The 70,929-nt window shown below is 45.2% G+C and overlaps 3 protein-coding genes across 4 annotated transcripts; 1 reads left to right on the top strand and 2 right to left on the bottom strand.

The window, feature by feature from the left end:
- Window positions 1–11,034: 11,034 nt before the first annotated feature.
- On the top strand, window positions 11,035–19,050 carry Thrsp (thyroid hormone responsive). 2 transcript variants are annotated; one of them, XM_055623593.1, is made up of 2 exons: window positions 11,035–12,108; window positions 18,673–19,050. In XM_055623593.1, the coding sequence occupies exon 1, from the start codon at window positions 11,637–11,639 to the stop codon at window positions 12,087–12,089; it is 453 nt and encodes a 150-aa protein (XP_055479568.1). In that variant the 5' UTR covers window positions 11,035–11,636; the 3' UTR covers window positions 12,090–12,108; window positions 18,673–19,050. The 2 variants fall into 2 exon arrangements, with proteins under 2 accessions (XP_055479568.1, XP_055479567.1); XM_055623592.1 differs by lacking the exon at window positions 18,673–19,050 and adding an exon at window positions 15,861–16,504 and having other exon boundaries at window positions 11,127–12,108.
- Window positions 19,051–22,539: 3,489 nt separating this feature from the next.
- On the bottom strand, window positions 22,540–28,379 carry Ndufc2 (NADH:ubiquinone oxidoreductase subunit C2). Its single transcript, XM_055623675.1, has 3 exons — window positions 28,072–28,379; window positions 23,416–23,559; window positions 22,540–22,715 (listed from the first exon to the last, which is right to left on the bottom strand). Exons 1-3 carry the CDS (start codon window positions 28,235–28,237, stop codon window positions 22,666–22,668), a joined length of 360 nt encoding a protein of 119 aa, XP_055479650.1. The 5' UTR covers window positions 28,238–28,379; the 3' UTR covers window positions 22,540–22,665.
- Window positions 28,380–36,957: 8,578 nt separating this feature from the next.
- Window positions 36,958–60,638, bottom strand: Alg8 (ALG8 alpha-1,3-glucosyltransferase). Its single transcript, XM_055623324.1, has 13 exons — window positions 60,537–60,638; window positions 56,836–56,914; window positions 52,541–52,734; window positions 50,826–50,935; window positions 50,442–50,509; window positions 48,286–48,412; window positions 47,945–48,048; window positions 47,134–47,254; window positions 44,207–44,346; window positions 42,354–42,493; window positions 40,362–40,459; window positions 39,724–39,796; window positions 36,958–37,606 (listed from the first exon to the last, which is right to left on the bottom strand). Exons 1-13 carry the CDS (start codon window positions 60,629–60,631, stop codon window positions 37,375–37,377), a joined length of 1,581 nt encoding a protein of 526 aa, XP_055479299.1. The 5' UTR covers window positions 60,632–60,638; the 3' UTR covers window positions 36,958–37,374.
- Window positions 60,639–70,929: the final 10,291 nt, after the last annotated feature.

Genomic DNA, 70,929 nt, shown 5'->3' with positions numbered 1-70,929 from the left:
AAGGCTGCTTGGATGCCTGGGGTCTTGGCAAAAATAAGGAGGGGGAGGGGCTGCTTCCCTCCACATAGCATCTCTGGTCATTTCTTTCAGCTGTCTGAACTCCAGGTCCAGGGGTTCCGATGGCCTCTTTTGGTCTCCCTGGCACCAGGCATAGATATCGTACACATACATACGTACATACATGAAAACACAAATGTACAATAAAAATAATTGTATATTTTTTTATTTTTGTTTTTTGAGGCAGTCTCACTATAAAGCTCTGGCTAGCCTTGTTATATAGATCAGGCTGGCCTTGAAATCACAGAGATCTGCCTGCTTCTGCCTCTTGAGTATTAGGATTAAAGGCATGTGCCACCACGCAAGAAATACTTTTTTGGTTTTACAATATTTTTGAAATAAAAATAATTACATCATTTCCTCGTTCCCTTTCCTCCCTCCACCCCTTCCCACGAACTTCCTTTGTTCTCCTTCTCAAATTCATGATCTCTATTGCTTTAAATGTTGGGCTATAGATACGTATACTATATATGGGAATATATGCACATATATGAACATATGTGTTTGTATGTGTATATATTCCTAAATATATAAATAAATCTGCTTGGTTCATATAAAGTTATACACACACATATATAATTTTATATGTGTATATATGTACACACATATAAAATGTGTGCTGTCAGAGAGGACCAATTTTCCTGCTCTCAGCATTACTTTGGAGCTGTAGTTCTTCGTCTGGGATTGAGGCTCCATGAGATATCCCTTTGCATGTTGGCGAATCTGTTGGTGGTGGTGTCTTTGCTCAGGTCTTGCTCAGGAACTCATAGCGTATGGATCTTATTGGGTGTTATCTTCTCTGGCATGTCTAGGAGGCGAAACTTCACAGCCAACCTCCTGTTTCTCTGGCTCTTAGAATCTTCCCACCTCTCTTCTGTTATGGTCCCTGAGTCTTCGGTGCCGGAAATGTTCTATCTGTTGGGTTGGACCACACTGTGACTTCTTCTCTGGACTTAGATCATTTGTGTGTGTGTGTATGTTTATGTTTGTTTTTTTTGTTTTTTTCCTTTCTTTTTTCTTTTTTGTAGCGGTCTCTATCTGTTGCAAGGAGAAGTTTCTTTGATGAGGAGGAAACCTCTACTTTCTGTGAGTGTGAGATAAATATCTAGAGTGTAGTTGGAATTGTGCTGGTTTAGTAAAGTGGCAGCTTGTTGGGGTTGGTCTGGTGCCATCTATTCTAATGTTAATCTCTTTCCCCTCTCTCTTTAACCAATAAAATGTTGGCCCACCTGGGCAAGGTGGATGGGGAGGTGTGGCCAAGGTTCGAGGGCTTTTGGGGATGGGAGAGGATCATGGGAGAAAGGAAGAAGATGGAGGAAAAAGGATAATGCAGAGTTGCCATGGAATAAAAAGAGCCACTTGGGCCTGGAGGAAGGACTCAAAGAATGACATGGAAAGGAATGGCCAAGATGAAAATATAAGCAAATATTTATGAAATTATGGATAGAAAGTAGTCCATAAAAGGATTGATTAAAGCAGATGGCATAGGTTTGGGGCTGGGAGACAATGAGATGGTATAGGTGGAATTATCTGTCCAGTCCAAGGTGAAATAAGACAAATGTAAAACCTAGCAGGTGCCTGTGTCTTTATTGATTGTGATGGGGGTGAGCTCATACCTCTGTGATCATTGTAGGGCTAATAATAAACATTAATAGACCTTACTTCTAAATTTACCACAGCACAGGTGTAGGCGCCCCCAAGAGCCATGCTGCACTGGTGTGGGGTAGCTGAGGAGGCTTCCTGTGGCAGACGTGATTTCCCTCACGATGTGTGGGCCTTCCGTCCGATTGGAGAGCTGCCGGCTGTTGCTGAAGCGCCGCTGCCGCTGCTGCGACCTCGGGACGCTGCTGCACTGCCCCTTGTTTCAGTCCCCAGGTGTCATCTGGGAAGGGCCGTGCCTGGCGCCGTCGTAAAGACATTTTAAGCTGTCTGTTTCCACAGAGGACGGCAGCGAGGGAGCCCCAGCGGCAGAAGCCTGACCTAGCGTACAGCTTGTGCCCCTGCTGCTATGGTGGCCGGCAGGTTTCTGGTGAATTCAATTACTGGGTTTCCACACTGAGAGCAGAGACCAGGAATTGGCCTCCTGCCAGAGACGGGGAAAATTCACTCCACAGGGAGAGCTCGGAGCTAGTAGGGAGGGACCAAACTAGATTTTAGATGATTAAAACCGTTTACCAAGGGTGGAGCCGAACTGAAATTCAAGGTGACTCTGGGCAGGGTGGGGGATGGAGGATGGCGCCACCCTTACATGGTTATGCATTCAAAAGATTTGAATCATACAGTTCCGACTATTCATGTATACACATACATACTTTTATTTCTCCATCTGTTATCATGGGGATTTTCTCATATTATGAAGGGCCTCTCTTTTTTCTTTCTCTTTATTTCTGCTTACTTATTTCTTTATATGTATTTGAGAGGGTCTTTGTAGCGTAGGTTGACATCAAATTCCTAACCTGACTGTAGGTGTGGCCCAGCACACCCCGCATGGCGCTATCCTTTTCCTCCAAGCGCTGTGAACGGAAGCCAAGGGTTCACGCCTACCAAGCCTGTCTCAGCATTTTCATTTTCACCGTTTTTAGTGCATGTGTCTGTGGGTGTCTGCAGGTGCTCATGGCAGCTAGAGGTGTCAGGCCCTGAGCGGCTAGCTAGGCAGCTGTGAGCCCTGGAGGTGGGTGCTGCGAACTGAATGCTGGTCCTCTGCAAGAGCAACGCACGCTCCCCCACCCCAGACAGGCTTTCTCCGAGTAGCCTTGGCTGTCCTGGAATTCACTCTGTAGAGCAGGCTGGCCTCAAAACACACAGAGGTGTGTCTGCCTCTGCCTCTCGAGTGCTGGGATTTTAAAAGCAGGCTCCACCACACCAGGCTCCTCATTTTTATCTTTAAAAATATTTATTGGGGCCAAAGAAATGTATTACGGTTTAAGAGCGAGCGTGTCCTGCTCTTCCAGGGGACTTGAGTTTGATTCCCAGCACCCTGATCAGGGACTCACAACAACCTGTAGCTCTAGTTCCGGGAGGGCTAAGGCCTGTGTACTCCCAGGGCACGCACAGGTACAGCCTCACACACACACACTTTTATAATAATAAAAAGAAGTATTTTGCTCTTTCTGTGTATGTGCTGTGTGTGCCCACATGGGTACTTGTGGGAGCATGTGGGAGCCAGGGTAGCATGTCAATGCCCTCCTCTAATCACTCTTCAGTTGAGGGCCAAGGACTGAACTCAGGTGTTCATGCCTGCTAGGCCAGCATTCCACAACTGAGCCCCGTCCCCTGCCTGGGCCTGCACTAAAGCTCTGCAGCCCTTTGTCGAATGTTTCTGTCTTAAACATCCGAAGCCACATTTCGCTTCTCCCTTCTTTCTCTGCGCCATAAACAGCCTTGCAACAAGCGTGTTTTATGGCTAAGTATGTGCAAAGAGTGCATACTTTCTTGATGACCTCACCCTGCTGCTCAGTTACTGGGACTACTATGCCACCCTCTGGGTACACTGAGCGTGGGCATCCCCTGTTTCTGGGTCTGCCTCATATTCAAAGTCTGTTACCACACCGCTGTGTGATAATTGTTTTAAAATAAATTTATCTGTGTCAGCAGGATGGCTTAGTGGACAAAGGTGCTTGCCTTCCAGTCTGACCACCTGAGCTGAGTTCAGTTCAGGGGGGATTTTTGGATTTTTTTATCTTTTTTTTTTTTTTTTTTTTTTTTTTTTTTTTTTTTTTTTTTTTTTTACTGATACCAAAGGAAGTACTGGATCATGGATGATTCAGATTTTTAAAAATGTATTTATTTAGTGGTGCCTGTGTGTTTTCCTATGAAAAAGATTAAACATACTGGAAACCACCATTCTTGTCTTCAAAGACTCCAGAACCAAGAAAGAATTTATATTGGGGCAGCATCTCAGAGTCCTTAGCGTAGAAACACAGTGGAGCAACAGCCTGGACCAGCTTGGGGAGGTAAAACGAGCTGCTCCCTGGAAGAGGTGACATTTTGGGCGGAGTCCCAAAATGAGGCCAGCCTTTTCAGATGTCAGCCAGATCCCAGACCCCAGAGGCTATGGGGAGGTGCTTTTCCCAGGCTCTCTCTCCTGGGATGAGGTGAAAGGACAGCTCCTTCTATTCCCTGGTTACACAGAGGTTGTGGGGACAAGCCAGGGGAGCTTTGACAGGTCTCCAGACATTTCCTCTCCATGGATTTTCCCTCCACAAGCCTCCTGTGTGTCTTGAAGGCGTAGTCCCCAAGAAGGCCCGCAGAGCTGCCCGGCAGCGCCCTCTACTGGTCAGACCAGAGCGGCAAGGCGAGAGCCCAGTCTTCAGTCTGTGAGGCACAGAATGGTGAATTGGGCTGTTAAACAAGAAACAGCCTGGGCAGATTCTTACAACGGCAAGAGAGCCAGTTCCACAGTGGGAGAGGGAAGATCTGGTCAGAAAATTCAGCTATTGGGAGTGAGACTGGATTTGAGGAGTTAGGATAAAAAAGAAAATTGGTACAGCTACTTTGGAAACTGGGAGAAAGCTGCAGCCATTGCCAAATCCTGTGTGTATGGCTACTGGTTTGTGGCTTTGAGCATTTTGCTCAGGCTGGTATTTCTACCTGGAAAATCTCTATCTCCCCCCTTACCCCTGTCTGTCTCTCTCTTCCTCCTCCTCCCCCTCTTTCTTCTCCTACTCTCTCCCTACCTCTCCCTCTGGCTCCCCTCCCAATGCTGTCACCCACTCTCACTAGCTCAGGCTGTCTTTGAACCCACCGCTCTCTCCCCTTAGCCTCCAGAGTGCTAGAGTGCTGGGATCACAGTGCGCACCACCGTGTCTGGCTTTTTTCTAAGTAGCGTTAAAAAAAAATCAGATATGTATAAACACCAACATGCCCATTTCTTAGCTCGAGACACAAGACCTAGCAAATGCAAAGTCAGTGTACCTTTTTCCTCCTCCTCCCTCCTTCCCTCTCTCCTCGGTTGGTCGGTTTCATCCTGTGGTTTTTCTCATTGACTGTGCTGGAAACTGAATCCACAGCCTATGCCAACACTCAGCAAGAGCCTACCTCTGAATTATACCTCGCCCCCTTTATTAAAATAGTTTAATGCGCATGAGCCTTTCGCCTGCGTGTGTGTGCACATGGGTGTGCCGTGGGTATGCAGGCATGGGGTCCAGGGGAGGGTATCAGATCCTCTGGAACTGGAGCTGCAGATGGTTCCATGTGAACCTCCATGTGGGGAAACCACACCTGGGTCATCTGCAGGAGCAGCCAATACTCCTAACGGCTAGGCCATAGCTTCAGTCCCCTGCCCACACTGTATATATGCACGTATGTATGTATTTACTCATGCATGTATGTATGTATGTATGTATGTATGTATGTATGTATGTATGTATGTTTTGCCATAGGGCCTCACCACATGGCCCAGGCTGACCTGGGCAAAATTCCTGCCTCAGCCTCTCAAATGTTGAGATTACAGTTTTGTGACACCAGGCCTCGCTCTATGTAAGTTTTCATTAATTGTATATTTATATACTCATAGATAATGTAAAGATACATGAAATCCAGAAATTATAATAGATATATCTTTATTATAAATACTACAGTATTTATTATAAATACTGTATATAACTCGTGATACGTAATATATTTATATATAGTATGTATAGTATAGTAATGTGTATCTGCCTATGTATGTGTGGATATATACATTATATGGAGGGAGGGAAGGGAGAAGAGAAAGAAAGGAGGAAGGAAGAGAAGAAGGAAGAAGCTGTTTCCTCTCTTAACATTGTGAGTTTAGGATTATTCCTAACTTCTTCTGCATTGCTAATTCCACCAAGTGATTAGTCCTTCTGGAAACTTCTCCAAACTCCCAGGCTAAGCCAAACACTTCCTGTCTCCATCTGCCTGTGCTTTTGTGTCCATCCGTTCCTGCTGAGTGTGCTTGTCTGTCCTTCCCTGGGGAGGGTCCCGACTGTGAGCGTCTCGGAAAGAGGGGAGGACTTACCTCCCAGCTGCCACCCGTGAACAAGCAGATGAGGGAAACACAGGTGTGTGCACACAAGCACCTGCACATACACGGCTGTGGGCACGCGTCCCTCCACTCAGGCTGGAACTTGGCACGGGGTGAGGTCGGGTTAGTTCACTGCTGGCAGGGCATGGGGCCAGGAAGACCAGTGAAGCCAAATTAAGGCTTTGGTTCTCTAGATGGACTTGGCGTATCCTCATTCTCTAGAGGTGACCTGAGGGCTCATGTAAGGTGACCACCACCATCTTCCTCCTACTCCAACTGCATCAGCATCCGCCCTCCCTTATTTGCTGGGCTCCAATGCAAAGTTTCACTTAAATAAATATCAAAGGCTGTGAAGTTGAGATTGAAAGAGAGGAGACATATGGCAGGCATAATAATGACCTTAAAGGTGTCTGTCCTACCCCCCCAGGCCCTGTGACTATGATGGCTTACTTGCAAAAGGAAATGAAGGCTGCAGAGGGAAATAAAATTACTAGTCAGCAGACTAGGGCATCATCTGGGACCATCCAGATGTGCTCGCTGTAAGTAGGAAAGAAAGGCAGAAGAGGGGGAAGGGAAAGGAGGCAACAAAGCGGTTGGAGAGAGGCTGTGATAGGAGAGGAAGGCATCACTGATGAAGGCACACACAGCTTCCACAGAGCGCATCCTCCCCACCCAGCACCATCCTGCTGCTGGCCTGTATCCCTGCTGGCTAGTGAGATCCATTCTTGAACTCCGACCTCCGAAACTGTGATATAATAAATAAACCTGTGTCCCCCTGAGACGCTAAGTTTGTGGTCATTTGTGGCTGCAGAGATACAGAACTGACAGAAGCAGCATGAGAAATATTTCAGAAAAGAGGAATGGGGTCCTCAAACTGCAAGACTTGACTGAAGGGCAGAGCCGTGCAGAAGCCAGAGCAGCCTGGCCCAAAAGGAAGAAGGCCCTCAAGGACAGCGAGGGACGGCTCAAGGCCCAGAAGCCTGAGAAGCTTCTGAAGAATACTGTCTATTGCCTGAGCTTTGTTTGTGAGTGCCTAGATCCTTTGATTTGTTTTTTTGAGACAGAATAGCTTGTGTAGCCCAGGCTGGCTTTGAACTCCTTATCCATCTGCTCCTACCCTCATGCTGTGTGTGTCTCCACCCAGTCAAGTTTATGCATTCTCCTCCATCTCCAGCAACGACTCCTCCTAGCACTTGCCCAGGGTGAGCAAGAGGTCCTCAGTCACTTCCTGGACACTGGCTAGGGTCCTAGCTTGGGGGCTGGTCCTGGGGGTTAGACCAACAAACAGTTCTCCTAAATAAGGGTGACTCAGTGAGGAAGGCAAAGGGTGCAGGTCAGCCTTTCAGGTCCTGAACTTTCACAGTGAGCCTTCTCTGGCCAGTTCTTCACTCAAGGGGGCCCAGAAAAGCTCAAGGAGTGAAAACAATAGGGGAAGCAGAAAAAAGCACCTGGAGCACAGAGGAGGAAGCCAGACCTTCAGGCTCTTTCATCATTTATTTGTTTTGGAACTCTTGGGAGGTGGAGCCAGGAGAGCAAGGAGTTCATGGGCAGCCTTAGTATATAGGGACTTCCAAGAAAGTTTGGGCTATACAAAACTATTAGACAGACAGACAGATAGGTAGATAGATAGATAGATGATAGATAGATAGGTACGTAGATAGGTAGATAGATAGATAAATAGATAGATAGAGCGATGGATAGATGCCATTCATCCTTTTGGTAAACAAGGAAGGAAGCAGACCCTGAATTGCAGGGGCAATAGGAAAAACCTGGGCTCTGCCTTCCAAGGGCTCCCAGGTAAAGTGACAAGTATTGGCTGGTGACAGAGTTTTAAATTATCAGAACCTTATAACAAGTGATAATATGGCAGGTAAAGTTATCCTGGCAGAGGAAGCAAAGTGTGGATGGAAATACAAATTGGGGTTCGATCGCCACACAGCTGCACAGCTGTGACAGTCCTGATGTTTGGGACTGATGGAATGACAAAGGAATGCTCTGTAACCACAGCAGGCCTCCTCCACAGCCTCAGAAGACCAGTGTGGCCTGGGACATTGGCCTGTGAATCCATTGCATCAGCCACAGAAAGGACTGGCTTTTCTCAGAACCAGGGGTGGGTTGGGGGAAGTTGGGAACCTGCCAGTTTCCTGGGTCCTCTCTGGTCAGGACTTCATACCAAGCCTCTAACAGTCCTGCTTATAGCACATTCTCTGAACAGCAAAGACACGTGTTACAGCTTAGGTAGAAAGAATCTGGACCTCTTGGTATGACTGAGGGTCCCTGTCACTTCTCCAATAAACAGTCCCTAGACTCTTGATATCTCCATATCCAGAGGGAAATTTTTTCAGCTTGAAAAACCCCTCCATTAAGCCCAATTTCTCCGGTCTCCAGGTAGGAGACAGGCCTACAGAGGTTTTGCGTATGGAGTCAGCTGTCCCTTTAAGGACTTCTTGGGGGGGGTTGGTAGCACTTGTTCCTTCTTGGAGGATCTTCTGCAGAAGCCAGCTGCTGCACAGCACACTGCTGACCCTAGCTTGTTATCTTACTTATTTTCTCCCTAACATCTGTTACAACGTGGAGAGTGTGGCGGTGCGGTCAGATTTCATGTTTATCATGCCCCACCCCCACCACTCCCCAGATCTCAACGGCCACGTGTGCTGTTAGGACATAGTGCTGTCACATGGAAGGCTCTTGGTGCAGGGGCTTCTCCTGGCCTTCCAGCTCACTGTGTGGGCTGAGTGACCTCGGGCAGAAGCAGGGCAGAGCATGGGTCTAAGGCCTCTGACCTTGGGAGGGTGATGTGTAATTGGAGGTCAAACTCAAGGCCTTATGCCATGCTAGGCAAACCCTCTCTTCCCATCTACAGTCTCGGTTCAGTAGCACTTCTGACCCTGGACCTCACCAGTCAGGACTGGAGAGAAACTGTCACAGGGAGGAGCATAGGAGATGGAGGTATGTGCTTCAGTGGGGGGATGCATGCTAAGTTTGAGCTTAGCCCTGAAAGGGGTGGGGAGAGGGAGGGGAGAGAGTCTTAGCAGCCTAACAGAGCAGCCCGGAGCCCACAGCCCACAGGCGTTAGGTGACAATTGTGCCTGTAGACAGCATTTCTAAACCGGAAAGGCTATCTCCCTACCTTGGTCTGCAGCCACCTAGGCTCAGGGCCAGCTGAGGTTACTTGGGGTCTGGCGGCCTGGGTGCCACTTGCTCACCTCACCCTTGTGCCACATTCACATGGTGTTCCTGGCCAGGCCCTTGACCCCAGTCCCTTGACCCCAGTCCCTCTGCGGCCAATTCAGTTTGTCCAGCTTGGGGCATTCAGGGCAATGTTATTCCACGAGACACGTCAGTCATCCTCAGTTTCTGCATGTGGCTGTAGTCTTGGAAAAGACTACGGAGAGTGTGTGTGAGTAAGTGTGTATATGTGAGTGTGTGTGTACATGTTAATGTATGTGTGCGTGTGAGTGTGTGTATGTGTGAGTATGTGTATGTATGAGTGTGTGTATGTGTGAGTGTGTGTGTAGTGACTGAACATAGGGCCTGCCTTCTGCTGTGACACATAGGCTGGGCTCGTTCTGTCCAGGGCTGTCCATCTGCCATGGAGACTGGGGGCTGCCACAGTCAGGCCATGCTGCCTGGGACCTGGTTGTGTAGACACCCTCACTCCTTCCTACAGCCCCCACATGCTCAGCACACATGGAAGTAGGGCTGGTGCACGGCTTTAATCCCATCACTCGAGAAGCAGAGCAGATGTCTGAGTTCAGGGCCAGCCTGGTTTACAGAACGGGTTCTGGGACAGCCAGGGCTACACAGAGAAACCCTGGTTCAAAAAACCAAAAATACTAAACTAAACCAAACCAAAGCCTAAACAACAACAAAAACCGCGTGAGGCACAAGGGCCAGGTACGACGCCCTTACCCTCGAGTTTAAGGTGCAGAGACCTGAACAAAATTAGCCCTTGAGTTTTCTAACTGCGACAGAAGAGGCCCAGGGATGACCTGACTACTGGGTCAGAGGCAGGAGGCAGCTGTTCCAAAGGCTCCTGGGGCCCTTCTGGCTGTTCTCCATGCCACGCTGGAGTCAGCTCTTCCAGACCTGACCACAACAGAACACTTTGTTTGCCAGTTCTCGCTTGGTGGCCCTGGGCTTCGGGCACTAAGGCGGAGAGCAATGCCCTTAGGGACCTGAATGTGGATTCAAAAGGAGTTACACAACCAGGGTGGAAAGGCCTTCCTTGGAGATTTCCAGACCTTTCAGGTGCATGCCAGAGCCAGGGAGTCTGGCTGCATCGCAACTCTGAGTGGCACCATGTCCTGCCTCGTGGCCTTGGGATGGACCCACTCCTCAGGAAGAATTTCTCCCCGGAAAAGGTAAAAAGCATGATCCTAGGGCTAGAAGTGAGTCAACAAGGCAGTTACTTAAAAGAGCACTTTTGCTCTTACAGAGGATCGGGGTTCAGTCCTCAGAACCCACATGGTGTCTCCAAACATCTGTAAATTCAGTCCCAGAGGATCCAACACTCGCCTCTTCTGACCTCTACAGGCAACAGTACACAGGCGGTGCACAGACATCCGGGCAGAAGACTCATACATGCAAGATACTTAAAGACCAACCAACCCAAACCTTCATTTACTTAATTCTGTTTTGTGTATTTGCTTATTTATTTACTTGTGGTGATGTGATCAAAGGCAGAGCCCCTGCATGCTGTGAATCCTAATACTGAGCTGCAAATCCAGCCCCTCAATTGTTTTTTTGGTTTTAGTTTTGGCTTTCTCTGAGACAAGATTTTACTTTGTAGCTTAGGCTGGCCTGGAACTCGTTATGTAGACCAGGCTGGTGATCCCACTGCCTCAGCCTCCTGAGCATGGCAGGTGTGAGTCAGCACACCTTTAACTTAACACATTAACTTGGAAAAAAAACTGCTCTTTCCCAGTCCACTTTAGGAAACGATTTGGCGCCAAGTCTTTGCTGCTGACCGGTGTAGGTTACGCTGGGCTAACGTGCCCTGCCAACAGCTCTGTTCACAGACACGTGCTTGTTGGAAAAGTACTGCAAAGAGGGGTGCTGGGACTTGAGCATGACAGTACCCATTCGGGCCAAACTTGTGGCCCTGCCTTCAGGGCTCTTGGTCCTGCACTGAGCTGCTCCGTTTCAGGACAGCGTCCCTGTGTTCATTTCATGGCCAGGTGCTCAGATAAACGAAGTGAGCTGTGTGCCTTAGGAGGGAGGCAAGCAGCAAAGGGGCAACCTGACTTCAGGTAACCTCAAAAAACTACTGATTGCCTGCAGTCAAGTGTACTGGGTGCCCAGGGGACAGCTTCCCTCTAACTGGCTGGGCAGGCTGCTGAAGGAAGAGCTGGCCTCTCGCTGAGGCAGTCATGCAGACCTGAGATGACAAGCACAAGGCTGGCAGGCTGGTCCCTGGGTAGATGGATCACCTGATTTACACACTGGAGCCCAAACCCGGGGATTGGCTCAGAACAGGGGCTGTGTTGATCCAGCGGCTGGGCTTTGGCACCCTGTCAATCTGCTGTCTGCTCAGAAGCCTAGAAATAGTGCCGGGGCAGTCGGCTGGGCTGTGAGAAAGGAGGCAGCCATGCAGGTGCTCACGAAGCGCTACCCCAGGAACTGCCTGCTGACTGTCATGGACCGGTACTCGGCTGTGGTGCGGAACATGGAGCAGGTGGTGATGATCCCCAGCCTTCTGCGGGATGTGCAGCTGAGCCGGCCTGGGGGCTCGGCCCAGGAGGGAGCCCCTGATCTCTACACCTACTTCACCATGCTCAAGGCCATCTGTGTGGAAGTGGACCACGGGCTGCTGCCAAGTGAGGAGTGGCAGGCTAAGGTGGCCGGCAGCGAAGCCAGTGAGGGCGAGAATGGAGCTGCTGAAACAGAAGAGGCTGAGGAAGACAGGATCTCGGAGGAGCTGGACCTGGAAGCCCAGTTCCATCTGCACTTCTCCAGCCTCCATCACATCCTTACCCACCTTACCCGGAAAGCCCAGGAGGTGACGAGGAAATACCAGGAAATGACAGGACAGGTCCTGTAGGTCTCCGGCTCTGAGGAAGGTAATGGCGGCCATGCTAGTGGGTTATAATCCATAAAGGAATGGTGGTGTAACTTAGGAGGAGGCCAAGTGAGCTCTCATACCAGGGTGTTGGGACTCTCACTTGGGAAGGCCCAGAACTGGGCCTGCCTCTCTAGCCTTCTCACCCAGGATTGATAAGCAATGACTACGAACTCCTACAGGGAACAGAAATGTAGCCTAGGAACACATCCCTCCTGAGAACCTGTGTGTGTGATGTGCATTTGTTAGTAAATACATAGATGTCTGTAGATTGACTCAAATCAGTCTATTCTCAAGGCCAGCTTTTTAAAGACTTTGGGATTATTTCTATGTTCTAGTTTGGGGTGGGGGCACTGTGCATACATGGCATATGATTGGAGGTCAGAGGACGACATGTAGGTCCGAGGGATTGAACTCTGATCACCAGACTTGGTGGAAGGCACCTTTGTCTGCTGAGCCATCTGGCTGGCCCTTTATGAAGTTATTATTACTGGGTGTGTGAACATGGTGTGTGCTCCGGGCGAGCGTGCTCTGGTGTGTGCGGAAGTCAGAGGACAACTTGGGGCGGGGGTCAGTATCCTCCTTCCGCCTTTAACTTTCAGGGATCAAACTCAGGTCACCCGGCGAACTTCACCCACTGAACCACCTCACCACTCCAAAGCCCCACAGTCACTTCTCCTCCTCCACCTCTCTTCCCCTCACCCTTTTTTAAGATAGGGTGTCTCTATAAAGCTCTGGCTCCTGCCTCCACCTCCAGAGTACCAGGAGTAAAGGTATGTATCACTAAGCTCAGCTTCAAAGTCAAGTTCTTAGCAGGGTGCAGTGGCACATGCCTGTAATCCCAGCGTTGGGGAATTTGAGGCCAGAAGGTAGATCTCTCTGAGTTCCAGGCGAGCCAGGGCTACACAGAGAAACCCTGTCTCAAAACACCAAAACAACAACAACAAAACAAAAACACACAAAAATAAAACGAAGTTAAGTTTTTTAGAAATCTAATTATAAACCAGGCGTGGTGGCACATGCCTGTAATCCCAGCACTCCCTGGGAAATTTGAGGTCAGCCTGGTCTACAAAGCATATCCAGGATAGCCAAGGCTACACAGAGAAACTCTGTCTCAAAAAAAAAACCAAAACCAAAACCAAACAAACAAGCCCAACAACAAATCCGTCCAGGCTGTTCTCAAATTTGCCATTCTCCTGCATGTCTCCCAAATTCTGGGACTGAAGGTGGCACTAAAGATGAGGTTTTTGTTTTCATTTTGCAAGTGAAGATCCTTACCAAGGAAGATGTATTTGTGTAAATGTGCACTGTGGATTCTATGTGTGTGTGCGTGCGTGCGCTGTCTCATAACATGGAGAACTATCCTTTCCTGGCACATGGGGCCATGTAGGGAAAACTGCTCACAGCACCCCTGAAACTAGCACCAATGCTCCACCTATCCATGCAAACAGACAAAGAGCAACTACTGTGACATTTGAGTTATTTCAGTCACAGGAGGGTGTGGAAGTGCCTGCTGGGAATTCCTGAGCCCATGCATCGAGGCTGGGTTTGTGAAACGAGAGTAAACAGCAAACAAACAGGCCATGATACAGAGTAGCATGTAGGAAAAGGGCCAGGGCCATGGGTCTCTCGTAGCAGGGACTGGGAGAAATCGGATAACAGTGTCTGCTGGTTTTGAACGTGGGCCACTTGCCAGCCTGACTTCATTATAGCAGGCATCAGTTACAAAGCACTGTATACAGGACTGAGACACCAGATCAGCACCTCCAGGGAGGCTGTGATGGCTCGGCAGGTAAAGGCACCTGCCACCCCTGACAACCTGGTATTGATCCCTGGAACTCACATGGTAGAGAATGGACTTCTGCGAGTTGTCCTCTGTCCCCACATATGCACTGTGGCTTATGCACTGCACCCTTCAACATAAAAGAACTGTACCTCATTTGCTAGTAAGGGATTAGAGTAGGTAAATTGAGCGACCCGTCTGAAGTCATGTAGTTAGTGAAGGGACAAAAGCTGGGTGAGACATGGTGTACTCTAGCACTCAGAGGTGGAGGTAGAATTGGTAGTTCAGGCTAGCCTCACACACTAAAACCTAACCAACAAGCAAACAAAGAGCAAAACTGGCCCCAACTTTGAGCTGAACATTCTTTCCAACATACTCATTCTTCGCCATTTTAGAAAGATGGAGAATCAGCACGCCTCCCTCCCCCAGAGACTAGACAGAAATTCCATGCCAAGTACTGTCCTAGCTGTTTTCTTTTCTCCACTTCAAACCAGAACTGTCAACCTCAGCCCTATTTCCCTCTCCCCTTGAGGCTTTCCGGGCTACCTTCCAAAGGATCTCCTTGAATTCAACTAGGCTGAATCAATAGCCAGGGGTCTCAGGGGAGCTGAGCCTCAATCCTATACCCATCACGAAACACCAAAGAGCTGTGAAGCTGTAGAAAAGCTGCTGTCATTCCTTGTTTGTTTCTTCACTTCACAGTAATAATAGTAATGAGAATGACTGGCATTTGAATAGTGTTTAAATTACTTGCATATGAATTATTTAATGGATCATCATTACCTTAAAATGTTATTGTTGAACGGGTATGGATTTAGCTCATTGGTAGAGCACTTGCCTAATTAGCCCAAGGCCCTGGGTTTGGTCCTCAACCCCCTCTAGCGGATGGGGAGAAACTTTTGTTATTGTATGTACAGACTGTGCACAAGCACATGCAGGCTCCTGTGCTGAAAAACAACTTTAAGTTGGTCTCTCCTTCCAACAAGGGTTCCAGGCATGGCAGTACTTCAGTTCCAGCACTTGGGAGGTAGAGGTGGGAGGATCAGAAGTTCAAGGCCACCCTACAATACATAGCATGCTTGAGGTCAGAGTGTGCTACACAAGTCCCTGTCCCAAAACCTAAACCAAGCCAAACCAGACAACAGAGGAAGAAAGAAAGAAAGAAAGAAAGAAAGAGAGAGAGAGAGAGAGAGAAAGAAAGAAAGAAAGAAAGAAAGAAAGAAAGAAAGAAAGAAAGAAAGAAAGAAAGAAAGAAAGAAGGAAAGAAAACAAAAACAAACCAAACCCCCCGGAGAACTGAGGAGATGACCCCAATTGCCTGCCCTGGCTTGCCTCTCATTCTTTCCTTCCACACTGGTGGGTTTTGTGCTCCTTACAATACAGCCTGCAGCCTAGGGTGGAAATGGCAACTGGGAATGGCAGAGGAGGTAGAAACCACACTCTCCGACTAAACAGCTTGAAAGGCTAGAGCAGCCCTTCTATACCATAATAGTACAACTCTGACCTGGCCTTCATTCGTGGAGACAGCATAGCGTGGCAGAGGTTCAAAATCCTAGGTTCTTCTCTCAGCTTCACTGTCACTCTGCCTGCCACCCTGGGCCTCTCGCCTGAGAAAAAGCAGCCCCAGCACTGGTGGCCTTTGACACAGTGGTTCTCAACTGGGGGTCAAACGACCCCTAAACCCACCGCAAAACACAGATATTTACAGTAGCAAAATTACAATTATGAAGCAGCAAGAAAAATAATTGTATGGTTAAAATAATCTTGGGGGCCGCTAGCACAGGAGGAAGTGTTGAAGGGTCGCAGCATTAGGGAGGTTCAGAAGCACTGCTCTTCGCCTCAGGCTTGAGGCGCTACCAGGTTTCAAACAGCAACATCAGCATGTTTTTCTTACCGTTTCAGTAGGCGTGGGGCAGTGGTTGTTCGAAGTTGTAGACATTTGGCTTTTTAAACATTTCCACATGCAACAGGTCACCTTACAGGAGAGAGGGGAGACTGACGAGGACTCAGCGGTGCAGCAGCCTTGAGACCAGAAAGGAAGGCCTGGAGCAGCTCAAGTGAGGGCGACTGTGTCTCCGGGCTTCTCCACCTCCCTCTGAGTGCCTCCATGGACTCGGCTGCAGGCTTACCTTTAAGATGTTTGTTGCGACTCCCAACTTCTCTTTGTTGTCTTAGCAGTCTGAGGTTCACAGGGCAGCAAGGATCCGTAGAAAGCAAAGGTACCAGCAAGTGGCCGACGTTAACAGCCCACCTCTTGGATGTCAGTTAGTGCCTGGGGTCACAAGTTATTCCCTGGAGGCAAAATTCTGCCATGTATAAAACAGGGCTGCTGTTTTATACCTCACAAGGTTACTGAACGGAAACACAGGATCGGAAGTACTCGCATGCGCTGACGACTGAACAGCTGGGGTTTCTCGTATTTTTCTTGGGGTACATGCTATGTGTAGCTCTTGTTCCTCACCCCCGGGAAAACGCTGAGGTAGCTGACTGTGTGGATGAGCTATTCACCCTGTTGGATCTGATGACCACCGATGAGGCTGAGCACAGGTGAACTGTGAACCTAATTATTGCAGTAGCAATTAAAAGAAAAAAACAAACAAAAAAAAAAAAAACACGGCATGCTGGTATGTCTTTTTTTAAAACACTTTTTATTGATTCTTTGTGAATTTCACATCATGGCCCCCAATCCCACTCATCTCCCCATTCCTCCACATCTGTCCCCTGCCTTGCAACCTCCCCCACAAAATAAACAAACAAGAAATCTTGCTGTGGAAGCTGGGGTGTCACACTGTATACCCTTTTGCCCAAACAGCTTTTCTTGCAAATATTCATTGCAATGAGTCATTGGTCTGGTTTGAGGCCTTGCCTTCTGCTGCACTGTCAATACTGCATCCTCACTGGGCCTCCTCGAAGATATCTTGTTGTTGTCTGTGCTGTGGAGATCTTGCAGCTTTGGTTCTGGAAGACCAGCCCCTTCAACCTACTCACAGTTATTCATGGGACAGATGTTGGGATAGGCCAACTCAGTGCCCTGGATCTGAGCCTGGGTGGTGGCTGGGTTGGTTAGCCTGACAGTTTTCCCACAATCCATTGCAGCCAGCTCTCCCACACCCAGTATACTTGGGCCAGCTCTACTGTGTTGCTCAGATGAGGTGCAGAACCAACTCTCCTGCTCTCAAGCCCTCAGGGCCAGCTCTCCCATACTGCCCAAGTGAGGGGCAGGGCCAGCTCTGCACAGCCCTCAGACATTAACATGGCTCCAGCTGGCAAACCAGACCAGGGACATCCTGATGTCCTTTGGTGGTAACAGACCTCACTGCTGAGGGCCACGGACCTAGACATGGCCCTCAGCAGCAGCACAGGCCAGGATCTCACCACGGCTCAGGTGCAGCGCAGGCTACTCACATCAGGCTGTTGCTCAGTCTCCAGTTCTCTCTTCATTGTGCACACATCATTCTGCTTCTCTTTCTCTTCCAAGTGTCTTCCACAGGTGTCTCTTTTTTAAAAGTACTTTCCTAAAAACATCTTTTATTCTCCTGGTGTAATTGTGGTCTCCAAGGTTTACCCCCTCCATCTGCTAACCTAGGCCTGGAAGCTGCTAGCCTCCACACAATCTAATCTAGGCCTAGAATGTTTTCAGCCTCTGAGACTTATTGCTGAATAAACTCACCCTTTCTAGTTCTTTCTGAACTCTGGCTGGTTGGTTCAGCTCAGCTGTTTTAACTCAGATTCCTCTCCAAGGTGACTGATTCAAATTGGCTTCTCTCAGCTCCTCAGTGAATTGCTCTACTTGGCGCCATACTAATTTTGGCAGAATGTTCTAATCTTCTGACTCCTCATTCTCTGGCTTGTTCTGTCTTCGCCTGTGTCTAGCTTGTTTTCTCTTTAATCTGTCTCTGTTAAACTGCCTCTGAATTCCGTGCACTGAACAAACTCAGCTTCACCGCCTTTCAACTCACTGTCAGCTGAGCTGCCTAAACTGCACTGACCAGAACTCTGAGATCTGCATTGCCTGTCTCCTGAGTGCTGGGATTAAAGGTATGTACATCATGTCTGGACTCAAGCTTTTCTTTTTTAAAAATGTATTATGTTTTTTGTTTGTATGTTTTTTAATGTATGAGTACTCTGTCTGCATGTACACCTGCATGCCAGAAGAGGGCATCCGATCCTTGGTTTGTTTTTTTTTTTATTAATTACACTTTATTCATTTTGTATCCCCCCATAAGCCCCTCCCTCCTCCCCTGCCGATCCCACCCTCCCTCCCCTTTCTGCATGCATGCCACTCCCCAAGTCCACTGATAGGGGAGGTCCTTCTCTCCTTCTTTCTGATCTTAGTCTATCAGTTCTCATCAAAAGTGGCTGCATTGTCCTCTTCTGTGGCCTGGTAAGGCTGCTCCCCCCTCAGGGGGAGGTGATCAACGATTATGTCAGGCCAATCAGATTATGTCAGAGGCAGTCCCTCTTCCCATTACTATGTAACCCACTTGGACACTGAACTGCCATGGGCTACACCTGTGCAGGGGTTCCAGGTCATCTCCACAAATAGTCCTTGGTTGGAGTATAATTTTCTGGGAAGTTCCCTGTGTTCAAATTATCTTGTTCTGTTGCTCTCCTTGTGGAGTTCCCGTCCCCTCCAGCTCTTACTATTTCCCACTTCTTATATAAAATTCCATTCACTCTGCCCATCAGTTGGCCATCAGGCTCAGCATCTGCTTTGACAGTCTATACTGCAGAAGCTTTCAGAGGCCCTCTTTGATCCTTGGGTTTTTTTTGTTTTTGTAGATGGTTGCTGGGAATTGAACTCAGGACCTCTGGAAGATCAGCCAGTGCTCTTAACCACTGAGAGCCATCTCTCCAGCATCTAAGCTTTCTTTTACCCGAAACTTGCTCTGTATTAGGCTGGCCTTGAACTCAGATCTGCGTCTGTCTCCTGGGATTAAATGCATGTCTGTATTCCAGCCAGATCACACAGACCTAAGAGGTCTCTGAATGTGATCTCTTGACAGAGCAGCCATGTTCTGAATTAAAATTCCTCTACATACTTTCTCTAATACAATTTCCACAAGTGAACTCATGGATGCTGAATTCATTTGATTTTTCCCAGAAACAATTTGTTATATTCATATTGTTACCCAATTTGAAATAAAGTACTGGGCTAGAGAGGTGGCTCAGAGGTTAAGAGCACTGCTTGCTCTTCCAGAGGTCCTGAGTTCAATTCCCAGCAAGCATATGGTGGCTCACAACCATCTATAATGAAATCTTGTGACCGCTTCTGGCGTTCAGGTGCACATGTAGGCAGAACACTGAATACATAATAAAATAAATAAATCTTAAAAAAAAAAAAAGAAAAAAAAGAAATTAAGTACTTACCAATTTTACTCACCTCGAAAACCTAATCAGATTACATCTAATCCTGTATAAAAAAAAAAGGAGTTTGGACAGCATTTGGATTTGATAATCTATAAAGAACTATCTCCCTGGAGGCAAAGAGAGATGGATCTCTGAGGTCCAGCCTACATAATGAGATCCTGATTCAACAAACACATCCTGCTTGCTAGGTGTGGTCTTCTAGTGTCGCTCTTTCAGCAGACCTGAGTCATCTTTTCTAGCATGATCTATCCAGGTATCCAGGTGCAAAGCTTTAGCGAACTATCCATCCTGCTGGATCTTCCCAAATGCCATTCTGTCTTGTTGCTCAGAAATACAAACCTGTTCTCATTAAAAACATTTAAGGGGCCTGGCAAGACGGTAGTGGGTAAGGGTGATTGTCACCAAGCCCGAAGACCTGAGCTGGCCCCCTGGAACTCACATAAGGACAGAACCAGCGCCCACAGAATGTCCTGCACTCATATGCCATGGCATGTGCACACACCCTAAATGTGAAGTGAAATAAAGCCTTTGGTGAGCAGGGAGTGTCTTAACCCTAGTGCCTGGACAAACTGAGGCAGGGGTCAAAAGGACAAGGTTAGCTGGGCTACATAGGAATGAAGTCTCATAAAAACCCAAATCAAAACCAAAGAAAACATTGCTCTAGCAACTTCCCAGAACTTACTGGGATCAAGTTGAAATCTCTTTTCACGATATAAGCCCTTCCTAATCTGGCTTATTTTGTACCTTTCTTGCACCAGCAAAGAGGCATGGGAATGCTGGTGAAGGGTCACGTACTATCTCAGTCTTTACAAGGCAAAGTTGTCACAACTATTCAAGTCTGCAGTTATAGCATTAAAGCAGCCACAAACAATGCATAAACAAATGAACGAACATGGTTGCCTTCTAATAAAACTTTATCAACACTGGGCTTCACATACAGCTCAATTACTGGAATTCTTGCCCAGCAAGTATGAAGCTCTGGATTCAATCCCCAAAACTGAATAAAATGGGTGCTATATGGCATACCCACGATCCCAGTATTGGAAAGGTAATGTCAGAAATAAGTTTAATGTTTGACTATATAGTGAGTTCAAATCCATCCTAGAGACCTTGCCTCAAAAACCAAACCAAACAACAAAAAACCACTTCCCATAACTTTATCAGTAGTAAGCCAGATCTGACCACATACTAGTTTTTCTAATTTTTCTTTCTTTCTTTTTTTTTTTTTTTTTTTTGTATTGCTAAGAATGGAACCAGGGCCTTGTAGCTGCTAGAAAAGTATTCTACAGAGATATGTCCACAGTCTTGAAGTTTAAAAATATTTCAACTGGAGGGAGGGGCCTGGAGAGATGGTTCAGCTCTTAAGAGCAGTGGTTGCTCTTCCAGAGGACCCAGGTTCAATTCCCAGTACCCACACGGTGGCTCACAACCATCTGTAACTCCAGTTGATGAGGATCCAGCACCTTTTCCTGGCCACCAAGGGCACCTACTCAGTGCACAGACACACATGCATGCAAAACAATGTAATACATAAAGTAAAAATAAATGAATCTAAAAAAAAAAAAAACAAAAAACCTTTCAGGCAGGCACAGTGGCAGAACGCCTGTAATTCCAGCACTCTGGAAGGCAGAGGCATGTGAATCTCTGTGAGTTCGAGGCCAGCCTCATCTACAAAGTGAGTCCAGGACAGCCAGGGCTACACAGAGAAACCCTGTCTCAAACAAAACAAAATCTTTCAAATGGGCTGGTAAGATGGCCTACAGTAAAAGGTACTTGCTGCCAAGTCTGGAGCCCTGAGTTTGATTCATAGGACCCACATAGTAGGAGAAAGGACTTTTGCTCTTTTCTGACCTTCACATGCATACATAATGCACATAGTAAATTAATGCAAAATACTTTGTCTGTCAAACATCTTAAAAATGGGGGAATAAGGTGCCAAGGAGGAGGTTCTGTGGGTAAAGGCAACAACAAGCTGGATGACCTCATCAATCCCTGGGTTGGTGGAGGAGAAAACTGACTCCTACAAGATGTCCTCTGAGGGCCACACACATCATGGCACACACAAGTGTGTTCTCTCTCTTACACACACACACACACACACACACACAGATTAAAGGTGTATACTACATGCATGGCTAATCATCCATGGCATGATTTTTTTTTTCAATGAGCCAGTTTTCTTTAAAAAAAACAAAATACAAAACAAGGATTCGAAGTTGGGGAGGAGGAATTGTAGGAGCCAGAGGGGTCAAGCACACCAGAACACAGCCCACAGAATTGACTACTCGGGCTAATGGAGCTCCCAGAGACTGAACTGGCAATCAGAGTATGCATGGGTCTGTTAGAGCCTCTGCATATAAAGTATGGTTGTTGCTCAGCGTCTTGGGGTAACTCCTGACAGTGGGAGTGGGGTTATCCCTGACCACTGCCTGCTTTTGGGGTCTTTTTCCTCTCACTGCATGTCCTTGCCCAGCCTGGATGTGAGGGTTTGTACCTGTTCTTAGTGTATTATTGTGACTTGTTTGGTTGATGTCCTGGGGAGGTCTGCTCCTTTCTGGGGGCAGACAGAGGCGGGACTGGATCTAGGGGAGAGGGAGGAGTGGAGGGAAAGGAAGCTGTGGTTGGGATATATCCAACAAACCTCAAGGATTCAGAAGTCAGGTTTAGCATGGGCACACACCTGCAATCCTAGCACTTGGGAGGCCTCAGCAGCATTGCTGGTTTGAGGCCAGCCCGAGCCACACAGCAAAACTCTGTCTCAAGATGAGTATAGTGGTATACAACTGAAACCTGCAAATTTAGAAGGCGGAGACATGAGGATCAGGAGTTCAAGGTCAGCTGAGTTATAGAGACCCAGCTCTAAAATACAGACATACCTACTTTTGGTTGTTTTTGAAACAGGCTTCCATATAACCCTGGCTGATTGGAACTTGCTATGTAGACCAGGCTGGCTGAAAACTCATAGAGATCCACCTGCCTTTGCTTTCCTATGCTATAATTAAAGGTGTGCGCTACCATACCCAGCTAAATACATAAAAAATTTTTAAAGGAGTCTTGCTGGAGAGATGGCTCAGCAGTTAAGAGTGTATACTGCTCTTGCAAGGATGAGAATTCAGTCCCAAGCACACACTGGGCACTTCACATCCACCTATAAATTCCAGTTACAGGGCATCTGACACCCGCTTCTGACCTCCTTGGATACTCACGTGTACAAACCTACATACACACAAGCATGCATGCACATAACACAATTAAAATAAGCAGATAAAAGAAAAGGAGTCACAATAACTATTTTAATTATAGGTGTTAACATATTAACCTAAACTTTAACAGCCACAGAAAGATATTCCGTAAAATTCAGAAATTTTCAGGTTGTGGTGAACAGGAGCAAGCCTTTTGAAGACTTCAACGCACTGGATGGAATGGCTCAAGAATTTCACCGTAAGTTTTCTTCTCTGTGGAAGAATAAAGGATTCATTTTAGTTATACTTTAAAAATTCTATTTCTTGGGCTAGGGATGTGGCTCAGGAGTGGAACATTGGCTGAGTGTGTGAGGCCCCAGGCTTATTCCTCAGCATTCAAAATACATAAACAAACAAACAAACAAGGTTTGGGTCTGGAGAGCTAGCTCAGCAGTTAGGAGACAGGCTGGTCTTCCAGATGACCCTGATTCGATTTCCAGTGTCTACATGGCTGCTCACAACTGTCTGTACTCCAATTCCAGGGGATCCAACATTCTCTTCTGGCCTCCTCAGATACAGACATGGTACACACGCATACACGCGGGCACCCATCCATATACATAAGATAATGACGATGACGATGATAAGTAGATAAATAAGGTCATGTTGAAAAAGAAAGGCCAACACAACTTGTCTTAGTGATGTAAACTCCGCTGAATGCTGTGCCTCTCCCTAACTCACGCTGGAGCTCAGTTCCCAACACCATGGGAGTAAGAAGTGGGCTGTGGACTGTGACTAGGTGGGAAAGCACAGGGCCATTCTGAGTGGATACGTTCTTATTAACGACATGGATTCAAAAGATTCTAGTCTATACCCAGCCAGCACCTGAGCCATGGGCCCGGACTACGTCAACCACGGTAAATGAGACAAATGAAACAAAGAGGTTTTTCATTTTTCAATTAACATGAAATACCTTTTTCAGGAAAATCTTCTGGATGTAACTTCATATAACTGAACAAGTCACGGTCCTTCAGAGCATACAAGTAGTCTTTACGCTTTAAAAAAAAATATCCAGCAAAGACAAAGGAAGTAACATATAGAAGCTGGCGATGCAAACCTGTAATTGACAAACCCCCAAAGGGGGGGAACAATCAGTCAAAGTGCAGAGAGATTACATTTTTAGGTTACATCTCACACACATTACTATGGCACTCTTGCCAACGTTCTCTAAGAACACCCCCACCCCGCTCCCACCAGGGTCTCACACAGCCCAGGAGCCTGCACTTCAGTTTCCTCTCCACACCTCCCTCCATCTCAGAGAACAGCAGGACCGGTCACCAAAGAGTTGAGGACACTTTCATCTTCCAGCCTCCTTCCCTGACCCAAACTCTCATGTCGAGTACCATGCCCTGCTACTGCCGTGCCCAGTGACTGCATTTCCATGCTGCAGCCCAGGTACCGATGCCCTTACAATGGTTCCTTAGGCTGTGGAGTTCAAAGGGTGAACTCATTTCTGTTACAAATTATACCATAATTTGTTCCTGTCTCTACCATCAGGGCAAGCAATGTCTCATTCATCTGGCTAGACCAATCAGCATATAGCACCTAATACATATTTGTTAAATGAATGGCTTTGGGCAAGTAAACTTACTATCTCTGAAAAAAAGAAAATACCTGATGGGTGGTGGTGCACGCCTTTAATCCCAGCACTTGTGAAGTAGAGGCAGGTGGATCTCTGAGTTCAAGTCCAGCTTGGCCTACAGAGTGAGTTCTAGGATAGCCAGGGCTACACAGAGAAACCTTGTCTCAAAAAACAAACAGCAAAAACAAAATACATACTACATCTTATTCTAGTAATATACAAACCAAGACAAAATGTATATAAAGTTATCTTGGAAAATGTAAAAACCAATACAAATAAAATATATTCTTTTTAAAATAATTTTTATTTTATGTGTGTATGTGAATGTGTGCCTGAGTGTATATGTATGTGCATGACACGCATGTACTAGCCTGTACAGGTCAAAAAGGGGGGTTGGGTCCTCTGGAACTCAACTTACAGGCATTTCTGAGCTCCCATGTGAATAGTGGAAATCAAACCTGGGTCCTCTGAAAGCGCAGTAAGATACTCCTAACCTCCCTGCAAGACATTCTCTAGTCTGGGACTGTAGAGGGTCCAGGTTCTTTTATTCAAACAACCTCTAACCCCCAAACTGAGCCACAGTGAGCCAGAGTTCCAAGCCCTCCAATGTGCCACCGAAGGACACAGAGACCCAGACTCTGCAGTGACCCACTGTACCACATGGCAATACCTTGGTCTCAGCTGAAGCCCTTACACTTGTTGTAGACACTGAAGTCAACACCCAAACTCTAAAGGCCCGGCTTGGGGCTCCCACTTCTCCAGCTTCCTTTCTCTCTGTATTTTCCTCCACAACTACCTGCCCTTTCTTCTTCATGAACCTAAACTTTGAAGCCATTGTGCTATTTACATTAGCAATGTTACACAATGTTACAACAAACATTTAAGTTTCAGAATAAATTACCAACTAACTCAAAGTGGTTATCAATAAGGGTTTTAAAACACTGATGACAGGTGATAGAATATTTAGTATTTCCTACAAACTTAAAAGAAGTTTGCAGACATTTACTTCATTGCAACATTCCACCATTATCTGCAGAATGCTGAGTATTCTCCAAGGTTATCGTCCAAAAATCCATCACTCACCTCATTTCCCACTCCTTCAACTCAAGAAACACCATGCATGGCTTACACCTGCTACTGGATGTTATGGACTGAATGGGAAATGTCCTCCACTTAACCCTTTGTTCCCCAGTTGGTGGCACTATTTTGGGAAATTGTGGAACTTTAGGTGGCTGGGTCTACCTGGCTCACTGGTCTCGAGAGCCTGAGGTCTTATAACCTGACCCCAAGTCCTGTCTCATCTGTTTCCTGATCTTCTCAGATGTGAGCAGCCCCTCGCTGGACGGCTAAATCTATCTCTCTCTAATCTGTCTGTCTCTTTTTTTCTGACAAGGTATCATTATGCAGTCCTGGCTGTCCTGAACTTGCTATGTAGACCAGACTAGCCTCAAGCTCACAGAACTCTGCCTGCCCCTGTCTCTGGAGTGCAAGGATTAAAAGCATGCGCCGCTCTGCCCAGAGGCTACATTTTCTTCCAGGTCCCTTAAAATAAATCTTTCCTCTCTTTAGTACCTTTATCCAGGTGTTCTATCTACCACAGTGTAAATCTAACTAGTACAGAAAACTGTTATTCATGACTCAAACAACTTTTATAATATGTTTTATCTCGGCTAAAGTTTCCACCACGACCCATGAAGTTGCCAGATCCACCTCCATGACCTCTCTGTGATCCAGCAGAGAGGTTGAATCTCTTGTTTAGAAAGGGCGCTTTTCACTTCACAATTATGCCCAGTATTAGTGTGGTATTTCTGAACAATTTTTTCAACCGTGTCATGATCATCAAAAGTTACAAAAGCAGGGGCTGGAGAGACGGCTCAGAGGTTAAGAGCACTGCTTGCTCTTCCAGAGGTCCTGAGTTCCTGAGTTCAATTCCCAGCAACCACATGGTGGCTCACAACCATCTATAATGAAATCTGGTGCCCTCTTCTGGTGTTCAGGTGCACATGCAGGCAGAACATTATCTATGTAATAAAATAAATAAATCTTAAAAAAAAAAATCACAAAGGCAAATCCTCTCTTTTTTCCACTCTGCCTGTTTTCCATAACTTCTATGGTTTTAATCTTGCCATACTTTTCAAAGTAGTTTCTCAGATTATATTCTTCTGTATCTTCTTAAATACCACCAACAAAAATTTTCTTCACTATTAAATGGACACCAGGCTCCCAGAACCCTCTCTAGGAATGGCTCTCTGTGGTTCCCTTTGTGTGGCAACGCAGACATTACAGCATCACCTCTTCACACAAGAGCAGGGCACAAACCCAAAGCCCCTGGACCGTTTTGTTTGGACATCTCATTACCACAGTCTCTAAGTGCACCCCACTTCTCACAATGTTCTCTTAAGCTATCATCTGCAGTTTCAAAGCACAGACCACCAATAAACAGCTTCTTCGGGTGTGTTGGCTCCTTTGAATCATGGCCCCCCAACCTGTGTCTAGCACAGAGAAAAGTTCAGCCAACTCTCGCTCAGCACTTTTTGTGTGTTATGAACTTATCTAAGAACTAACTGAATGCCATAACCACATTACTTGCCAAAGTGACACAGACAGGAAACAATGGAGTAAAATCATGTAGTTCCCAGGTGACAGACTTAGGCAAATGTGATATGGGGGGGAGGGGGAATGTTAATAGATAAAGACCATTTCCAAGAGAGATGGGCTTCCAGTAGTGTCTGAGTACTAGTGATCCTTCAGGCCTAACAGAAATGATTAGCTGGGATGATTCCTAATGGCTGGAACCATTTCATTAGCTTTTCTGTATCTGTGGTTCTTAGCTCCAACTGATGGGTCACATTGCTGACAGTCCTGACCCTTACCACTGAACTCCCTCAGCTCTGCCAAGTTTTTAATGTCTAACCCACCCAGAGAATAAATTGCCATCCTTTACATAATTTCTGCAGCCTTAACACCCCAATCTTGCACACTAAGTAATCAAAGGCACCAGCTTTCAGACGTCCTTGGGCCCCTCCCCAGGCCTAGAAGGCTCTTTTGACTTTTGCCTGATACTGGAAGTGAAGTTCCCAGCTGGTGAGATGGCTAAAGTCACTTGCCATGAAACCTGACCACTGCAGTTCAATGCCCAGGATTGGTGGCGGGAAGAAAACCTCCACATACCCACATACAAATAATAAATACAACAACGTCCAAAGACACCCAAAGTTAGTTTCTTTCTCTGTCTTTGGAATTCTATGGTTCTTAGCACAGCTACGTCGTCAGCTATAATCAATCTTGACAGGAAGCCGGTGACATTCTAGAATATACAACTTGCTGGTTTATTGACAGTCTCCTATTCAAAATGTTTGCCCCAGAATGGCAGCAGTGGTATCCTCTGGAGTCTGTACATAAAAACAGACCCCTCCTCTGACCTTCCTTAAAATATTTTAATTATTATTATTTTTTTAAAAGATATATTGTTTATTTATTTTACATGAGTGCTCTGCTTGTACATCTGCATGCCAGAAGAGGGCATCAGGTCCCAGTATAGATGGTTGGGAGCCACCATGTTGGTTGCTGGGAACCGTAGATTATTCTCATGCGCTTCAAGTCTGAGAAGCTCTGGTTCTGAACACACACTAACACAACCTCCGCTCCTTAACTAGCCACGTGACCGTGGGCAAGCTCCGCGTCCTTGTTAATGACAATACTTTCCCATGTCTCCCCCGCCCCCAAGACCCACTATCATGATCGGAAGAGTGACAGCAGTGTAAGGCATGGAGTGAGCAAGCGTTTAGCAGGAAACTCAGCGCGAACAGTGAGGAGCCCTCTCGGGTCCCTCACAGACTGTGTGTGGGGTTTAGACTTCCCCGCTGCGCCGCACTCGGCTGTCTTTAATGTGGCTAGGCTCGGTTCTGAAGAGCTCCAGGGGGTCCCGCTCAGGCAGCAAGGCCCGGAAGAGCACGGATGCCGGGGGCGGCCCCCCGCAGCCCTCACCTGCCCTCAGCACAGGTCTCATCCGCAACGCGTTGTCCAGCAGGCCGGTGCAGTAGCCCATGAAGCCGATGTAGAGGAGCCGCGGGTCGTTCAGCCTGGGCGGGGGCAGGCTCCGGGCCTCATCCGGCAGGAATGTCCAGCGCTCGTGGCCCGGCCGCTCGTTCATCGTATTGATGCCGGTTGTACGTGAGGTCTGATCTCAAGACTCCAACTGTAAGAAAAACGACGACGACGACCCAGCTACAGTGCTCCTCCCAGCTCCGGGCTGAAGGGCATAGCGTAGGACGGTGCAGCACCCAAAAGCTTCCCTGCGCGCGCAGCCTCCGGAAGTCCTGCACGCGAGGTTCCGGGCTTCTAAATGGCCCGCAATGCGTGCAGGCTCGCCCTGACGTTGGAGTGAGGGTTTAGGGGCCAGGTACCAGCCAAGTCCAGGGGAACAGTAAAGGACCCAAAGTGGGCAAAGACTAGGAGACACTGATATTTGTTTGTTTTGCCCAGTTCTCACACATGAAATTCTCTCTTACTTGCCTCTCAGCCTCATGGCTCTTCAGATTCTTTCCATCAACACCCACAAGTGGTCGTGATGGATAGTTAATTTATTGAAAGCCCATAAAAGCTAGCTTTCTGGGTTTTTAGGCGTTCGTTAGCAGTCACATTCCCCATCCCCCAAAGCCTAAAATTAAGATACGGTCAGCAAGAGTATTCTGAGAAGACCAGGAGCGGATCATTTAACCAGATTTAGTTTTGGTAATTAGCAGTCTGCTAAAATAGTTCCCTCTGGGCCTTCAGGTCTATGTGCATGACTGAGGGAAGTGTTCCCTAAAGAATTAAGGAGTGAAAGAAGGAACGTATAACGTTGTGTCAAGCCATTGCTCAGTCTCTCTCTGCTCACCATCCAAGAATAAAGGACGTTTCCGTATTTGAGCAGCTCCCTTCTGTAAAGCCCTTCCTGATACTGAACTAAAATGTCTTCGTTTTCTGTGCATTTGTTGGTGCCATTTTATCCAGAAGAATGCTCACTAAACCACAGGTTAAGACAAATGTCCGTGCGTCAAAGACCCTAGTGCTCTACGCCAGCTGAGTTAAGTGTGGACATTCCTCCATTTTTGCACTCTTCGAGAACGATTCAGTGAGACACACAGATAAAAGCGTTTGACGCAACGTAAGCAAATCTTGTAAAAGCATAGTGGTATGTGACTCTTGCCCTAGCAGTTGGCAAGCAGGAAGGTCATCCTTGGGTACAGGAGTCCCTGCCTAAAGAAACATTAGACAAACAAGACATAAAAGCAATACAGTTGCCTGAGCATATGCAGACCATGAGGAAGAGAAAGGGAGACTTGTGTAGGGTCTGGGAGTTTACCTAACCTTTACCACAGTTCTAGAGTTAGCAAATTTAAGTGGTTTTCTTTCCCCTGTCTCTTTGTTCAACACTGGTTTGAACTGGATGCTCTTTATTCCCTCTTGAGATTTGCTCAGGGGTTTTCATTTGGTCCCACAGAGCCTGCTAGCTCATTATACTGCCTTAAGGTATGGAGGAAGAGGACTTAAAAGAACCATGACCAGGGTCTCCTATTAGGGACCCCCCCCCAAAAAAAAACAAAAACAAAAACAAAAACAGAATGAGACCCTTTTCCACAGCTCTACCACTGACCTCTAACTTCTACCTAACAGGCCGGAGCCTGGCTGTGTTGCTTATTATGCACAAGGCAAGTAGGTGGACTTATTTTTATTTTTCAAGACAGGGTCTTCCCATGTCTCGGTATAGCACTAACTGGCCTGAAATTAGCTGGTTAGACCAAGTTAGCTTCAAACTAACGGTAAGCCTCCAGCCGCTACCCCCCGCGTGCTGGGATTATAGTCCTGTACCACTCTGCTCACCTCCACCCCAGAGGTGATCAAGTGCCAAGTGCCGCGCACCAATAAAAAGCACTCCTGAACTGAAATGTCTTAGGTACATTCTTTTTCAAATAAAAATTATTGGAGAAAGCATATGTTAGGATTTTCCTGAAACAGACCAAATGATTTGTAAGTCCACACCTTAAGGCGCAGTGATTATATATCTCCTAATCCGTCCTACACTAGTCTGACACTGCAGGACGAGTTGGCTCACACCTGTAATTTCATCACTTGGGGGCTAGGAAGTTCCAAAAGTTGAGGTCAGCTTTGGCCACAGAGTGAGACAAAACAAAACAAGAAACCAGGGGTTCAGGATGTGGCATAGTGATGGGGTACTTGCCTAGTGTGCACTAAGTTCAAGTCCCATCCTCAGCTCAACACTACACAAAACAAATTGAACAACAACAAAAACATAAGGAGTCTTTTATGCATTTTTTTTTAAAGATAGAGTCTTGAGGGCTGGAGCGATGGCTAAGAGTTATGAGTGCTTTCTGGCAGGAGTGGTGGTGCACGCCTGAAATCCCAGCACTCTGGGAAGCAGAGGCAGTTGGATCTCTGTGAGTTCGAGGTCAGCCATGCTGATTTTCCAGATGAGCACACACTGGTTGGCTTAGAGCTGCCTGTAACTCCAGCTCCAGAGGGTCATATGTTTTCTGTGGCCATATACACACAGAGGCGCACATAGTCACATATTAAAAATAAAGCCAAGCTGGCCTCAAACACACAATGTAGCTGAGACCGGCTTTGAACTCATGACCTCCTGACTCTACCTCCCATATCCTGAGATCACAGGTGTGTGTCAGCACACCCAGCTTGCAGGTGACTTTTTGTTGTTTTGCTTTTTGCCACAGTGTTTGTTTTAAAATTATATTAGAAGAATGAAATCCACCAAAAGTACTCTCCAGAAAGAATTCCGACTCGTCAGACTATTAGGCAAACACACATTTACACTATTTCGCATATTTTTGCACTGAGCACAGTGAGAAGTCTCAGCTTCCCAGCCACCTGTACAGGGTTCCGTCATGGAGGCTCACCCATCCATCCTCAGCAGACCACTCTCCTCTAGGCCTCAATCTGAGACTTATTATTATTATTTTTTTTTACAGTATGTGCATGCATGCACGTGTGCCACGGACGGAGGACAGCTTCGGAGTTTGCTCTCTCCTTCCACTCTATGGTTTGGGGATCAAATGAAGGTTGTCAAACGTGGTGACATGTGCCTTTGCACACTGGACCATCTCACTGCCCGATTTTTTTTTTAAAGAAAAAAATTTAAAAGAAATTTACATAGTAACACATAGTTGTGATCTCAGCACTTGTGAGGCAGACGCAGGATGCTTAGGAGGTCAAGAGTATTCTCAGCTACATAGTGAGTCCAAGGTCAGCCTGGGCAACATGAGATCTTGTCTTAGAAACAATATCAAGGGCTGGAGAGATGGCTTAGAGGTTAAGAACACTGGCTGTTCTTCCAAAGGTCCTGACTTCAGTTCCTAGCAACCACACGGTGGCTCACAACCATCTATAATGCGATCTGGTATTTCCTTCTGGTGGGAAGACATACATGCAGGCAGAACATTTACAAATAGAAAATAAATAATACAAAAATAAAAATAAAAAACAATATCAGAAAGAGGCCACCTCAGCTAGGGGGCAGTGGTGCATGCCTGTGATCCTAGCACTCTGGGAGGCAGAGGCAGGTGGCCAGCCTGGTCTACAAAGTGAGTCCAGGACAGCCAAGACTACTCAGAGAAACCCTGCCTCCAAAAAAAAAACCCAACCAAACAAAAAAAAAACAACAAAACACCACCTTGAACAACATAAGATTTTGTGTCAACAAACAAATGAAATGAGAAAGGAAAGGGCCAACTTACTTTCAGGGTTCTGCTTTGTTTCTTCCTGGTTGGTACCAAGGAATTTTGGTGTAACTGACCAATCTTCATGAAAGAAAATGACGTGTGTCTCCTTACAAACAAGATTAAAAACATTTTATTTTTAATTGTGTGTGTAAGTGTCCATGAAGGTCAGAAGAGGGCACTGGCTCACCAGAGCTGGAACAGTTACAAGTAGTTTATGCGCCACCTGATAGGGGTGCTGGGAACTGAGCAGGGACCTTCCACAAGAACAATGTGGACTCTCAAACGCCAAGTTCAGAGCTGGTGCGTCCAGGCTCACCAACAGTACTGCTACAATGTTCAATGAACCATGCCTGAAGTCCAACCTCCTTGTATGTACAAATAAAAGTCCCTTTATCAATCAGTCTCCCAGCACTCCCTTTTCCAGCAGGAAGCTTACACAGTGTGCCTGGTAAGTCTGTTCAGGAACAGAGCAGGGCTGTAGCTGTAGCTCAGTTGGTAGGGTGCTTATTCAGTACACATAAGGCCTGGGTTCAAGCCCCAGTACTGCAAAAACTGGGTGTGAGATCTGTATGAACTCAGGATGCCTTTGCTTTGTGAGTTATTTTATTTTGAGACAGGTTCTCATGTTTCCCAGGATGGCTCTGTAGTTGAGGCTAACTTTGGACTCTGGATCTTTCTGACTCTAACAATCAAGTGCTGAGATTTGTCCTGTGCTACCAGATCCAGCCATAAATCACTTTAAATGACTTTATTTTTAAATTGTGTGTGTGTGTGTGCACACGCGAGTGCCCTCGGGAGTGTGTGGGGAGGTGGGTGTGTCAGAGTATGGGCACGTGGCCAGAGAAGGCATCGGATCCTCCGGAGCTGGAGTTACAGGAGGTTGTGAGCCACCTGACCAGGGAGCTGAGAACTGAACTTGGGTCCTCTGGAAGGGCAGTACGTACTCTTAAGCCATCTCTCTAGTGATGCCACACATCCCAACCCCCAGCCCCAACATTCTTTTTAAGGTCCTGAACTCACGGAGATTCACTGGCCTCTGCCACCACGGCAAGCTTTATTTTTTTAAATTATGTTTTATTTTTGTGTGTATGTGTGAGAGTTGGTTATCTCTTTCTACCATGTGTGTCCCAAGGATTGAACTCAAATCTTCAGGCCTGGTCGCAAGCACTTCTACCCACTGAGGTTCCTTGCTAGCCCTTTCTAGTTTTTGACTATGCTTAGCTCTGCGTTGCAGAAACATTTTAAAATAGCACTTCTACTTAGTTAGTAACTTTTTCTTTTTTTGTATTCCTTCTGGAGTTCGGGATTACATTCAAGGGCTTGCCCATGCTAGGTTAGCATACAGCCACTAAATATAGGCCCCTATAATTTTTAACATTAGGAATTTGTTTATAAAAAATAAACCCATCTCCATAGTCAGAGAATGATGGCAAAACACCTTTAATCCCAGCACGTGGGGGGCAAACACAGCCTCGTTAGAGTACCGGGACAGCTACAGTTACATAGTGAGACCTTGTCTCAAAAACAAACAAACAAACAAAAAACCCAAAAGCAAACAAACAAAAATAAAAGAGAGGAAGAAAGCGCATCCACTCTCTGCAAGGTTTAAAAGTATGAATACTAGGTACAGTGCCTGGAAAAGAATATTGAGGGCACACTGAGGTCTACGGACTGGCCTGTGTTGGTGCCAAAGGTGTATTCTTGTTTCTCAAACCATTTGTAGGGGTTGACTTACACTGAATAGGAAAAGGAATATGAAGCCAAATCCTGAAAATTGTTCAATCTGTGGTGACCAGCACAAGATGCCTGCTGTGAGATTTCTTCTACAAGTGTCAGAGAAGTTCCACCCGTGAAGTCCCATAAACACGACTTCATAAATGAGACCTGAGCAAGGGTGATACCAACAGACAGAAGCCTGGACCACGAACCAAAGACAACTAAAGAATGCTCAGAGTGGGAGAAAGCAGTCTTCCCCAGGGCACGCCAACTGGCTATCTAACACCAAGCAGTCAGCCCTAAAAATTATGTCCATACAAATAACATTATGTGGACTGAACATGTTATATTTCACACTTAAGGGACGTGTGTGTGTGTGTGTGTGTGTGTGTGTGTGTGTGTGTGTGTAAAACAATTGAAAAAAAAAAAAAGACCGGAATGCAAATGGTACATAAATATGCACGAAGGCAAAATATCCAACATAAAAATAAATAAATCTAACAACAAAAGAAAACAAGGCCAAGGGTCATGAATTTGAGAGTGTGAGGATGTGTGGGAGGGGTTGGAAAGAGGAAAACAATGTAATTATATTTTAATTTCAAAAAATTTTTCCATAAAGTTTTAACAGGTTTATTTATAATTAAGTTGAACTGTTGAAATGTGTTCATTGAAACAGTTTGCTTGCATTAATGCTTTACATCGTGCATTTATATTAACAATTAACGTACAAATGAAAATGGAAAAACTGCCAATACCTGATTTCTGTCCCCTATTTTTCTACTTGCAATCATATACTTAGGTACCTTTTGGCCCCATAGGGGGGAAAAATCTAACATTCAGACTACTGATAATAGGAAGAAGAGGAATTTTTTTTTTTTTTTTTTTTTTTTTTAGAATAGCAGACTCTTAAGCATCTTCTCCACACATGCAGCGTGCTAGATGGGTATTTTTTTGCATAATCGTTACGTTTGGCATAGAGAGCACACAGATAGCCAGCCAGATAGGCCTCACTTGCCTCTTGCAAAGCAGATCCGTTTTGAAGTCCCGAGCAATTTCTCGCACCAGACACTGGAAGGGGAGCTTGCGAATGAGAAATTCAGTGGACTTCTGATAGTGTCTGATTTCATGGAGTACCACAGCACCAGGCTGTAACGAGGTTCTTCACCCCTCCAGTAGAGGGCGCACTCTTTTGTGTGGCTTTTGTAGCCAGTTGCTCCCCAGGGGTGGATAGCGGGCAGCCTGGGTTGTCTGAGCCATGGTAAGGGCACCTCCATACTTACCCCTTCTTCTTCGGCTGGCAAGCGAGAGGTGGAGCTGGCGTTAGGTAGCAGCCTTGGCGCGGTGACGGCTTCAATCACTATTCTTAAATTTTTTAACAAAGAAAGCGCACACTTGCTTTGGTGGAAGTGGGGAGACAACACGCAGAAGCTCAGAGGCAGCTGAGAAGCTTGGCTGTCTGCAACGCTCAGGGCTCCCCGCACCGGGCGGCCACTCTCACCCTGCTACCCCATCACCTTCAGAGTGAGTCTACAAGTCGTGATTTAATTTGCACTGGCATCTAACTTAATTCATCCTCCGTGATCTTGCCAGGTGTGGTGACACGTGTGTGACTAGGCATGGTGGTGATCTTGCCAGGCCTGGAGGGCAGTAGGGACAAACCATGTCAAAAAAAAAAGGTTTAGATGGTGGTCTGCAAAATGTGGTGGTTCACTGGGTTTCCTGGGTTAGTTTATAGTAGTGGGGTTTTTGTTTTCCTTTTTTGAGAGGTGGCCTTCCATGTTGCCGGCTGGCCTCCCACCGTGGAGAGCTTCCTGCCTCCTTCCCAGTGCTAGGATTAGAGGCATGCACCATCATGCTTGACTTTTTTTTTCTACATTTATTTATTGTGTGTGTGTGCATGTGTGGGGGTTGCCATGGCACATACAGAGGTTGGAGGAACTTTCCAGAGTTCTGAGGATACAACTTAGGTGGCTGGGTTTGTGACAGATGCCTTTACCATCATCTCTCTGGCCCTATTTTGCTTTGAGTCAGGATTCTATGAAGCCCAGGCTGGCCTCAACCTCACTCTGTAGCTAAGGATGCCTTTTAATTCCTGATCCTCTGACCTCTACCTAAACGCTGGGACTTGTGCCAAAAGTCTAGACTTGTGTAATTTGAGGAAAACAGAAACATTCGTGGTAGCAGAGCCCTGGCACAGCAGGAGCATGTGTGGGGGAATGAAAAGGAAGATTAGAGGACAAAGATAAACAGCAACTGATAAGCACTGAACACTTAAAAAGGGCCCAGGCGTGGTGGCACATGCCTGCAATGCCATTACCCAGGAAGGAGAGGCCGGCAGGTACCGTGAATTCAAGGCAAGCCTGGTCTAGATATGGAGTTCCAGGCCTGCCAGGACTACGCAGTGAGACTGTCTGGACCCGCCTCACCCCACCCCCAAAGCTTCAGGCCATCTTCTATATAATCATTTTAGCGATAAAGACACTATGGTAAAGAGTGGTTAAATAATCTGTGAGACGGCTCAGTGGGTTAAGGTGCTTGTCATCAAGTAATCTGAGTTCAAGTTGGTACATGACAACAAGAGACGGTGAAAGGACAGAACTGACCCCTATGTTATCCCAGACTTCCACATGTGGGTGCCAGTGCATACACACACCGACACATAAACACACAAAATAAATGGAAGGGAAAAAAGAAAAAGCTTGATTTCTCAGCAGGCTGCCTGACTCCCAGTCCTCTGCTCTCTCATCACTATGCTGTGCTAGCTTTAATATTTACATATGTACACACACACACACCCATTACTTATGCTGGGACTGAACACAGGAAGCAAAGGGGATGGTAAAGCTAGAGCTCTGCTTTCTTCTCCCTTTGGCCCAAACCCCATCTTCATTGTTGAAACAACAGGCAATTTAATAGGCAGGATGGCTGGACCAGCACTCCAGGGATGACACTGAATCTGGGCTTTCTTAGTTCTGTAGGGATAATGGGTAACTGATATATGAACGTTGCTTGGTCAGCTAATGTTGGCTGCTTTGAATGTGCAGTAGATGGCAGGAGAACTGAGGACCTAGATAAAAAGTGTATGCATATATATGCAAGCACACACAGACAAATAGTAAAATACATCTTAAAAAAGTAAAGGGAGAAGAACTAAAAGCACTTCAGAGTGTGCACAGGAGGAAGCTTACACGGTGGTTTTCTGCAAACAGCAGGCCCTACTGTGAGAAAAAACTATAGTAGATAGTTAATGTGGTTTGGAGTCTCAGTGGCTTTGTAGGGCAGTACATTAACTATCCGCTGGCTTGTTGAGTGTTATCAGTGTGTCATTTCAGTGAGAACCTCTCTCCTGGGACAAGGTGCACAGAACAGAGACAATACACCATGTATCTATCAATAGGAAAATAAGTATAAGAGCTGGTAATGACCCAAAACATGCTGATATTTTATGCATAAATACAAAATGACATTTTATATTTCCTTAGGTACAAAATCTAATTAGGTATTACATCCTAACAGTGGTCAGCACCAGCTACAGGAAGTTATGCTGCTAACCACCTCTGGTTGCCCCTTCAGTGGGCACAGCAGTCTCAATGGCCGCAGACTATGTTAACACAGGAAAGTGAGCATTTTCTCAAACAGGTTTCGTTGCTTAGAGGGCAACTGGCTTCTCGCAATAGAGACAATCAGGTTGCTAGGCAGGGCAAGGCCAAGTGCGGAAGAATGGTCCTTAAACAGATCCAGTAAATAAATAGATCCTGCCCCTGGCAACTTTCTTCAAGCTCTGATTAGAATCCCATGAAGTAGTTGCTTGGCCTTCATCCAGACGCGTCTTTATTCACTGCTTCTTTGTCTTGCTCACACGACAGCCAGCCAACGCTGAAACATACAGCCTGATCCAGGCGTACGTGATGCCCACCGCACAATACCCTGAGGTCAGCAGCAAGGGGATGAAGGGGTACTTCAGCTTCCAGGAGGTAAAAGGGAATACGAATTCACAGCAGACTTCCAGAAGCCCCAGGCCAAGGAGGTAGGAAGTTTCCATCCAATTGAAGAGCTGTTTTTCCTTTCTGAAGGAGAGAAGTCTGGCTTTAGAGGAGCCACACTCGGTTTAGCAACACCCCCAGCTCTTGCCTTCCCACCTGTACTCCCTCCCTGTGAGTGACAGCCAGCGCTGCAGTCAAAGGCCGCATTCATGTTGTGCCGCTCCATGAACTCCACGATTTCATCTGCTGCACTTACCATGTGGCTCAGATAAAACCAGTCTTGTATTTAGAAGACAGGTAGGGAGGGGCGGGGCACTGTGACAACAGAGTAAGAACATCCATGGAATCTGGGAGTCCAAAAAATGCCTATTCTGGTAAAACGTAAGTCACACAAAATTTGATATTTTAATAACTTTTGAATGATTCAGTTTCAGTGGCCTTATGTACACTATTACTACTTTTAAAATATGATCCCCATGGGCTGGAGAGATGGCTCAGAGGTTAAGAGCACTGACTGTTCTTCCAAAGGTCCTGAGTTCAATTCCCAGCAACCACACAGTGGCTCATAACCATCTATAATGAGATCTGGTGCCTTCTTCTGGCCTGCAGGCAGAAAACTGTATAAATAATAAATAAACTTTAAACACAAAAACATGATCCCCAGCAGAGGCTACAGGACTGCTTTCCTTCAACCTCCTGTCTATGCATTTGCTTATTCCAGAATCAAACAACATTCGTGTTTTTATGTTTAGTTTATTTTCCTTTCCTCTCAGAGTCAAGGTCTTTCTGTGTGGCCCTGGCTGTCCTGGGACTCTCTCTGTAGAGCAGACTGGCTTCAAATTAAGAGAGCCTCTGCCTCGAAGGTGTGGGGGTTAAAGGCCTGTGCCACCACCATCCAATGACTGGTTCTTCTACATACTTAGCATTTTTTCCTTGTCAAGACTCATCCATGTCGCAGCATGTATCTGAACTCCACTCCTTTCTCTAGTATTCCATTGGAAAGACACACTGCATCTCATTTATAATTGACAGGGAGTGCTTTTTAAAAATTTTTTATTTTTAAAGTTTCTTTATTGACTGACTCAATTCATAGACCAGGCTGTTATTAAACTCACACAGATCTTTTGCTTTTGCCCCCTCCCCCACAGGAGTAGTATTAAAGGCACATGCCACCATGTCTCTCCCTTATTCTCATCTTTTGACAACTACCAATAACTTAACATGTTTGAGCAAATTCTCTTTCTCTCTGGTCCCTTACCTCAGGCAGGTTTCTCTGTATAACCCTGACTGTCTTAGAACTCACTCTGTAGACCAGGCTGGCCTCCTACTCAAAGATCTGCCTATCTCTGCGTCCCAAGTACTGGGATCAAAGATGCAGCCACCACTGCTGGCTTTCCAATAACGTTTTACATAGTGTAAGTCTACTTTAATTTTTTCCATTTGTATCTGTAGCCATGTAACCTTATCCACAATGACTAAGGTTTTAAGTTAGGCAGTCTTCTTCATGTACCCCCCAAATTGAGGATATAACTTAGGCTGCCATGTCAGAAGCTCAGGGTTATGGGCATTCTCTCCTCTACTTATCAAGCATTTGTAATGGATCCACCACTGCTGCAACAGCAATGACTGCGTGTGCACATGTGTGTACATGCTGCATGCACACGTGTGGAGGCCACAGGGTGAAGTTAGGTGTCTGGAATTGCTTCTCTACCTTTTTTAAGAAAAAGTCATTTTATGTGTATGAGTGTTTTGCCTTCGTATACATCTGTGCACTAAATGTGTGCCTGGTGCCCACGGAGGCCAGAAAAAGGGGTTGAACCCGTGAGACTGGAGTTACAGATAGTTTTGAGTCATCATGTGGGTGCTAGGAATCAAACGGGGGTTCTTTAGAACAGCCAGTGCTGTAACTGTTCCAGGCCTTGCCTTAGTTTCTTAGACTGGAACAAGCAAGCATGCCTGCATGCGCACACAGAGTACATCACTGACTGGCTACCCAGGGACTGACTACAGGTGCACACAGTACCTGTTTTATGGGGCTACTAGGAATCTGAACTCCAGGCCTCCTGCCTACACAGAAAGCTCTACCACCGGAACCACCACCCCAGCCCCAACTGAAAAACATGTTTGAAATCCTCTTTGACTATTTAAAAGCAAACATCTCACAAAAGAGAATATAACCTTAAATGTAATTCTAAAATTACCTGAATAGTGTCTTCAGTGAGGAAATACTGTATGTGGTGAATAGTAACATGAGTAAGATTTTAATGGGAAGTTCTGTTAAAAAAGAAAAAATACAGATGATAAGACAGCACATGGACATTGTTAATATGCCTTTCTTTCTTCCTTCCTTTCCTTTTTTTTAAGACAGAGTCTGTGTACATATCCCCAGCTGGCCCAGAACGCTCTGTGTAGGCCAGGCTGACTTTGAACTCACAGAGATCTACCTGCCTCCAACCTCTGAGTGCTGGGATTACAGGTATGTGCCACTACACACCTTTTTTCTTCTTGAGACAGGGTTTCCTGTGTAAAAGAGCCCTGGCTGTCCTGGAACTTGATCCATAGACCAGGCTGGGCCTCGATCTCACAGAGATACAGCTGCCTCTGCCTCTGCCTCTGCCTCCCGAGTGCTGGAATTAAAGGGGTGTGCCACCACCACCTGGCATATGAAGCATCTAAATCTACTCAAAACTAGGGGCAAACTGGAGGTTTTATTTAAGAGAAAGAACAAAGGTCTCTTCTTCCAGAAGATTCCCAGGTATTTAAGTAGAAGCACAGTTTTAAAGACAGGATGGAAAGGGCATGGTGAGACGTTATATCTTTCTAAAAAGATGCCACTTACCTGGTGCAGTGAAGAGCAGAGGGAAGAGGGAGTAATGTCCTGTTGTGGTCAGAATCAGAAAAACTTTTGCATCTCCTGCTTTTTCCACAGACAAAAGGCTAAAAATAAAAATTCTTACAATAATTCCTTAATGCAACTGAAATGTGAAATAAAGAAAGAAACATGTCTAGTATAGGACTGGCTAAAATAAACACTGATAATCCCCTCATAAAATGAATACTGATAATCCCCCTGTGAAATAAATGCTGATTTTGTTATAAGCCAATTCAAATGAGAACTTCATGTATTTTTTTTTAAAGATTTATTTATTTTATGTACACGAGTGCTCTATCTGCATGTACACCTGCATGCCAGAAGAGGGCATCAGATCTCATTATAGATGGTTGTGAGGCAGCAAGCCGTTACTGGGAAATGAACTTAGAACAGTGTCCTTAACCACTGAGCCATCTCTCCAACCCCACATGTTTGCTTTAAAAAAGGTCCCCCACAGAAAGGTTTGCTAACTTAATGTGTATGTTTTGTCTGCATGTATGTCTGTGTACTATGTGCATGCATGTTCAGTGCCTGTGGAGGTCAAGAGGCACCAATCCCCTGGAACCAGAGTTACAAATGCCAAGAGGGTGCCAGCAACTGAGCTGGGTCCACCAGAAGAGCAGTCAGTGCTTTTAAGTGCCGAGTCATCTCTCCAGGTCCTGGATGTTGTTTTTAAAGCAATCAATAAAATGTTCCAAAGAGAATAGGGGAATAAGACAGACATCCTCCACAGAAAGAAAGAGAGGGAGAGGATAGGAGAGAGAGAAACACTTTGCTTTGCTGAGTAATGAGTAACTGTCTTAATCAAATAAATTAATGTTGGATTGAGAGGTGCTTAGTTGAGACAGACAGGGAAACTGGACTCAAGGATTCACTTCCAAACCTATAGCTAATTTTTTTTTAAATTTATTTATTACTTATACAACATTCTGCCTGCACACCAGATCTTACTATAGACGGTTCTGAGCCACCATGTGGTTGACTGGGAATTGAACTCTGGACCTTCGGAAGAACAGTGAGTGTTCTTAACCTCTGAGCCATCTCTCCAGCCCCCTATAGCTAATCTTTCAGACAATCCCTGGATCTGCAATATGAGTCAGACTAAAGTTTGGTCCACTTTGCATCTGAAAATTCTATGGTTCCAAAGAAAACATACTGATCATAGTTTTAACAATTTCTCATTATGTGAAAAACCCCTCAAAAACAGAAAAAGGGCAGATTCCATTCCCATTTATGTGCTGGATTTAATGAGATGTCAAGTGGACATAGCTCCATTTACAGTGAGAAGATCACAGGACTCCATAAAATAAGGACTGCTGAAGTCCTAACTGTGACTGAGTTTCTAAGGCAGTATCGTGGTATTCAGCCCAGGGTAGCCTTTCATGATCCTTTTGCCTCAGCCTCCTCAGTACTGAGGGATACAGGCATGTGCCACCAAAATAAGTGTAACTGTGTAACTCTGCTAAGTCACTAACTCTCTGAGCCCTGGTTTCTGCAGATTCTATGATGGGATTGTACCAGTTTATCCTTATTACCCTAAAGGATGCTGAGCTGTTCCAAAATAAATCATGCAAACCAATAAGTCAGGAAAGAAAAAAACAGCTCTGGAAAAGTCTGAAGTGGACATATATGGAGCCATTTTGTGATACTTGGTCCTTACTTGGTCTAACAACATGGAACAAGCAATCCCAAGGCTTTATTTTTACTGATGTGCTGAGGTTAAGGATGCCAGCCTTTCCCAGGCCACACTCCCACCCAATACCCAGACCTGTTACAGTGTTTAATCATCAACAATATAGGAACAATACATGCTTTCTGCCCATCTCAGAACCCTCACAGGTCTAAATATCCAAGCCAACCAGCCTGTTGTCCTCATTCCTTTGCCAATGTCTATTCATGAGCACAGTCATTAGGCAGTAAGACACTATGAAAGATGCCAACTCTGAGCTATTTGCTTACCTCATGGGGAGAATCGCAAGAAGTATGGCTTTTTCATGGACATGCCACCCAAACATGAAGGAACTCAAGGCACAAAGAACCAGGCATCGGAGAAAGCCTCTGGGCCCTTGGGGTTTAAACCAAAGACAGAAAACAGAGGGCTAGAAACAACAGGCAAAGACAGAACTTCAGTGTCATTAAAGTCAGCTCTACAGAAGCATGGCACAGGTAAACACAGTCTGGGTCATGTTTGAAAACAGCAGAACTAGGGGATTCTCCACTGCACTGGGATAACCCATCACCCTGGGGACAGTCCCGCAAAGCTGGCTTTACAAAAGAAAATGCAAGCCCATAGCAATATGTATTTACTTTATTAAAATGAACCTTACAACTTACTATCTGTATAATTAGCTAATATTCATTGAACTTACTAGGTCAAACTACAAAAATTCATAGATGTTTTGGGGATAATCCATTAGATTTTACCAGTTTTGTGGGCTGCAGTGTAATTCCCAATAACATAACCATTGTCCTCTATAACACAGCTTGCAAATCTGAGGCTTTAAGGCTTTTTTTTCCCATTAGTTTTTCAAGTCAGGGTTTCTCTGTGTAACCCTGGATGTCCTGGAACTCACTCTGTAGACCAGGCTGGCCTCAAACTCAGAGATTTGTCTGCCTCTGCTTCCCTGAATGGGATTAAAGGAATGAGCCACCACCAGCTTTAAAAAAAAAAAAGTTTTTTAATTTATTTTTCTCTCTGGTATTATATGGATTATATATTAAATGTGGGGGAAGGGCACAGGCACAGAGAGGCCAGAGGAAGGTGTTGGGTATGGTGCATTCTACCGCGGCACTATTCCTTTGAGACAAGGTCTCTCGTTGTACCTAGAGCTAGGCTGGTGGTCAGCAAGTCCTAGCTTTCCTCCTGCTCTCCACACTGCTGGGTTAAAGGCATGCCTGTATGTACAGCCTTGCCTGGCAGTTTTCAATTATGGAAACTGAGGCTCTGAATTCACTCACTGAATCACTGCCCTAGCCCCAAGGCTAGATTTTAGAATCTTTAAACCTCAGCTAAAACCTGTGAATAAACAGACCAGCAGGATTTAGTTGCCTGCACACCAGTACTGCCATACAATTAAGTGGGGCCAGGTGTTTTGCCAGGAGATTTTGATCACTTAGAAACCAAAATTAAAGCTAATGTGTAATTATTTGCAGGCTTGAGTTGTTTATGTTGAATCCTACTGAAACTGTCACAAAACTGAAGTCACCAAGCACAATATTTGACCCACAGTAGCTTTTACTTTTTTTTCTTTTTGAGACAAAGTCTTGCTATGTAGCTCAGATTGGCCCCCAAGGAGCCATCTTCCTGCCTCCACCTCCCCAGGAGCTAGAATTGCAGGCTGGTGCCACCATGCCTGGCTTCGCAGCTGACTCTCATGGAATGTGCAAAGAGCCACTGTTCCTTCCAATTCATTATCACCATCAAGACAAAATATCCTGTTTTCCAGACACATTTTGATCATTTAGCCAAGAATGAGAAACACAAAACAAAGCCTGGATATTCCGCTACAGAGATTTCCTTTCTCCACACCAAACGCCATGCTTCCTACTTGGGCTTTTCTTTCTCCTCATGCCAGGATGGACAGATGGCTTAAACAGCCACTGGCAAGACTCTCTTACAGAGGCTTTTCTGGTAATCCTTCCTGTGTTCAAAGTTACTCTGAGAATTGCTAGGAAATACTCTAGTCTGCAGGATTTCAGCCATGGGATTTCTGCTGCAGTTGGAAAAGCTTGAAAGCTGAAATTCAGTCAGCACTGTGATAGGAAAGGCAGAGGCAGACTCAACAAATGATAACCACACGCCAAGTTCTTACCAATATGGCCAACACTGTGCAGATGAGGGTTGCCAAAGGGGAAACTGAGGGAAGGACTGTGTGCTGGAACTGCTGAACCAAACCACTTGTCATTGAGGCCCTGGGGATCTGGCTGGGATCAAGAAGTTTCAGCTCCAAACCTAGACGGGAAGCAGACAGTTTACTTTAATCAATAGTACTCCAGATCTTATGAGTCAGCTCCTTGAGACTAATTTGAAAAGGCTACTAAATCTTACTGCTGCTCACAGCTGAGTTTCATGAGTTTAAACCTGCACTGTGCTGCCTCCCGAAGATGCTTCCTTCTGGTTTCAGATGATAATCTATAGCTACAGACTAAAACTGGAAGAGCTATTTGTGCAGCGTTCAGGAACCTTGCGGTCAGGCAGCACGTGAGCAGTGATCTTCTCTACCACTTAAAAGCTGCAAGCTATTTAAAGTGCAGACCATGTCACACCAAAGCTTCGCACCTTTCATCTCCTGCAGCGCTCAGTTCGTGTTCCACATAGAGCAGCTTCATTCATCTGTCACCTCTCTACTGCCTCATCTGTGCTTATTCTCGGTGCACTGAGTCCAGTATAGCACTGTTGACAGCTATGTCCCTCTGTTCACTCGGCTCCCTTTGAACGATTCACCCACTCTAACTAAATTAGGCATGCAAAGAGAACTAAATTGAGGGGTAAAGCTGCTTTGAGCATTCTCTGGTGGTGTTTCGGTGCTTACTTTCACTACCATCCTACGACCCTTAAATGCAGAAATGATGAGTTCATTCCATCCCCAAACACAGAAGTTCAATAATTACTTGTCAGATGAACTAAGTCTGGAACAATGATGCAAGCCCTACCCAAAACAAACTGCAGAGTTAGGAGAGGGCAGTCAAGACAGCCTGAGCACGCATACAGCCCTGTCTTTCGCCACTGAGAGCCAGCAATGTGGGGAACACAGAGCCTACTAATATATTTTCTATACACTCCTCTCCCCTTCAGTTTTTGGTTCTTTTTTGTTTTGTTTTGAGATGCAGTCTCATGTGGCTCAAGCTAGCTTTTAACTCCTGATCCTCTTCCCTGCACCCACCAAGTGTTGTAATTACAGGTGTGTAAGCCCCACACTCAGCTCCCTCCCTTCTCGAGACAGGATCTCATGTAGTTAGTCCAGCCAAGAATGACTGAATCTCTCATCGTCCTGCCTCCCACCTTCCGAGAGCTGGGTCGGCAGGTGTGCCCAACCATACCTGGTTATGCAGTGCTGGCAGTGAAACTAGGATTTGCTTTCCACCAGCTCAGTCAGTCCCCAGCCCCTGATTCTATCTTAAAACTAAGGGCTGTTCCCCTGAGTTTCTTAAGCTGCAGCTGACTTTCCATGTGAGGCATCTTTGGAGAGCAGGTTCACAGGTTCCTGCTCAGGCAGGGCAATCAGGCCTTGTACTGTATACAGGACTAAGTGGTAACAGCTTTTCAAAATATAAACATTTGAGGTTAATTTGTAAGAATGCCATTACACTGATGCTGGACTGATGAGTGAGGGATGAACCAAATTATAATTCCTAAAAATAAATAAGTAAATAAAATATCAATTTCCCATAAGTACATAACAAAAATAGTAAAAGCCACTTTGCAGCCAGCATCTGCTACCATGTCGTCGGACTTTGTGTCCTTACTTCAGACCTGAGCACACAGACGGGAGTAACCAACTGGAGTGCAACCTAATCTGGGTCTGGGTGGCCCCAAAGTCTCTACTACTGATAACACCATGTGTGTGCCTGGTCCCGAAAAGGTCAGAAGGGAGCGTCAAATCTCTCGGAACTGGAGTTACAGGTAGCTGTGAGCAGCCATGTGGGAGCTGGGAAACAAACCCAGCTCTTCCGTAAGGGCAGTAAGTGCTCTTCACTGCGGAGAGTTGTGTGCACACGTGGAGGTCAGAGGACAAGCTGACAGAGTCAGTGTCCTCCTTCTACTACATGGGTTCTGGAATCAAACTCAGGTTGTCAGTCCTGGCAGCAGGCACCTTTGCCTGCTGAGCCATCTTGATGGCCCAACCTAACATACCTTTATTCTTGCTTTCACTCCTGACAACATGCTTTGCAGGAGAGTAAAGTTCAAGAATCCCCAAAGAATTGCGGCAAAAGTAACACTAGGGTAATCAAGTGAGCTGGCAATGGTGCAGAGTCAACAATTTATGCAGAAGTTGATATCAGGAGTCAGTCAACAAACAATAGCCCAAAGCCCAAATGTAGCCTCTGACCTGCTTTTGCACAGCACTGAAGCTATTAGTAGCTTTTATCTTTTTTTTTTTTTTTTTTTTTGGAAGACAGGGTCATTTTTCTTATTGGTCCAATGCTCAGAGTCACAGTTCATACATTTTTTTCCCTTTTTCAAACATTTAAGTTTAAAAGTAGGGTTAACTTTGCTAAATAATGTTTTACTTAAGGCAAAAACTGTCTTTGAGAAGTATCTGGATGGGGGCAGGGCTAGAGAGATGGCTTGGAGGTTTAAGAGTTCATCGAGAGAACCTGAGTTTGGTTTTGAGTACCCATGTCGGGTGACTCACATCCACCTAAACCTCCAAGTCCAAGGGGATCCGCACTTCTAGCCTCCGTGGGTACCAGCTCTCAAGTACACACACCTTGTCCACATTAAAAACACCTTTCAAAAAGTGTCTAAATATTCCATCTACTGACCCACAGAAAGCATCTACAACCTCAATGCCACAAGGAATTTGCAAGGAATGCAGTCCACTTACTGACAAAAGACTCAGCCGCAAGCTAGTTAGCTCCGCTCTCCCTGAGCTGACGTGCATGTCAGCTCAGGGCTGGGGCCCAAGCAATCCAGAACACACATCCGAAACACAAAACAGCGGTAGATGTTTCCACTTCCTGATGGACATAGTCCTTTCAGAGCTCATAGTCTAAGTGAAAAAGCTGGATACCATACCAATGACAGACAGCACTTTATCCAAAGCATTGTACAAAGCCCAGAAGTTTGGAGCCCAGTAGGCATGGCAAAGGCCTCTCTTGAAAGGAAAGAGTCGGGAAAAGACTTGTGGAAGCTGGTTCTGTTGAACAGAGAAATGAAACGATTAAACAGTCATTAATTTTTTTCCAAATTCTAAAACAGAACAGGGAAACTGCCTGTGGCATAGTGCGTTGAAAGTTCAGCAGCCTGGGCTCCCATCTTGATTTCTGCAAGTGAGTGATCCCAGGCAAGCCACAGACCTCTTTTGCCCTACATTTTCAACTGGCCAGTGAGAAGACACATAAAAGTCAGTGAATACCCATTCATGCTCCTAGGAAGTCCAGCAGAATTTACACAGGGCAGAGACTACACTGTAGTCCATCTAGGCCCACTGAAGTGTTGGGGAGCAGGGAAGACCACAGAAGACGTGGTGTTCCTCCATCCTCCATCTTAATAGCAAGTAAAACTGCCTTTGGGGTGTAAAGAGAGAAAAGAAAATATTTGAACATCTGTCCCAGGCATTTTACAGTGTTTGCTGTGTATAACGGACTCCCAAGGCCTAATCTTGGAGACCAGAAACCTTAATGAGTAGGTGCATTTAAGCAGAATCCACAATGAGAACTAGCTCTCACGTGCAAGGACACACAACCTTATCTTTGGTAGGAAAGAAAGGAGTTTTAACAGTTGCTTTGTGCATTCCCTACTTTATTGTTCTTTTTAAACAACAACAAAAGCATGGCTTACATTATTTTTTAAAAAGTAAAAAGCAGAAATAAAACAAATGTCTTACCAAGGCTAAAAAAGGGCCCAAAGAAAGAGCAGAAATTAGGAGAACAATCAGTCCCAGGGAAATAACACGGATGAAGCTGAAGCTGCTCCATCGGACAGTGCCATCTATAGACAAGAAAAGCCAGCATTACCAGGAGCGTGAAGACGTACCCTCCAACAGCCCAAATGCCCTGGGAGCTACCATCCTCCCACTTCCTCCTGAGCCACCATGACCAGTACACACTGATCTTTGTGGATGATGAAGGGCGTGTAGATCAGGACCTGAGAGATGCCTGCTGTGCTCTGTAACACTGTAGGTGCAGGGAAGAAAACAAGTATTCTGCTATGGCTGCTAAGACTTGCCTGGCTTACTTGCGGTGAAACAGTAAGATCGCAGCAGATAGACACCATAGGCTGGTGCTACATACAGGTAGATGTGCTTGAAATGGAGGAGGACAGCGAAGAGAAACGCCGCTTCCATATGCCTTTTCTAGGACACAGAAAGGGGGTTACATCACTTTAAGTTCAAGGTACATGAATGCAATACAGAGTATCCTGGATTGGGTCCTGGAACACAAGGAAGTATTAGTAGAAAATCTGAAGAAGTCTGAATAAACCAATGCTGGTCTCTTAGGTTTGGTGAATGGTTGTTGAAGAGGGTAGCATTGAGGGGAAATGTCTGACTGTTGGGTACTCAAGGACTCAAAACTATTAGTGTAACTTTTCTGTACAGCCGAAATCATTATCAGAAAAAAAAAAAAAGACCAAACCAAACCCGTCTATTTTAAAAGTGAATCCTTGTATCAAAACAAAACAAAACAACTACTACAATACCCCAGGGTCTTGCAATATTGTTCAGGTTGGTCTCAAATTCCTGAATTCAAACAGTGCTGCCACAGGGCCTTCTAAGAGCTAAGACTACCATGTTTTGTTCTACCCCACCCAGGTAAAGTTACAACTATTAAAAATGTAAAGTTCTGTTGTTAGTGTCTTCCTTGGGTGTCTGTGCACAGGTATGCAATGCCTGCCGGAGCTAGAGGAGGGCTTCAGGTCCTCAGGGGCTGAAGTTGCAGATGGCTGTAGCTGCCATGTGGGCACTGCGGGCTGAAAACAGGTCCTCTGACAGGGCAGCCAGTGTTCTTAACTGCTGAGGCCTCTCTCTAGGCCAATCACTATGCCTTAGTGGATATTTTGTAAAAATAAAAAGAAATGTGGCATCTGGTATCTACAACCTCATCGCCACAAGGAGCTTCTCTAAGGGAGGTAGTTCGTCCCCTGTAACTGTGCACACCTGGTGCGCATAGACTCATAGGCATAACATACATGCACACACACAAAATAATAGTTAAATCATTATTCATCAGGTACACAGTAAGCATCACACCTGATGCTAAGATACAGGGATGTCATCAGTAACCACAAACTATATTCTAAGGAGCCAAAGACAGTATAGGTAACCTGGCCAAAGAGGAGCTAGGATCAGAGGATGAATGAACATAATCTATAATGTGAGAAAAACAATTGTTTTGTGTGTATAGGTTGATAGGTTGTACTGGGACAACATACTACTACTGAGCTACATACTCAGTCTATTCAAAACCAAAACTCCAGTTGGAGCACTTGCCTAGTGTGTCTACGACCCTGAGTTCTATCTTCATCATGGTCTCACTGTCGCCCAGACTGGCCCTGAATTCTTAGGTCTAAAGGATCCACCTACCTCAGTGTTTCAAACAGCTTGGATTATAGGGTACACTACCATGTCTGGATAAGGAGACTAAATATGGTACTTATCCACAAAAGTAAAGGTATATAAAACCTCAGACAAACCCAACAAAAGAAGTCTGAGTTCTACCTACCTCATAGGAATTGGAGAAGAACCAAATACAGCTTTGGTAAGCCCCGTGTGAGCCATATAGTTTACTAACATTAATATGGAAACCTGGGTCTTTTGATTTCAAATTCCATATTGCCATCACACTATTCTAACTAACCTAGAAGCTTCTCATTGAAAAACACCATTATCATTTATACAGCAAACGCTGTTGGAGATTCCACCTGACAGAAAGAGCAGCCAGGGCTGGAGAGATGGCTCAGGGGTTAAGAGCACTGGCTGTTCTTCCAGAGGTCATGAGTTCAATTCCCAGCAACCACATGGTGGCTCACAACCATCTATAATGAGATCTGGTGCCCTCTTCTGGCATGCAGGCAGAACACTGTATTTGTAATTAATAAAAATAATAAAAAAAAAGCCTTAAAAAAAAAGAAAAAAGAGCAGCCAAACACAGAACTCTAATCCACACCTGCCACACTGCAGTTGTTAGTACATTATTTTCTCATCTGTAACATAAAGAAAAATTATCATCTAAAGAGCAGGTAGAATTTGTGGAAGTAGCAATAAAAGTGTGTATATGGTGAAATTCGGAACAGTGGGTAAATAATTTATCTGTTGTCCACTACAATGTTATTTTTAAAAGCTAAAAACTAAAGAGGGAAATCTAATTAGGTTCTTCTGCATTTACCTGAAATAACCGTGCAATGGACAGCAGCATTAATCCAGATAAAAAGCCATTGTACTGGAAATGAATATCTGAATGGATGTCAAGGAAGATGGCACTAGATTCACAAGTGGGGTATATATAGAGAACTTGTGGATGCTTTCTTAATGAGTGAACTAAACATAATAGTTTAACTGGTTTTCAAACTTCAGTACTCAGGGACAAAGTATTTTAATAACTAGAATCCAGTAACCTTGGAGAGAACAGAGTTTGAGTTTGGGGAGTTATGTAATCCAGATCAAGCCCCCTTTCGAAAGAAGCTCTTATTTCATGATCATCACTACACAAAGAATTAACCTGTTAGTTCACAACAGAGTACCAGAACAGGATATAGAATGCTAAGGATACGGTCTACAATTAATAACCCAAAGTTCCAGAGCAGCAGCACGGACAGAATAAACTTGGGTTTCTCTGTGAGGTCTTTGCTTGTTCTTTTCCCATCAATGCATTTACAGCACCTACATGGGCACACCAAGAGAGAGACAAATAACTTTTCATTTTGTCACAACATTACAACACTTCTGCACAGAGCCATTTCTGACAAACTGTCCATGGTGTCCATGGTTGACCTCAGGGTCAATTCCACATCTTTTCCTCTGGTATGCAGATCGGAAACAGTGCTCATTTAATAAAACTAAAGCCAACAAGCAGCAATCTCAGACCTCCAAGCAAGGATTAAAAAAAAAAAAGAAAAGGCACACATTAGTTCAGTCCTTAAGAGTGAAAAGTGTGGGCCCAGGGTGTAGCTCAGTTGGTACAGTGCTGGCCTACCCCACAGGGGGTCCTGCACCAACTGAGCACAGTATACATGCCTGTATTCCAACTCTGACAAGTAGAAGAAGGAGATCAGCAATTCAAAGTCATCATCAACAACACAGCAGGTTTCAAGCCAACCTGAGCTACATAAAGACCTTGTCTTAAAAAAGGAAAGAAGAAAAATGAAGGAGTGAAAAATACAAGGCAGAATGGTACAGGCTAAGTGTGAGCAAGACTCTGACTAGTTCAGTCCCTAATGTGTATGCATGACCCATCCACACACACTCAAGAGTTAGCCATGCCAACTCCAGACTAGCCTTGGGCTACACAGTGAGACCCTGTCTCAATTCCTCACTGTGATGATGATGACAATGTTTAATAAGGGGCTTGGGAGATGGCTCCATCAGTGACATATTTGCTGTATAAGCACGAGGACTTGGTTCACTCCTTAGAACCAACATTTATAAAGCAGATGTCCGAGCGTAGTACATGTAGTCCTAGAGTCAGGAGGCAGAGCCAGGTGGGTCTCTGGGGACTGTCATCCATTTTGTTTTTTGAGATGGGGTTAGGATGGTCACAGCATCAAGGATCTGCTTGCATCCACCTTCTCAGAAATGGGATCACACATGTATACCACATGCCTGCCTTTTTCACATGGCACTTGCTCATTTGTGTATCTGTGTACCATGTGCATGCCTGGCTCCTGCAGGTCAGAAGAGGGCATTGGACCCCTTGGATTTGAAGTTATAGACAGTTGTGAGCTGCCAAGAGGGTGCTGGGAATCAAACCTTTGTCCTCTGCAAGAACAGCAAATGTTCTAAACTGCTGAATCACCTCTCCAGCACGCCATACGATAATCTGAGTTTATTGGAATGAAACTCCCTAACTTTTGTGACACACAATGGATATATGTGCATGGATATATATGTGTATGTATTATGTGTACGCATGTCCCATAAAATAGGGCAGGTCACAAAAGCCTCTGGGCGTGGCCAAAAAGAAAGGAAGGCGTGTGGGGTTACTCTGAGTGAGAGAATTGGTCCTGGAATTCTATCTGGATTAGTTTTTTTAAATCATCTTCTCATCCCACCACCTCAGAACCCTAACTTATTCCCACTTCTCCACAAAACCTCGCACAACTGTTCCTTGTAATTACTCTCAGGCAAGTTAAAGCTCAACTTGGGTTTTTGCTGTCAGGATCTGCTATTACATGCACAGGATTGTGTCCCCTGTAAATCAGCAGTATACATTTTCTCAACACCTTCCACACTCTCAACTGTCCACACAGCATGACCTTTGCCACTTACTCGTGAACAGCATACACAAAGAGTGCATCTGTCAGGATGACAGAGAACCTCTGGAAAAGCAACGTTCTTGAGCTGCAGTAGTTCAGGTTCTGAATATTAAGCATCTCTTGATCAAAGTATTTGGCAATATGTGATAAGGCGTACTCAAACCATGCAAAAAAAGGGGGGTAATCCAAGGTCCACGGTGAAGTTGCCTGTGATTTAAAAAAAAAAAAAAAAAATCAAAATTAAAACATACCCTAAGTAGCTAAACAAGGTGTAAATATTTAAAATTGTTCACTAGTCTTTCAAACAGCATCATGAAGTGGAGTTGCACTGAAAATGCCCTAACTACACAGAGCAATTCCTACATGAGGAGAACTGAGACACATGGACAGGATGTGCATGCCTACACACCCAGCCCTGAAGAGGCTGAGGCAAGAGGATTTTGAGTCTCAGGCCAGCCTGAGATTCCTTGGCCACGTATCAAGGATATACACTAATCATAATCTTCTGTCTCTGCACTTAAAAAAATTAAGAATTTAAATTATGTTTTTAATGTGAGGGTCTCTTTCCTGCACGACTATAGGTGCACCATGGTCTGCCTGGTGCCCCTGCAGGTCTGAGAGGGTGTCGGGCTCCCCTGGGACTGGAGTTACAGATGGTTGTGAACCACCATGTAGGGGCTAGGAATCGAACCCTGTTCCTCTGTAAGAACAAGTGCTCTTAACCAGAGCCAATTCTCAAGTCCCTTGTTACTCTTTTCACTGAAAATTTCTTTTGTTTTTTTGGGACAGGGTTTCTCTATGGAACTTTGGCTGTCCTTGACTTGCTTTGTAGACCAGGCTGGCCTCGAATCCACAGTGATCCACCTGCCTCTGCTTCCCTGAGTGCTGGGATTACAGGCGTGCAACACCATGGTCGGCGGAAAATTTCTTTCTCTACAAGTCTAGTACAGGCTCACTGGATACTGGTTCTTCACATGGATTATGGTTCAAGGTCTCTCTGTGATTAAAAAATAAATAACACTTAGCCTCATTCCCAGTCTCGGTCCCTGCTTATAAGAATTAATGATACAGTTGAGATGTGAAGTGAATAAGTAATTAAATAAATAATAATAATAAAAAAGAACCAATGACAGACATCTGCTAGGTCTGCAGAAATCCTGATCTGTTCACACCCCTGCAGGTATAAAATCCAGGAGGTTTAGATGGCCCCAGGTAAACCCAGAGGCCTTGGTCACTAACTTCTACACTTACACTTAGAAAGAGCCCTCTCTAATTCCAAGTCTCCAATGTAGAATATAAGCGAAATGACCGACTGAACTTGGGAAAGAAAACTACAAATTCTATTTTTCAATCTCATTCTTTACAATTACTATTTTAACAGTATATTAACAGTAGTGGCTTTGTAACTTACACAGACGAGTTCATGAGAACATACTCAGAAATGACTTCTTGCTAGGATATGGACAATACAAAAGTTTAGAAAATCCACATAATTCTAAAAACTCAATTTAGACTTAATTCGTATCTTCTCATTAGAATTTTAAAATGTCAGAGCTCAATCTCTCTTGAAAAAAAGATGCCTTTTTTTTTCTTTGCAAGTTGAAGACTTTCTTCTGACTTTAGTTTATTGACACATTTACATACTTTAAAAATAGTGAGTTGGAAATCACTAAATCGTCAAAGACGTGGGCTGCTGGTAAGAGACGGCCATTTTTCCAGAACAGAGAGTCCTTGAGCTTCCGCTGCCATCCCCATTCCACACTCCCCTTAGCTTCTCTGTACACCATCCCTGTTCCACACAAACCACCACACTGGGCACGTGTGCACCCCAAGGGGTCCTATTTGGGGCCATCTTTTTACCTAGATAGCTTTTTAAGCTAGTATTTCCTTCCAGTCACTCCACTAAGAGTGCTGGGGATGAGAAATCTGGGCCAAACCCTGGTTTTCAAACACTAAAACAGCCAACGTGTCCATACAAAGATACAAACAATTTTTTCACTCAATAGATAAACGGTCCCTTCAGTGCCTTTCCCAACTAGTTGGCCACTTCAAGGTCAGTGAGGAAAGGTGAAGTCACAACTAAGGAGGACTCTACTGACAACCCACTTCTACCTGTCTACTCTCCTGGGATGGCATGAAGAGACTACCCGGTCAACTCTACCCTGTCCAGCATATGTCCTGCTGAGCCTCCTAGCCACAGCACTGCACGCTGGTTTTGCTAATTTCCCTTCCCTGTTAGAAAGAACAGGGAGGCACCGGCATGTGTTCTTTGTAAAGTAAGCAGACACAGGAGAGTCCTGGCACAGGGAGAATGGTCCTGAGGTGATGGGGAGTGTGAAGGCTTTAGAAGTGAAAGAACACCTAGAGAGAGCAGAATTAAAAGGGATAGATAAGGACCATAGACAGAGCCTGAGAGGACCAGTTGGAAATAGTGATTTCCAACTCACTGTTTTTAAAGTATGTAAATGTGTCAGTAAACTAAAGTCAGAAGAAAGGGGTGTGAAAATAAAGTTACGAAGGAGACTCCGAAGAAGTCAAGAGAAAAACGAGGAAATGGCAAAGCAGAGGACAGCTTTTTCATATATAGATAATGCTAATGATGAACATGTACCAAGTGCTTCCTACTTGTTTTGCCTTAATTCGCATCATTTCACGATTGCAGACATCGTGCAAATATCACTCAGCATGGTCCCGAAATAGCAGAGCTGTCAAACCTGGACATTCTGAAACCACCGCTGAAGCTCTGGACTAGCCTACATAGCACTTTTCTTGGTTGGTGTCCACACGTGCAAACCGTGACCCCTCAGGCTAAACAGTCACTCAAAGCTCCCCAGCACGTCTATGAAATATTGATAGTACTATTATGTAAAAGTAAATCCCGTCCCCTAGAACAACTGTGGTTAGGTTTCCCTACACTGCCTGGGAAATAAAGCCAGATGAGGATGCAGCTCAGCTAATAGTGTGCTTGTCCAGCATGCACAAAGTCTTGGGGTCCCCAGCACTGTAAGATATTGGCTCATCCTCAGCCACATAATGAATTAAAGGCCAGCGTGGGCTACATGACACCATCTTCAAAGAGGCTAGAGAGATGGCCAGTGGTTAAGAGTGCATACTGTTTTCACAGAGGACCTGAGTTCAGTGCCCAACACTCATGTTGAGCGGCTCACAACTGCCCATAACTTCAGCTGCTGAAGATCTGATGCCCTCTCTGGTCTCTGTGGGCCCTTACTCAAATGCATGATTAAAAATTAAAATCTTAAAAACAATCCTGCAACACCCAGAATACCACTGTTTTAGTTGTCTCCTTGTGGGTACGCCTAGCCGTGCAATGCATATGGAGGCCAGAGGTTGACATCACATCCATCCTTAGCCGCTTCTCCACCTTAGGTTTTGAGACTAGACCTGAGGCTCACCGATTTGCTTAGACTGGCTAGCCAGAGAACTTTAGATTTGCCTGTCTCTGTCTCCTCAGCACTGGTATTACAGATGCATGCCACACAGCCAGCTTCATAAGTGGGTGCTGGCCACCTAAACTCTGGCCCTCATGATTATGAAGTAAGCACTTTACCCAACTGTTCTCTCATCTCAACATGTGTGTTGTGGCATATATACATACGTGCGCACACATTTGTGCATGCACAAAAACAATAAAAGGATTTTTTGAAAGATTTATTTTTAGCTATGTGCATATTTGTGGAGGGTGTGTATACACATGATTGCAAGTAACTGCAGAGGCCTGGTGCTTCGATCCTCTCTGGAGCTGGAGTTACAAACAGTATTTCTCCACCCGACGTGGGTGCTAGGAATTGAGCTTGGGTCCTCTGGTAGATTATGTATATATGCCACAGCACACATGTTGAGGTGAGAGAACAGTTTTCTAGTTTAAAAAAAATAATAGTGTGTGTCCATACCGTGTCATGCACGTGGAAGTTGGAGGACAAACTGCAGAGTGGCTCTCCTTCCACCACATGCAGGTTGTCAGACCTGGCTCCAGGGCCCCCTTCCTGGCCTGGAGTGGCCCACTTGTGTCAGTTAACAGATCCACTGAGGACTTCATTCACAACAGGCAAGTGCTCAGAACCGGGTCACACTCCCAGTCCTGAAAATCTGATTTAACAGCAACAATCTAAAGGTGACGCTACACAGCATTTCTTTTGCTGTTGTTTCGTTTCTGAGATAGTATCTGGCTATGTAGTCCAGGCCAGCCTTGACCCTTTTCACCCCACCTCAACAGCTACTGCTAGGTTACAGGTACATGTCACTACTCCGGCTTACATATAATCTTTAAAAGGTAAAACTGAAACTTACCTCATAATACCACTGAGATACTGGCAAACTGTGAGTGATAGCAAGCCAATTTCGGTGTACTTCAAAATCTGTGGAATGGCTACACAAGCCAATCAAAGGAACAAATGAGATTTTGAAACAGCTGTACCTCATATCCTATAAAATGACATGGCATGCACACATGTACAAGGCCTTCAAACATCTCACTTATTAGGGGTCAGAAAGTTAGGGCCCCTCTGTAGTTGCTGGAGGATCCAGGAGTTTGTGATGGGGTCTCAGAGATATCCAAGGGCTGAGAAGGTCTCAAACAGGTTCTCAGACCACTGCACAAGTGACATTATCTTTCTCAAACAATTCTAACAAAATCCATAATCTAGAAAATGCCTTACAAAAGTGCTTTAAGTTTTTAAAATTACATTTATATGATTGTGTGTGTTGATCATGTGTGAAAGCCAGAGGACAATGTATGGGAGCTGGTTTTCTCCTTCCACTCTGTATGTCCTGGGGATGAAACCGAGGTTGCCAGTAGGGCTCTCTACCTACTGAGCATCTCATGAGTGCAAGGACTTGTTGTTTTCAGACAGGTGTCATTACGCAGCTCTGGCTGGTCTCGAACTGGCTCCATAAACCAGGCTGGTCTTGAATTTGCGTCAACCTTCTTGACCCTGCTTTCAGAGTGCTGAGATTACAGATATGAACCACCACATCCAGCATCAAAAGGTTTTCTTTCATTAAGATCATGCTCTAACATGGGTTACACTCCCTGCCTTGGAAGTTCTCCTGAATTAACATCAGTAATGTAGAGTAGCTTTGTGCAACAATCCCCAAGTGCCTAGCTAGCCAAGGTCTAGACACACAATCCGGAATGGCCTTATTTCTTTTCTATTTTTACATTTATTTATTTGCGCAGAGTGGCCTGTGCATGCAAGTGCGTCTGTGTGCTCACGCGTGCACACAGGTCAAGACAGCTTGAGAGTTCGTTCTCTTCTCACAGTGTAGTTTCTGGGGATCAAACTCAGGTTGTCAGTCTTGTCCCCAAGTGCCTGTACCCTGGCCTTCTTGAGTTTTTGACCTCCACATCTCAAGTGCTGGAGTTAATTAAATATGCACCTTGCGTAACGGCTAAAGGTTCCTACGTTTGCTAAACAAGTTATCACTCTACCACCTGCTTTCAAGGACTGTGGAATGCTGTTCACATAATTATTGATACCCTTTATCATACTTATAATTTATGTAATTTTTGTGAAAGGCATTTGCTATGTAGCCCAGACTGGCCTCCAATTCATGACAGTCCTACTGGGCCTCCTGGGGTATTATTATTCCTGGTGGCATTACAGACACAGGCTGCCATTCCTGGTAACATCATTTTAGTCAGATTTGGAGAAGAGATTATCTTTGGTAACCAAAACCTTTAATCAAGCCGTAAGTTTGCCCATCTCTATTGTGAGCAATTAAAAAAAAAAAAAAAAACCTTTCACAGTGCTTTGTGCTAGTATAGTGCTTAGAATAAAGTAGGGGGGCTGGAGAGGTGATGAGGGAGTTAAGAGCACTGACTGCTCTTCCAGAGAACTTGGGTTCAATTCCCAGCACCTGTATGGTGGCAGAGGCAGAATGAGCTCCAGATTGAGGCCAGCCTGGGCTACATGTTAAGCCCTTGTCTCAAAACTAGCAGCAACCACAAGTCAAAAGGCTGAGCTTGGTGAGACACATCTATAATCATAGCACTCAAGAAGAAGAAGGAGGACTGCTGCATGCTTGAGGCCAGCCTAGGGTGCAGTGTGAGACCTTGTCCCCCCCCCCCAAAGTTTTTTCATATAGGTATTTCTTCCTCATCCAATGTTGATATACAAATGAATGGCTATAAATGTTCAGAACCATGTTATGTAAATTTAAACCAAAAGGGAGAGAAGGTTAGTTTGGCAGTATCAGCAGTTCATTTTTCTAATTAAGGAATATGAAGAATAAAAGTAATTATAATTTGTTGAAAGAGTACTTGAAAAAAAAAGCCAAAACTAAGACTAGAAACATGGTGTCAAACAGCAACCACAGTGATGTATTAGGTAAGGGCACTTTCCGAAACCTTAAGCAAGTTGTCACTGTGCACACACTACAGAGCACAGTTCTACAAACTGATACAACTCCGACATCCCCAGGGAATAAATTTGGGCTGGAAAGGTGGCTAAGAGGACTGTTGCTCTTACGGTGGACCAAGTTCAGTTCCGACACCCACACTGAGCTGCTCACAACATCCTCTTAACTCCAGCTCCAAAGGATCCAACACCTTCTTCTGGCCTCCAAGGGTGACCCCCTTCCCCTGACACACACGAAATGGTTTTTTGGTTTTTTTTTTTTTTCTTTTTTTAAGGAGAACGCACAATCTTACAGGACAATCACTGTATATATATATATATATATATATATATATATATATATATATATATATATATATATATATGCATGTATATATAGTCTATTAGTGACAGAAACACTGTCATTAAACGATAAATTACTGTATTTAGTATCCAGCGTGATGGACAGACTAACCAGTGGCTGGAGTGAATACAGAGTGCAGCTATGAAGGTATTCTAGGACAAGATTAATCCTGGACCAAGGCAAGTATTCAAAGTACCTGAGGATATATTTTTAGGTTGAAAGAACTAAGGCATAAAAATACTGTGTAAGAGGAGTTGGGGGGGGGTTGTCTCTTCAGATAGGAAAGATGTTTTTGCTTTTAGCTATTCTTTCTGCTAACCAACCGCTTCTTTTCCCAAGTTACTTTGCTTAACTCATACAACGCAGTCTTTATATTCACACATACATTATAATGGACACGCATTCTGCACAAATGGCTCTCTCACACTAAACAAGAGATCATGACCTTGGATTAAAGGATACAAATAAGCCCTAAACTAAATAGTGTGAAGATCCAGGGGAGGCCGAGTGTGTGTCTGTGAGCACACACTCAAGGCCTGGACAGCAAGGATGGGTGAAGTGATGGCAAAACTTATTAGATGTGGATACTGAATACCCACTGTCCACACGCAGCTAAGCGCTGCATATACTTTCCACAGCCCGTGTGGCCACCTTTCTTCCTTTTCACCTCTTCAGGCACAATGACAACTTTCTGTACCTAGGATTCTGGGTTCTTCCTAATTCCAGGGCTTTTGCACTTTCTCTTTCCTAAGCCTGAAGTGTTTTTCACCTTGGTTATTCTTTTTCATACTGAGAATTTGTACTCAAACATCACCTCCTACAAGGGTAAAGGCCCTGCCAGTCCGTTACTGTCTCCTTTAAAAACCTTCTAAGAGTCTGAAAGTTTGGCGCTCGCAATTCCCCGGAAGACGAGGTTCTGAAACGCTTCGTTGGCCACTGAATCTTCGGGATTTAGGACGCCGCCCGGTCTTGTAAGCAGCAGGTCCTACACTGGCTGAAAGGCTGGTGGAGGGGGGTGTCATTAACTCGCAGACGGAGGATGAGGGCCCTGAAACTCATCAACTCGGAACTGACTTGCCCGACCTCAGACGGCGTTAAATCCCATCCTCGGCAGACATGGCTATATGCTAGCTCTCGGGTGAAGTACCAAGCCCCTCGGCAGAAATCTTAGCAAAGGCGGAGAGAACACATGGCATTTCTTCCTCGTACCCCAAACATCCATCCAAGTCTCGCCCACCCTGCCGACCGCGGGGTCTCCCCGCTCAGCCCCTGGCTCTGCAGGTCCTTACTAGGTGGGGATGAGAAGGCACTTGAGGAGTGTCACCCCGAGAGCCAAAGCCGAAAACCAATGGTCACTACCAGCCGCAAGCCTGAACGCCGCCATTCCTGGAGTCCCGTCACTTCCGGGACGCTGCGCATGCGGATAAGGCCTCAGAGGCACCGCCCGTGAGCTCTGCGCATGCGCCGGCTGCGCGGGGCGCCGGCTGGAAACAGCGCCAGGGTTTAAACCTGTCGCCCCGTCCCTGTCGTCTCTCAAGCTGGGAGGAGTTAGCCGCGCCCGTGCAGAACCTCCGTGGTGACATTTTTAAAATCCATTCGTTCATTTTGGTTGTTGTTCGTATGTGTTTCCATTCAAATAGTGGTTGGTCGTCTGCCTCGGGTCTTCATTCTTGATTGGTCTGGGAAACCCACGTGAGAAAACCAGACCTGTTCAAAGTGGTTGCGAAGGAAACAGTTAGTCGTTCGTCACACAGATGAAAGTCTTTGGAATGGGAACACCGAGGGCCCGTCGGAACTGGAAGTTAAACTCAGAATGGTTTGAGCAGAGATACAGAGCTGAAGGCTTTTCGATTCTAGTGTCGTTGAGCTAATGCTCTCCCTGAAGCACCTGCCCCTTGCGGAGGCAGGAGTCTCACACTTCTAAGATTTTTTGTTTGAGTGGTAGTTCATTCACAGTGTAGCACTGCCTGGACTTGACTCTCCGTATAGACCAGGCTAGCCTCGAACTCACAGAAATCTTCGTGCCTCTCCCACTGGGGTGTTAGGACCAAAGGACCAAAGCATGCATCACCACGTCTTCATTTAATTGCAAATTATCTAGGCAGTTTATTAAAATTGACATTGTGGGCTAAGTCTGAGTACCAGTGCTGCTGGTTCACAAGGGCTGAGGCACATGCAGTGTAATTGTTCTTGTCCCTTTTGTACTACAGGGTCTTGGTCAAATTAAACCTTGACTTTCTATCTCCCTCCCTTCCTCCATCCTTTCCTTCCTAACTTCCTAACTTCCTTCCTTCCTCCTTCATAAAAATAAAAATGTTTTATCTTGAGTCAACTGGGTATGTTGGCGGCACACCTGTAATCCCAGTGCTTAGGTAGGCAGAGGCAGGTGGATCTCTCTGAGTTCGAGCCTAGCCTGGTCTAAAAAGTGAGTCCAGGACAGCCAAGACTACACAGAAAAACCCTGTCTCAAAAAACAAAACAAAAATATTACCTCAAATTATTAAGATTAATAGAATAAATACAAGTTGTTTGAGATGGTGCCAGGAAGGAATAAATGCCCAGTAATTGATCAGAGAAATTAAATGCCTTATCAAAAGATGTACAGCAAGGTATTAATCTGAATTTATGCCTCATTCACAGCTTCACTTGCCACGTTTATGTATTCTAGTGTTGTTGAGCTAGGCTCTCCCTGAAGCACCTGCCCCTTGCAGAGGCAGGAGTCTCACACTTCTAAGATGCTAAATTTTTCTACGTCAAATCCATACCTCTTTCTGACTCCCACTTACTTACATCTGTCTATCTAACATCCCCTGTGGGTGGGTTCCTTCCCAGCCTCCTTGCCTCTCTCCTGTGCTCTCCAGTCCTCTCCTTTCTTCCCCTTCTCCTTGCCTTTTGCATCTCTCTCTTACGTCTCTCTTGGTGTTGGAGATTGAATTCTCAGGGTTTCTCACATGCTGGTTAAACACTCTACGAATGAGCTACGCCCCTGCACTTATATGCATTTTAAATGTTTGTTTAGTTTATATATTTTGAAGCAGAAGCTCTAGATAGATGGACTAAGCGGCCTTGAAGTCACGCTGGAGCCCAGGCTGACCTTGAATTTTGAATCCCCTTGCCTTAATTTACAAAGTAAATGACATTCATAGGCTCTGGGGATTAGGACATGGATATCTTTGGAGGGTCTTAGCTAGTTTACCACACACCTCACACTCATTGTACCTAAAGCTGAATTAATGATTTTTCAACATTACCCACTTAGAGAAAGACACCAACTGTGCAGTTTTTACTTCCCTTCTGCACCTGTTCAATTGATATGTCGCTCACTGTGATGGCATTTTTCTTTTTGAGAGGGGTCTCTGTGTTGCCCAGCTTTGGCTTAAACTCCTGGGATCAAGTAATTCTCTCTCCTTGCTGCCCTATGAAGCACACCTCATGCTAATCCCCACCAGCAATCTGATGCTTCATTATAGGGATTTGGTTGGCCTCCCCGGTAGCTTTACCGTTATAATCTACCTGCATGGTTAAGAAATAATTTCAAACATCAATATAATAAAAAAAAAAAAGTAAAGAAAAAAATCATTTCAAAGAAGAGCAAACTTGGGATTCTAGTTTCTGGTTCTTCTTGTTTGGTGTTACCCAGGCTAGCCTTGAACTCACCGTCCTCTTCCCTCAGCTTCCTGTGAACCACGACAGCTGGCTCATCTCAGGGTTCTTCTCCCCTCCCTCCTCAAGGCAGGGTCTCACTGTGCAGCTTCAGCTAGTCTGGAACTTGCTATCTGGAACTAACTTGTAGGTCAGACTGGCCTCAAAGTTGCAGCAGTCATCCTACTTCTGCCTCCCAAGTGCTGGGTTTACAAGCGTTACTGCCAGAGCAGGATAAGTCATAGGTTTTTTTAAAAGACATATTTATTTTTATTTTATGCGTATGACTGTTTTGCCTGCATGTATGTATGTGCCGCATATGTATATAGCGCTTGCAGAGACGAGAAGAGGGGGTTGGATCCTCTGGAACTGGAATCACAGATAATTGTAAGCTGCTATGTGCATCCTGGGATCCAAATAAGGTCCTTGGGAAGGGCAGTCAGTACTCTAAACCATTGAGCCTTTTTCTCCAGCCTCTAGCTTATGGTTTTTATTCAAGACACCTGCATTTTCCCAGCCCGTTAATGCCTTAGTAAACCTAGATAGTGAATTAATTCCTTTCATTGTCTCTGGTTGATGAGTTAAATCCCATCAGTCTGGGCTAGCATTGTGGCTCAGTGGTGAAGTGCTAGCTTAGCATTTAAGAGGCCCTGTGTTTGCTCCTCAGGACTCGGGGACTGGAGCTGGATTATGTTCAGTCCTTGTCTGGATAGTTTTATGTCAACTTGATACAAGCTAAAGTCATCAGAGAGGAGGGAAACTCAATTAAGGAAATGCCTCCATAAGATTGGGTTGTAGGCAGGCCTTATAGGACATTTTCGCAATTAGTGATTGATGTGGGAGGCCCATTGTGGATGGTGCCATCCCTGGACTGGTGGTCTTGGGTTCTGTAAGAAAGCAGGCTGAGTAAGCCATAAAGAGCAAGCCACTAAGCAGCATCCCTCCATGGCCTCTGTATCAGCTTCTGCCTCCAGGTTCCTGCCCTGTTTGAGTCTCTATTCTGATTTCCTTCAGTGACGAATTGTAATGTGTAAGGTTAAGCTAAATAAACCTTTTTTCCTCCCCAAGTTGCTTTTGGTCATGGTGTTTCATCATAACAATAGTAAGACAAACTCAATCTCATGTAGGAAAATGTGGGTATGTGTCTCGTGTGTATGCATGTATATTCAAGACCACTTCCTTAACTAGGTTTATTGTTTCTGTAATAACTTTCTTTTTTCTTTCCCTCTCTCCATCCCTCCATTTCCTTTTGTTTTACTTTAGAGGAAGGTTCTTGCTGTGTAGCCAAAGCTGGCTCCCAGGCATCCTGTTACCTTAGCTTCCCGAGTTCTGGCAATACAAGTGCATGCCACCACAATCAGATGTATCTGAAATTTCTGAATCTTTATAGTGTGTGTGTGTGTTAGAATCCAGGGCCTTGTGCATACCTATTAAATATTCTATCATTGGATTACACTCCCGTCTCTCTGAGACTTTTTATCGGCTTTTTGGCAAGGCTTTAGTCATAGTTGCATTGCTAGTGTTCAGGGTCTGTCATGATTAATCTTAACTGTTAATTTGGCATGATTTAGAATTACCTAGGAGATAAATCTCGAAGTATATGTATGAGGTTTTTAACACAGATGTTAACTAGGAAGAAAATACTCTGAATTAGGCAGCACCATTCACTGAGTCCAGACTGAATTAAAAAGAGAAAGTATGCAGAACACCAGCCTTTATCTCTTTCTCTTCCCTGACTGTGGAGGAAACCTGACCTGCTACCTTGAATACCTGCTGCCACCTCTTTCTCACCATGATGGACTACGTGCCCTCAAACTGTGAGCCAAAATAAGCTCTTCCTTCCTTAAGTTGTTTCTTGCCAGACATTTGGTCATAGCTATAATAGGCCCTGGATCTTACTTATCCACAAGACCTTAGCACAACTGACGACGTGACGGACATATCATTCAGGCCATAAAACTTGGCACATAGACAACAATATCTGCCAGAATGAAAACAAAGACCTAACCATCAGAGTCCATAGTTCTGGGAAAGTCTCTAAATGTCCTAAACCTGACTTTTTGGATTTTGTAATTCCACTTCTGGCTAACCATTCTCGCCAAGTTAATCCAGTATATGGTTTTTGTGCTTAAAAGTTCCCCCTGAGCCTTTATTCAGGGCCACACTGAGATTCTATTGTGCTCACCAGCCAGCTAATAAAGACTTTCTATTGGCTTAAACTTGTGTCCAAGTACAACAACAACAAGAAAAGTAACTCATGTGGGGGACACCTTGACTCCAAAGTACAAGGTTGCACAGGTCTAGCTGATCTCTTCACTCACCTTAGCTCACTGATATGATCAAGCCACTGTCAGTAACTAGAATTTTAATTTGGAGCCAGCTAAGATGGTACATATTTGTCATCGTAACACTCAGGAGGACTTGGAATTCAAAGTCAGTTTGGCCTACATAGCAAGGTTTTGTCTTAAATCTTATTCTTGGTATAGTGGCTCACTCCTGTAATCTCAGCACTGGAGAGGCTGAAGAGGGATCACCAGGACTTCTAGACCATCCTGGCCTGTAAAGGGAGACTCTGGTCTCACAAAGCACACACACACACAGGTCAAAGGTTGTTCTGTAGCTCCTTCCCTGTGTGTTGTGTTTTGTATGAGGACCTCAATTTCAATATCCTCATTAATATGTTTGCACAATCATCCCTTTTTCATGGTGGACAGTATCTATCTTATCCTTGTGTTTGCTCGCCCTATTTCATTCTCTCTTCCCTAAGTTCCCATTTCATAGCATCAGCATAAATGGATTAAACAACTGAGGGCTAGGAAGAAGGAATTGTATTCAGAATCAGCATCATCTCACTGCTTCCTCCAGACTGAGTCTGCTCCTGACAGGGTGACCAGTTTCCCTGAGAACTGGTGTTATGCCAAGAGCTCAGCCCTGGCCTTCTGCTGGATTTTGGGCATTCAGAGGGGCAACAACAATGCCAGCTTTTGTAAGAGGAAGCCCATCTTGTTGAGCCCATTTAACAAGCACAGCCACTCAGCTCCTGTGTTTGTTGTGTTTGCTCTGGGGTAGCTGAGGACACAGACTGGCTGACATCGCAAGATAAATCATCTTCCTGAGCTTCCTCTATGGCAAGTACTTTCCTGTGGGTGCTAACCTAGGTAAGACCCATAGCAGCCAACACAGATTTGAGACTCCTCTTGTCCAGATCTCTTTGGTTCAATCTTCCAGCATTAGTGGTTCATGTCTTTATTTCTTCTTTTGCGGTGCTGAGCCTGGGGCTTCACGTGTGCTTTACCACTGAATCATATCCCAAGTGTTCCACTAAGCTTCCCAGGCTGGCCTGGAGCACATCTCATAGCTCAGGCAGCTCTCAAGCTTGTGATTCTCCTGCCTCAGCTACCTGAGAGGGTTGTGGGCCTTCACCACTGAGCTCTGCTTCTTCTCAGTCTCTGACCAGCCTGCTAGGCATTCACTACTGCTCAAGAGACTAAGTAAAAACTCCAAGCTGCTTTCCTTCCCTTGCAGAGGAAATAGTCACGAGCCATCACTGTAGCTGCATTCATTGCAAGGATCTCACTTCACTGTTATTTTTAAAGATACTGAGTCATGAAGCACCTGTCTAGTTTTGGGGGATTTTGTTTTGAGACAGGGTTTCATGTAGTGGAGCCTGGCCTCAAACTTGCAATATAACTGAGAATGACCTTGAACTTTTGACCTTCCTGACTTTACCTTCTAAGTGCCGGGACTACAGTCTCATGCCACCGTATGACTAACTTTACGAAGTGCTGTAGATTGAACCCAGGGCGTTGCGCATAGTAGGCAAGCACTTGAGTAACTGAGTTACAGTCCCAGCACCTCCATTCTTAATTAGTACCTAAAAATTGTAGCATTCCATCTATGAAGTAGATTTGAGTTTTCTTTAAAAAAAAAGTGTGTGTGTGTGTGTTTGATATGTGTGCAGGCACACAATCATTCTATGGCATGCATGAGGAGATCAGAGAACATTTTCAGGATTTGATTTTCTCTTACCATGTTGTAAGTTCTTTGGATTGAACCCTTGTACAACAAGGGTTTTATAACAAGGCTTGTACAACAAGTGATTTTATCTGCTGAGCAATCTCACTGGCCAGAGGTTTTGTTTGTTTGTTTTTTGTTTTTTTTTTTCTTTGTTAGTAGTTTTTCTTGGATAGTCTCAGCCTCCCTCCTCTAGGACATAGGTGTGAGTGGAAGAAGTCTCAGTGCAACAGAAGTAGGTTGCATGGGAGCCTTCTGGGTCTATTTTTTTTTTTTTTATCATTGTGTTTTATGTTCCGAATCAAATGTCCCATTTCCATCATACAGTGGATTACTGCTGTCATCTTCACGGCTTGGTAGAGCTGATAAAATGCCGACCATGGGCAGGTACAGATGTGTATACTAATTTGATGTTCTACTTATTAGTGGCTTCTAGAACACAGAACTATCACTTTAGTATATGGTAACACTACAAAATTATCTCCTCGTTCTGGGGGTCAGAAGTTTAAACTCGTTATGATTGAGCTGAAATCAAGGTGCCACTGGGCTACATTCCCCCTGGAAGCTCAGAAAGGAGAGTCTGTTCCTGCCTTTTCCAGGTTCTGATGGCTCCCGGTGTTTCTTGACTGTGGCTGCATCACTCCAGTCTCTGTTTCAAGGTCTCTGTGTTCCTGTGATAAAGCCCTGACCAAAGCAACTTACAGAAGAATTTATTTAGGATTATAGTTGTAGAGGGTTTAAGAGTCCATGATGGCAACACGGTGACAGGAACAGAAGCTAAGAGCTCACACTTCACACTGGAAGCTGGAAGCCGAAAGAATGCACGGGGAATGACAGCAGACTTCAAAACCTCAAAGTCTGCACACAAGACATACTTCTGCCAGTGACTCCTAAACATCCAAACAGTGCCACCAACAGGGGACTGCATGTTCAAACACCTGAGCCTACAAAGGACACTCTCATTCAAAGCATCACATACTTTAAATTCCCTTCTCTGTGTGGTAAGCCTACCTCAGCTTCTCTTATAAAGATGTGTATTAGACAAGTGTGGTGGTACACACTTGTAATCCCAGCACTTGGGAGGTTGAGGCAGGAGGATCACTAATTGGAGGCCAGCCTCGGCTACAAAGTGATTCTGTGGTCAACCTGGGCTGTATAACAAGGCAAATATTAAAAATGACACACACAATAACATTTAGGACTCATGAGAATAATCCATTAAAAATTTCCCAATTTTAGATCTGTAGCTTAAGGAACGGCTGGTGCGGTAGAGCACACCTGTAACCCCAGCATGAGGAAGTATGTGGTGATGTTCATCGGTAGTCCCAGCACAGGGGAGGAGTGTGGTGGGCACACCTGTAATCCCAGCACAGGGAGGTTAAGGCAGGGGGATCAAGATTTTAAGGTCATTGTTGGCTACTTGGTGAATTCAAGGTTAAGAGACCCTGAATATGAAACCTTGTCTCAACAAACAATCAAAATGTATAATTGATCACATCTGCCACATAAGGGATACTATAGACATTAGGAGATGTAGGACCTGGGTACCTTCTTGGTAGGTGAAAGTCTAGGGGACATGTCATCCCACTGTGAAGCCATGCATACTCCACTAGGATCCTGGGTGCCCCAAGATCGACTTCCAGCTGTGAGTTAGTCTCTCGCTACCTCAGAGGGCAGGACTGCTCTTCAACACTTAGGACTGCAGCTCCCCTTTCACGGCGCTCTAGAGATTTTGTACAGTCTCCTTTTGTCACACAGGTCTGGGTTCCGTGCCCGAGGGTCATGGAGGTTCTTAGTACAGACTCTCAGTCTCAAACCTGACAGCCTTCCAGGTCGTTAGATGAATGGAACAAGCCCATTTGTCTCCTCCTCTGTGCAGTCTGCAGAATCCACTAAGCACTGTTCTTCCTCCCATGATGGCAGTGCGGATACACAACTTGTCCTTCACCTTGGAAGGGGTGTTCTTCATGTTCTAGACTACTGAACTCCTAGAAACTTCTCCCATATGGCACCCCGATCTTCTTTGAAATTTTCTCCTACTCTAAGGAATATTCAGTCATGATTTGAAATTTCTCCTTCTTATTTGCCAGGACCACCACCATAAACCCTAACTTCCTAATAAGCCCATGATGATATTCTCTTGAGTCTGAAGATGGTAAGGGTCTTGCAGAGGAGGAAGAGAGCGAGAGAGAACTATTCTTTCTAGAGACAAGTAAACTGCTTTGTTTGATCCTCTGTACTGGTGGGGAGCACCAGCCCACCTGTCAGGTCAGTGGCCACCCTTCCATGTACTTCAGTACAGCCAGGGGGTGTGTTCAAGATCTCCACTCAGCGTGGTAGCTACAGTCAAGGTTACAAGTCGGTTTACAATTGTGGTAGTCCGCCGTCACTTTGCTGAGTCTGCTTCCCATAGCATTTAGACTTGGAGATAAAAACGGGAGTGAGCAGACTTTCACCCTTAAATTGTGTTTGGTGGTGTTCCCTCTGAGATGTGGTATTGCTTCTGATTTACCATCTTGACTTGCCTAGGGCTATGAGCAGCCAGGTTTCCACTTGACCTTTTCTATGATAAAGGCTCTCACTTCTCAGGTCAGAAGCCAGTGTGAAGGTTCTGATTCTGCCAAATATATCTTGGCCAATTTTCCTCTCAGAAACTTGAGGACTAGCTGTAGGGTAGGTGGAGAACACACTGAACCATAGAAATCTTTTAATCATTTGGCTTCTGTAGTCCAATTTCAGTGTATAGATGGAGGTTGACATCCTTGTTGCTTAGAATATGGGGGACCACTAAATGATTACTTCAAGCACCAACAGCCCTTGTCATAGAGTGAGTGTTGACAAGCAAAACATGCTGCTCCATCTTTCTGCAGGCATCCTCGTTCCCCTTTGGAGTGGTTTCCTTGACACTTGAGGGTTTTCTTCTTCTTCCCCAGATTGTTGTTCACAGTACAGCACAGTTATTACAAAGGAAGATTTGGGGATGGGGTGGAGAGATGGCTCAGTGGTTAAGAGTATTTGATGCTCTGCAGAAGACCCAGGTTCAATTCTCAACACCTATATGGTGGCTCACAAACATCATAACTTCAGTTCCAGAGGATCCAACACCTTCTTTTGATCTCCAAGGCACCAGGCACACACACACACACACACGGTGGACATACATTTATACATGCAAGCAAACACTCATAAGTAAATCTAAAAAAATTTTTTTTAAAGAAAAAAGACTTGCATCTCCGAGTCTGGAGTTTGGGATCTGGGCTCATCAAGTAGTTGTTGGTTGTTGGGCAAGCGGTTTATTCTCTCCATAATATTCTGTTTCTCTCTGAAGTGACAACAATGTGAGTGTGTGTCTCACTGTATTGTTTTGTGAACTGTTATTGGACGGGAACACTCAGGATGCCCTGGCATACAGTAAGCACCAAGGAACCCACCGCTATTGTTAATTGGCCAGTGCTCTCACGCCAGGATTCTCACTCGCCTAACGTTTCCTCAGATTCTCCAGCTGTTGCTCTGTTACTTAATTCTCTAATCCCTCTTTTCTCTTCTTCATATCCAAGCTGTAATTCTTACTAGATCTGTGTTTAGCTGTCTGCTTCCAAGTTAGCAACATTTCTGGAAAACACAGTCATATAAACATTTGCCAGGCATGGTGACTTGTGGCTGTAATCCTAGCACTTAGAAGACTGAGGCAGGAAGATTGTCACAAGTTCAAGGTGCACCTAGGCTCCATAGTGAATTCTAGGTCAGCCTGGGCTTCAGAGTAAAATCCTGTTTCAAAAAACCAAAACAAATAAAACGTGTTTACATTACACGTACTCTGTGTGCCAGGCTGAATGCTTTCTTCGTATGAATCAGCGCCGTCTTGAGCTTCAGAATCTCCCACCTCTGCTTTCCAAATGCTGGGTTTCAGGCATATACCACCATGTCCACCAATTGGAGCCTGGGCTGAACCTAGGGCTTCCAACGTGTTAGGCAGGGATGCTATCCCCAGCATTTTCTTCGAATAGGATTTTGCTATGTAGTCTA

This window comes from Psammomys obesus, unplaced genomic scaffold, assembly GCF_907164565.1.
Source record: "Psammomys obesus unplaced genomic scaffold, mPsaObe1.curated_primary_1811, whole genome shotgun sequence".
In the NCBI taxonomy this organism is placed as follows: Eukaryota; Metazoa; Chordata; class Mammalia; order Rodentia; family Muridae; genus Psammomys; species Psammomys obesus.
Note: the sequence above shows the minus strand (reverse complement) of the source record. Positions and strands in the feature narration are given on the sequence as shown.

What these genes read in the sequence shown, in the direction of transcription:
- Thrsp (XM_055623593.1), top strand. Translation starts at nt 11,637, where the DNA reads ATGCAGGTGCTCACGAAGCGCTACCCCAGGAACTGCCTGCTGACTGTC.
- Ndufc2 (XM_055623675.1), bottom strand. Translation starts at nt 28,237, where the DNA reads ATGAACGAGCGGCCGGGCCACGAGCGCTGGACATTCCTGCCGGATGAG. An exon ending in GAGACCTGTGCTGAGGGCAG is followed by an intron (nt 23,560 to 28,071) that starts GTGAGGGCTGCG and finishes TGTCAATTACAG; the next exon opens with GTTTGCATCGCCAGCTTCTA. An exon ending in AGAAGATTTTCCTGAAAAAG is followed by an intron (nt 22,716 to 23,415) that starts GTATTTCATGTT and finishes ATTCTTCCACAG; the next exon opens with AGAAGAAAACTTACGGTGAA.
- Alg8 (XM_055623324.1), bottom strand. Translation starts at nt 60,631, where the DNA reads ATGGCGGCGTTCAGGCTTGCGGCTGGTAGTGACCATTGGTTTTCGGCT. An exon ending in TAAAGTGCTGTCTGTCATTG is followed by an intron (nt 44,347 to 47,133) that starts GTATGGTATCCA and finishes CTTCCCGTCTAG; the next exon opens with GTTTGGAGCTGAAACTTCTT. An exon ending in GCACAGTGTTGGCCATATTG is followed by an intron (nt 42,494 to 44,206) that starts GTAAGAACTTGG and finishes TGTTGTTTCTAG; the next exon opens with CCCTCTGTTTTCTGTCTTTG.